The sequence below is a fragment of the Zalophus californianus genome, chromosome 8, assembly GCF_009762305.2.
Source record: "Zalophus californianus isolate mZalCal1 chromosome 8, mZalCal1.pri.v2, whole genome shotgun sequence".
In the NCBI taxonomy this organism is placed as follows: domain Eukaryota; kingdom Metazoa; phylum Chordata; class Mammalia; order Carnivora; family Otariidae; genus Zalophus; species Zalophus californianus.
Window position 1 is genome coordinate 113,049,240 of NC_045602.1, and position 72,089 is coordinate 113,121,328.

At 38.6% G+C, this 72,089-nt stretch overlaps 2 protein-coding genes and 2 non-coding genes across 4 annotated transcripts; 2 read left to right on the top strand and 2 right to left on the bottom strand.

The window, feature by feature from the left end:
• Positions 1 to 5,308: 5,308 nt before the first annotated feature.
• Positions 5,309 to 5,380, top strand: TRNAQ-CUG. The gene has a single exon. It is a non-coding gene; the product is annotated as a tRNA-Gln (tRNA).
• A 7,139-nt stretch (positions 5,381 to 12,519) lies between these two features.
• DEFB125 (defensin beta 125) lies at positions 12,520 to 24,330 on the bottom strand. Its single transcript, XM_027620751.1, has 2 exons — positions 24,273 to 24,330; positions 12,520 to 12,812 (listed from the first exon to the last, which is right to left on the bottom strand). The coding sequence occupies exons 1-2, from the start codon at positions 24,328 to 24,330 to the stop codon at positions 12,520 to 12,522; spliced, it is 351 nt and encodes a 116-aa protein (XP_027476552.1).
• Positions 24,331 to 32,532: 8,202 nt separating this feature from the next.
• LOC113938793 lies at positions 32,533 to 32,635 on the bottom strand. The gene has a single exon (XR_003525000.1). It is a non-coding gene; the product is annotated as a U6 spliceosomal RNA (small nuclear RNA).
• A 12,639-nt stretch (positions 32,636 to 45,274) lies between these two features.
• Positions 45,275 to 47,137, top strand: DEFB115 (defensin beta 115). The gene is made up of 2 exons (XM_027623872.1): positions 45,275 to 45,368; positions 47,022 to 47,137. The coding sequence occupies exons 1-2, from the start codon at positions 45,275 to 45,277 to the stop codon at positions 47,135 to 47,137; spliced, it is 210 nt and encodes a 69-aa protein (XP_027479673.1).
• Positions 47,138 to 72,089: the final 24,952 nt, after the last annotated feature.

Below are 72,089 nucleotides of genomic sequence, written 5' to 3' on the forward strand. Positions count from 1 at the left end.
CTTGTTCTTTCTTTTGTTAATGTATTGTATCATGTTGATTGATTTGCGGATGTTGAACCAGCCTCGCAGCCCAGGGATAAATCCCACTTGGTCATGGTGAATAATCCTTTTAATGTACTGTTGGATCCTATTGGCTAGTGTTTTGGTGAGAATTTTTGCATCCCTGTTCATCAAGGATATTGGTCTGTAATTCTCCTTTTTGATGGGGTCTTTGTCTGGTTTGGGGATCAAGGTAATGGTGGCCTCATAAAATGAGTTTGGAAGTTTCCCTTCCATTTCTATTTTTTGGAACAGTTTCAGGAGAATAGGAATTAATTCTTCTTGAAATGTTTGGTAGAATTCCCCTGGGAAGCCATCTGGCCCTGGGCTTTTGTTTGTTGGGAGATTTTTGATGACTGCTTCAATTTCCTTAGTGGTTATAGGTCTGTTCAGGTTTTCTATTTCTTCCTGGTTCAGTTTTGGTAGTTGATACATCTCTAGGAATGCACCCATTTCTTCCAGGTTATCTAATTTGCTGGCATAGAGTTGCTCATAATATGTTCTTAGAATTATTTGTATTTCTTTGGTGTTGGTTGTGATCTCTCCTCTTTCGTTCATGATTTTGTTGATTTGGGTCATTTCACTTTTCTTTTTGATAAGTCTGGCCAGGGGTTTTTCAATCTTGTTAATTCTTTCAAAGAACCATCTAGTTTCGTTGATCTGTTCTACTGTTCTTTTGGTTTCTAGTTCATTGATTTCTGCTCTGATCTTTATTATTTCTCTTCTCCTGCTGGGTTTAGGCTTTATTTGCTGTTTTTTCTCTAGCTCCTTTAGGTGTAGGGTTAGGTTGTGTATTTGAGACCTTTCTTGTTTCTTGAGAAAGGCTTGTATTGCTATATACTTTCCTCTCAGGACTGCCTTTGCTGTATCCCAAAGATTTTGAACAGTTGTGTTTTCATTTTCATTGGTTTCCATGAATTTTTTTTAATTCTTCTTTAATTTCCTGGTTAATCCATTCATTCTTTAGTAGGATGCTCTTTAGCCTCCATGTATTTGAGTTCTTTCCAACATTCCTCTTGTGATTAAGTTCTAGTTTCGAAGCATTTGTGGTCTGAAAATATGCAGGGAATAATCCCAATCTTTTGGTACCAGTTGAGACCTGATTTGTGACCTAGGATGTGATCTATTCTGGAGAATGTTCCATGGGCACTAGAGAAGAATGTGTATTCCATTGCTTTGGGATGGAATGTTCTGAATATGTCTGTGAAGTCCATTTGGTCCAGTGTGTCGTTTAAAGTCTTTATTTCCTTGTTGATCTTTTGCTTAGATGATCTGTCCATTTCAGTCAGGGGGTGTTAAAGTCCCCCACTATTATTGTATTGTTGTCAATGTGTTTCTTTGTTTTTGTTATTAATTGCCTTATATAATTGGCTGCTCCCACGTTAGGGGCATAGATATTTACAATTGTTAGATCTTCTTGTTGGATAGACCTTTTATGTAGGAAATAGTGTCCTTCCTCATCTCTTATTACAGTCTTTGTTTTAAAATCTAATTTGTCTGATATAAGGATTGCCACCCCAGCTTTCCTTTGGTGTCCTTTAGCATGGTAAATGGTTTTCCACCCCCTCACTTTCAATGTGGGGGTGACTTTGGGTCTAAAATGAGTCTCTTGCAGACAGCATATCGATGGGTCTTGTTTTTTAATCCATTCTGATAGCCTGTGTCTTTTGATCGGAGCATTTAGACCATTTACATTCAGGATAACTATTGAAAGATATGAATTTAGTGCCATTGTATTGCCTGTAAGGTGACTGTTACTGTATATCGTCTGTGTTCCTTTCTGGTCTATGCTGCTTTTAGGCTCTCACTGCTTAGAGGACCCCTTTCAATATTTCTTGTAGGGCTGGTTTTGTGTTTGCCAATTCCTTTAGTTTTTGTTTGTCCTGGAAGATTTTTATCTCTCCTTCTATTTTCAATGACAGCCTAGCTGGATATAGTATTTTTGGCTGCATATTTTTCTCGTTCAGTGCTCTGAAGATATCATCCCAGTCCTTTCTGGCCTGCCAGGTCTCTGTGGATAGCTATTGCCAATCTAATGTTTCTACCATTATAGGTTACATATCTCTTTTTCCAAGCTGCTTTCAAGATTTTCTCTTTGTCTCTGAGACTCGTAAGTTTTACTATTAGATATCGGGGTGTTGACCTATTTTTGTTGATTTTGAGAGGGGTTCTCTGTGCCTCCTGGATTTTGATGCCTGTTTCCTTCCCCACATTAGGGAAGTTCTCTGCTATAATTTACTCCAATATACCTTCTGCCCCTCTCTCTCTTTCTTCTTCTTCTGGGATCCCAATTATTCTAATGTTGTTTCATTTTATCGTATCGCTTATCTCTCGAATTCTGCCCTCGTGATCCTGTAGTTGTTTATCTCTCGTTTTCTCAGCTTCTTTATTTTCCATCATTTGGTCTTCTATATCACTGATTCTCTCTTCTGCCTCATTTATCCTAGCAGTTAGTGCCCCCATTTTTGATTGCACTTCATTAATAGCCTTTTTGATTTCGATTTGGTTAGATTTTAGTTCTTTTAGTTCTCCGGGAAGGGTTTCTCTAAGAACTTCCATGCTTTTTTCAAGACCAGGTAGTATCTTTAAAATCATGATTCTGAACTCTAGGTCCAACATCGTACTAATGTCCGTATTGAGTAGGTCCCTGGCAGACGGTACTACCTCTTGTTCTTTTTGCTAAGGTGATTTTTTTCATCTTGTCATTTTGTCCAGAAGAGAATAGATGAATAAGAGAACAAAATGGTAACAGGTTAACAATGTCCCCAGCAAATATACTCTAAACAAATCAGAAAAGACCTGAAATCAGGGGAAAAGAAAGGGAAAGAAAGAAAAAAGAAAGAGAAAAAAAAAAGAAAAAGAAAAAGATAAAAACAAACAAAAACAGAACAAAACAAAAAAAAGAACAGAATATGATCAAATATGATCAGGCTAGTGCATAGATCAGTGCCACACACTAGATTTTGGGTGTACTTTGGTCTGTTAGAAGAAAGTGCCTCCTAAAATTTTAAAGAAAGAAAGACTTATATATGTACAAAATAAGGGTTGATACAATGAAGGGATGGAAGATGACTGTAAAGATGAAAATTATAAAAGATTTTATAAAAGGAATTGATAAGAAGTTGTTTGAAAAAAGAAAGATTTAAAAAAAAAGAAAAAAAAGGGAGAGAATGTGATCAGGCAGGAGACTAGAACAAAGCCATACACTAGTGATTTAGGGTATATTTTGATGTGTTAGAAGAAACTGTATCTCAAAATTTTAAAGAGAGAACAACTTATATATATATGCCAAAAATAAGGGTATCTACTATGAAGGGATAGAATATGACTCTAAAAATGATAAATAAAAATGTTTATTTTCAAAAAGGGATTGATAAGATCTTGACTGAAAAAGGGAAAAGAAAAATTATAAAAAAAACAGTTAAAAAATTAACTTTGAAAAACTAAGGAATCATGGTAAAAAAGCCATGAATTCTATGTGCAGTATTCCCCTAGTGTTGGTGTTCTGCCATTCTCACTGATTTGTAAACTTGGTCTTGGCTGGCTGTTCGTGCTGATCTTCTGGGGGAGGGGCCTGTTGTCGTGGTTCCCAAATGTCTTTGCCGGAGGTGGAATTGCCCTGCCCTTGCCAGTCTGGGCTAAGCAATCTGCTCAGGTTTGCTCTCAGGAGGTTTTGTTCCCTGCAAGCTCTTGGTACAGCTTTGGAGGACGAGAGTGAAAATGGTGGCCTCCCAATCTCCGCCCAGAGGAGCAGACAACTTGGGGCCCCGCTCCTCAGTGCGCCCCCAGAGAAAAGCAGTCAGTCACTCCCGTGTCCCCGATCTCCGGCCACATTCCATGCTCCCCCAGCCTGTGACCGAGTGTTTCTATCTCTCGCACCTGACTCAGTGTGGAGTCTCCAAACCCAGCAGATCCCTGCAGTGTGCTCCCATCCTGCTCCTCCCGGGGGAGGAAGGGGAATCTCCCTGGATCTGCCGCTTGTTGGGTCCCTGCTGGAGGAGCAGTGGCCCGACTGGGCCGCAGATCACAGTTTATGGCAACCCCAAGCTGAGAGCCCGGGCCTCGGCTCCGTCTTTGCAGCCGGCTTCCCCACTCCGATCCCTGGAAGCTCTGCCTCACTCAGGCACCCCCGGTCTTTCTGTGACCCCGAGGGTCCTGAGACCACACTGTCCCACGAGGTTTCCACCGCCCGTTTAGCCACTGGAGCGATGTCCCTCAGCGGAGCCAACTTCTAAAAGTTCCGATTTTGTGCTCCGCGGCTCTATCACTTGCCAGAAGCGGCCGACAGAGGCCCCCTCCCCCACCGTCTATCCTCCCGAATATCGCCTCGGATTCACTTCTCCGCACGTCTTACCTTCCAGTAAGTGGTCACTTTTCTGTTCAGAGAGTTGTTGCTATTCTTCTCTTCGATCTCCTGTTGAGTTCATAGGTGTTCAGAATGGTTTGATCCCTATTCAGCTGAATTCCTGAGACCAGACGAAATCCAGGTCTCCTACTCCTCCGCCATCTTGCTCCGCCCCCTATTTCTTGTCTTCTCGATGACAGCCATTCAAACAGGTGTGGGGTGATGTCTCATTCTGGTTTTGATTTGCATTTCCCTGATTATTGGTGTTAAGCATCTTTTCATGTGTCTGTTGTCCATTTGGATGTATTCTTTGGAAAAATGTCTATTTTATCCTCTTCCCATTTTAAAATTAGATTGTTTATTTTTCTGTTATTGAGTTTTGTGTGTTCTTTATATATTTTGATTATTAACTCTTTATCTGATACTGGTTTGCAAATATTTTCTCCTATTCTGTAGGTTGCTGTTCTCATTTTGTTGATCATTTCTTTTGCTGTGCAGAAGTTTTTAAGTTTGAATAGTCCCACTTGTTAATTTTTGCTTCTGTTGCTTGTTCTTTTGGTGTCATATTTTAAAAATCATTGCCAAGACCAATGTCACTTATATGATAGTCTAGAAATTGCAAACCAATCTATAGAGAACTTGTAGAAATCTACCTGCCTGAAGGTGTATTGTGTGCCAGTCTCAGCCTATCAGTAACTGGTGTTGTGGTTGGACCAGCCCTTGTGGTTATGATTGCAAGATGTCCTTTAGCAATAACTATCAGGAAACTTTGAAAAAATAAAGTTTTATTACTTATAGGGCATGGAAATTATATAGCACATCTGAGGCCACACAGGGAAGTCATGGCTAGAGAGAGAGTGTGCACAGGGGTGTGGGGTTCTGCTTTTATTTGGGTTGAGGGTTGGGGTCTAGGATATTATGAACACCTGGCTGACTCAGTGGGAAGAGTGTGTGACTCTGGATCTCAAGTCGTGAGTTCGAGCCCCATGTTGGGTTGTAGAGATTACTTAAATAAATAAAACTAAAAAAAAAAAAAGGTAAAGCACAGGAAGAGAAAAAAACTAGTGTCCCAAGTGGTCAGTTATTGAAATCAACCAAGATCTCTAAAACAAAGGAACCTCAGTGAAGGGGGTGGGGGTAGTGGCTCTTTTTCTAGCTCTGTGGCTGGCAGTGTGTTTATTAGAGATAGCCATTGCTGAAGTGGATGCCTCAGCAATCAAACCTTAAGTCAGGCACTTGCATTACAAAAAACAAACAAACAAAAAAACACAAAACAGTTGCCTGGGTTTAGGCTACAGGGAAACTCCTGGGGAGAATGGCAGAGAGGGAAGAATAGGAGTTTGGACACAGTGGAGAGGAATTCCATGAGAGCCACCTAGGGTGACACTGCACAGGGCTAAACTGTGCAGTGTTGGGGACATCTCCCACCGAGGAGGTGGAGAGCAGTGAGTTAGTGCCCGGCTACCCCAGTTGTATGGGTCATGGCTGGAGTAACTTGCTTCTTTTCATTAGAACCCAGAGTACTGGGGCAGGACTCCCATGCCAGGGGGAAGGGAAGAGACAAGGAAGAGAGCAGATAAGAATATCAAAAGGCCATAGAGAAAGCAGTTCCTGCTGACTGCTTTTAGACTTCAGTAGGAAGTCTGCGCAAAAACCTCTGGGAGTGTCCCACTGGAAGATTGCCTCACCTGGTCCACAGGCACCCACAATGCCCCAGTGCTAAGCCCACACCTCCCCCACTCTGCAGCCAGATAGATCTTTGTGTGGCAGCGACAGTAGTTCAGGTACATGTTTATGTGGGTAAGGAGAAACCACGAGCCACAGTGCCACCTTCTGGAAACTAAAGGGAGGTTTCCAGCAGCCAGACTGGTGAGTTATAACAAGAGAAAACAATAAAAGCTTAAGAATTCTGCCACAAGGGGCGCCTGGGTGGCTCAGTCGTTAAGTGTCTGCCTTTGGCTCAGGTCATGATCCCAGAGTGCTGGGATCGAGGCCCGCATCGGGCTCCCTGCTCCACGGGAAGCCTGCTTCTCCCTCTCCCACTCCCCCTGCTGTGTTCCCTCTCTCGCTGTGTCTCTCTCTGTCAAATAAATAAAATCTTCAAAAAAAATTTATGAAAAAAAGAATTCTGCCACAAGATGGAACAAGAAAGGCAGAGCTGGTCTACCCATACACAACCTAGGAAAACCAGTTGAACCAACACCAAGGAACAGTACCACATGGGAAGACAACCAGTAGAGATTTAAGGAGGTTTCTGCTGCTTCGCATGTGAAGGCAGCAGTGAAAAATGCAGGAACGTGAAGAATCAAAGAAATATGCCATCACTGTAAGATATCCATAATTCTCCAACAACTGAGCTCAAAACTAGACAATACTGCAATCTAGCTGATAAAGAATTCAAAATAGCTGTTTTGAAGAAACTTAATGAGCTACAAGAAAACTTAGACAGTTCAATGATATTGGGGGGAAAAATGAACAAAATGAGCTCTTTATCAAAGAGATTGATACTAAAAAAGACCCAAACAGAAATTCTGGAACTAAAGAATTCAGTGAATTAAATGAAGAATATAATAGAGAACATCTTTTTGAGAAGAGAGCAGATGGAAGATCTTATTAGATAGGAATTTTAGATAGGAAGATAGGAATTTTGAACACAGAAGAGAACAAAGGAAAAAGAATAAAGTGAAGAAAACTTGTATGTTCTATGGGACTGAATCAAAGGGGAAATATTGGAATAACAGGGATGCTAGAGAGAGAAGGGAAGAAGAAGGGGACAGAAAACCTAAAGAAATGATGGCGGAAAACTGCCCAAACTTGGGGAAAACTTGACCATCCATAGTCACAAAGCTATAATAGATCACCCTATTATCTCAGGGCCAAAAGACCTCCAAAACACAATATAATAAAACTATTCAAAATCAAAGATATAAAGAGAATCCCAAAAGGCAACCAGTGAATGAAGAGTGTATAATCTACAAAAGAAACCCGATTAGCTGTCAGCAGATTTCTCAGTAGAAACCCTAAGGAGACAGTGGAGTGACATGCCAAGTGATGAAAGATTTAAAATTGCCAGCCAAGAATATCTGACAAAATTGTCCTTCAGATATGAGGTAGAAATAAAGACTTTTCCCAGACAAACAAAAGTTGAAGGAGTTCTTCACCACTGGACCTGCCTTGTAAGAAATGCTGATAGGGGTTCTTCAAGTTGAAATGAAAAGATGCTGATCAGCGCCATGACAACATATGAGAGTACACAACACACTGCTAAAGGTAGAAAATGTTAGTCAGATATAGAAAACTCTAATTTTATAATAAGATGGTGTATGAACCACTTAACTATAGTATAAAGGTTAAAGGAAAAGAGTATTAAAAATAACTGTGTTGGCTAATTGAACATAATATATTAAATTTAAAAATAACTATAGTTACTATAATTTTTAATGAATTGACAGCATAAAAGAGGTAAATTGTGACATCAAAAATATAAAAGGGGAGGAGACTTATAGGTGAATGAAGATTAAGTTGCTTTCAGCATATAATGGACTGTTTTGTCTATGAGATGTTTTATGTAAGCCTCAAGATAACCACAAAATAAACATCCAAAGTAGGTTCATGAAGGATAAAAAAAAAAGGAAGGAGAAGGGGGAGAACAGAGCATTCCACCATGGAAAATCATCAGTTTACAAGAGTAGTCAGAAACAGAGGAGAAAAGGAGCAATGGAAATATGAAAGAACCAGAAAGCAATCAATAGGATGCATTAGTAAGTTCTTACATATCAACAATTACTCCAAAGATAAATGGATTTAATTCACCAATCAAAAGGCACAAAGTGCCTAAATGGCTATTTTAAAAAAACAGACCCAACTATATGCTGCCTACAAGAGACCCACTTCAGGTTTAAGAACACACATGTGCTCAAAGTGAGGGGATTATTTCATGCAAGCAGAAATCAGGAAAGTGTGAGTGGAGGCTGTAAGCCAAAAATGGTAACAAGAAACACAGAAGGCCATTATATAATGATAACGATGTCAATACATCAAGAAGATATGACAATTGTAAATATATATACAACCAACATTGGAGCACCTGAATGTATTAAACAAATACTAATACATCTATATTTTACATTTTTAAGAATCTTTTATTTCTTTTAGAGGTGGGGAGGGGCAGAGGGAGAGAGAAAGAATCCCAAGCAGACTCCTTGCTGACTGTGGAGCCCAGCATAGGGCTTGATCCCACAACCCTGAGATCACGACCTGAGCTGAAAGGAAGAGTCGGACACTCAACTGACTGAGCCACCTAGGCACTCCCAAAAGTGTTATATTTTAAGACACTATCAGTAAGATGAAAAAGAAACCCAGAGAACGGAGGAAATATATATCATATATCTAACATATCAAATCATATATGTAACATGGACAGCATAAGCTCAAGAGATGGGGAATTTCAGACTGGAGCTGGAAATGGTACAAAAAGGAACCAAATGCAAGTATTATGTTTATATATGAAGATAGCAGCAATTTGGAGGTAAATTCCCATATAGGGAAGTGATGGGTTATTGAGCTACAGGGAATCCTTAAGGACAAAGATAAAAAGAAAACAAAAGTTATTATGATGAATGATGAAGAAAACCTATATTCATGAGAATGGAATATCTAGGAAGTTTAGAAAAACTGAATGATTGATGTAGTGAAAGAATCATCATCACTCTATACCAGGTAATGTTTGAAGCCTTATATCAAGTTTTAGGAGTGACCTCCAAACTTTTTTGAATTTTGAGGGTGCAGTTTTCCTAACACAACTTAACATTGGAAAATAAGATATTACATCATAAGTGTATATAATAAAAAGATATGATTGTTGGTGTATTATAAACATTGACATGTAAAATTATAATTTAACTTTTTAATTCAGTCTGAATACGTAACAATGACAATTATCCATTTAATGAATATATAAAAAAGCTTTTTTAAAGCAATTGGAAGCATTACATCATTTTTTCCTCTAAAGCTTTTATTCCACAAGTTTAAGTTTTTATTCCACTCTCCTCACAAAACATGGATATATATTGTAATTTATTATAAAATCTCGATGAACATAAAGCCCTAAATTTTTTTAAGATTTTGGGGGTTTTTTTTGCATTTTCTCATATTATTTTTTTATTATGTTCAGTTAGCCAACATACAGTACATCATTAGTTTTTAATGTAGTGTTCAACGATTCATTAGTTGAGTATAACACCCAGTGCTCATCACGTTTTTAAAGATTTTATTTATTTGTTTGAGAGAGAGAAAGAGAGTGCTAGCACAAGCCAGAGGGAGGGGCAGAGAGGGAGAACTAGGCTCCCTGCTCAGCAGAGGCTTGATCCCAGGACCCTGAGATCATGAGCTGAGCCGGTAGCAGATGCCTAACCGACTGAGTCACCCAGGTGCCCTAAAACTCTACATTTTTAACAACATATTCAAGATTGAGTCATCATTGCAATATTTGGAACAAAATTGATTAAAGATGCATAAGCGTGTTATCAAACATGAAAAATAATTATTAACCAAAAATAACTTTTTGTTTTACTACAAATGCATATCTTTAGTAAACAGATGGTACTTTCTTTCTATTAGTTTATGAATACATAGATGAATATTTCTTTTTACTGGAGTGAGATGAAGACCAGCATCAACTTTTTTCCATGTTTTACTTTGAAAAATGTAAACACTGAAACTCACATCAATAGGTAAATGTGAAAGTTGGAAGATTAGGCATTAGATAGTAGATAGATAGATAGATAGATAGATAGATAGATAGATAGATAGATGATAGATCACACAGTTTTTTCAACTCCTTACAAATTATATGCCAAAAATTCCTTAGTAAGCTATTATTAAGCTTCAGAAAAGCTTAATTTCAAAGCTTTATCCACCATTAGCTTAATTCTTCCTGGTGTCATTGTTTTGGTAAACAAAAAATTTTCAGTTGCTTGGATTTCCAAAGGATTTATTACCCAAAGTCTATGATTACTCACCTTCTGAACACCAGCAGCAGTATTTCAGTTATCCACCGATTTGACACCTGGAAGTTTGTCCATTCTGGGCAATCCATGACTGTCAAATAAAGGACGGGTGAGAAGTATATTTTCTTTTCAGAGTGGAAGAAGAGAAAATGAGAAAGTGGAGGTAGAAAAGAAGAGCCTGTTAAGAATGTTCTGAGCATGATAAGACATTCAGAAATCGAGGGTCTAAAAATGGATTCCCTTAAATTCTCAATGTGTACACCTTGGAAAACCTTTTTGAGGCTGGTATCCCAGTTTGAAGACTACTGGTTTATATTGTGTGACTTTCTAATATTTATTGAGATGATTGCATGAACCATATGTTCTCAAGTTTATATTGAGCATTTACAATGTGCAAGACACTGGTCTAGCAGCTTGAGACATAGCCAAGAATAAGATCAAGGTGTTAGGACTATATGGACATTATGGTCATGATGATAGTCCATAAATAAGTAAATAACTCAATAATTCAGTAGGAGAATGAAGAAATATACAAAATAATTTCAAAGGACTTAAGTGATAGGAAGAAAATAATACAGAGTAGTGAGGAGTGGTCTCATTGCCAAGGATTGTTTCTAAGGAGATGATATTTGAAGCAAAGATGTGGAAAAAGAGTAGGCTGAGGCAGACTGGTGGTCTAGGGAGGCCTTCATAGTGAAAGGATGCCTCTGTGAAGAGTCAACACATGACCTTTGTGATTTAGGTGTCAGCTATGCAAAGAAATAGAGAAGAGAAATTTAGGCAGAGAGAAGGTGATCAGTTTGTTCCAGTTTGCTAAAGACTTTCTTGATATTGGCACTCTAATTCTTGTATTCTGGGAAAACCTTCAGTCCCAAACAAAGATGGTTTGTCAACCTAACAGGGGGTCTATGATCTACTGGAATAGAGGTCCCTTGAAAGGTCAGTGATCTGATGGCCAATATCCAAACTGCAGTTACAGTCACTGGCAACTTGACTTAGATAAAATAAAAAGAATTAGAGGAAAAAGCCTTCTTGATTCTGAGACATTTATGCACTTGAGGCTGTGGCTTTCAGTAGCACCCCAGACTTAGCCAATACATTAACAATTAATCAACTTTATAGTTAATAACTGCATTTCTGTGATATCAGAGTTAACTCACTGACTCATCAGTCACCAAACAACACTCACATGTATCTAGACACACAAAGCATAGAAACCCTACATACAACAAGCATTTGTGGACAAGATGAAGATCTGGAGAGGCATGATGTGAGATCACTATAGTGGGAAGTTGGACTTTTCATTGGAAAGATAAGTAGAATTTGTGATGCACCTTTTAATTTCATATGATGCTCTCAAGGCAAGTCCCACTCTCATCTCTAGTTAAATTAGTATTTGTGCAGAATGAGGTGGTTTCTAACTACCATCTCTATCTAGTTAAATCAATATTTGTGGAGAATGAAGTGGTTTCTAACTATAACTGGATTAGTTTCTAGTTTCTAGTTGAAGTTTCTAGTTGATTAGTTTCTAGTTGAAGCCTTAAACAAAAATTGGCCTAATGATACAGATAGGGATTTAAACTCTTAACTTACAATAAAAGGGGTGGCGAGTGTGGGAAAGGGACTTGTCTGAAACTTTTTCTGTACCTTCATAGGTTCCTCTGTATATGATAGTAGTGGTTCAGGGATTATTAAAGTCAAAATCCTTGTCTCAACCATAAAGGCAGCTCCAAACTGTGGTCTTCATTTTGTTTTGTTTTTATTTTTGTTTTTTGGTCTGGAAAAATACACAGACACACAGATGTTCTCTTGAGACCAGTATATTTTAATACATCGGAGGAAGACAGATAAAGAATTTCAGCCCAATAAAGAGAACTCCTGTATCTTCTTATGCACTTCCCTTTACACATTTCCACTCTTGGTGCTTATCTTGGCAATAGCATTATGTCCATCTACATGCCATCCAATCCCCAGTAGAATTGTCCCTGGGGAAATAACATCAATAGAATTGGCTCCCTGGATACTACTCCCAATGCTTATCTCTAGTGTCCCATACCCAGATGAAATGTTAATTTGTACCATTAATGGTCTCAAGAGGATGTGCCAAAGCTTGGGAAGAAACTTCTTTTAGGTCTCAGTTACTAGGCTTTCTGTGGGTTTGGTTGAGTCAGGTATGAACTCATCATTCAAAAAAGAAGCAGGGGAATTTGAAAAAAATTCCCAAGTATTAATATCAGTAGTTATCTCTTCTTCAAAGGGTATAAGACGTGGTGGTATTTTAGTGTATCCGTGATCTTCTTTTATGGGAATGCAGCATGTTAGCTTGTTCATACAAAGAAGCTTGTACCTCTCAACATGAAAGCATCGTTTTCTGCAGTGTCCTATATTATTCTTCCAACATCTTTCAACTTTCCAGCCAGCTGCAGGGAATAAACGAGTAGGTCAAGTTTTTGACTCTAGCAACAATGTGGTAAGCATTAATTCAAAATTTTGACAACTATTGCTACTCCCATCTAGACTAATATGATAAATACTACAAGCCATTGGGGGACAAAAGAGAAAACTGAAACTATATATTAAATATTGTGTCATATGCCATCAAGGAAATGGGGGGGATGGGGAGAGAGAGAAAGAAGGAAAGCAGAAGAAGGAAGGAGGAGGAGGAAGAAAGAGAGACAGAGAGGGAGACCTATGTAGAGCTGATATTTAAGCCAAGGCAAGAAGGATGGAAGGAGCCAGCCAGGTACACAGGAGGCAGAGATTGTTTCAGAAAAAGACCAGCAAATGGTCAGTCTCACTGCTGAGAAGCTGCATTGTGTATCTGGAGAAGATATCTGGAGAAAGCTGATTGAGTCTGAAGTGTAATGTGCAAAGAGCAAAGGAGAAAGAGATGAAATGAGCTTGAAATGGCAATGCCATCCCCCACTCAGATTAGGCCATTATTAAGCATTTTTGTTTCAAAACATAGTCTGACCTAATTTATGATTTAGATCATTAGTTTGGATTTTATGTGGAAATTATATTAGGGAAAAGAAATAATAGAATCAGGAAGGCATGTTAGAAACATTGGCTAGGTAAGACATAATGGTGGCTGGAACTGGGCTTCAAGAGCTGTGGAAAGAAGAGGACTGATTTAAGACATTGGTTGCTTGGATATAAGGTCAGAGGAGGATGGAGGAATCAAAGTACATTATTATATTTCTGTTGAGATAGGGAAGATTAATGGTGCTCACTATTCACAGAATAGTAAACTGAGAAAAGAACAAGATTTGGAAGGAAGAGAAAGAGGTGGGCTCAAATATTTGCTTCAGGGCATATAACATGTAATATACCTAGGGTGTCAAGAAGGCAGTGGAACATACCCGTAGGATCTCAGCAGATAAATTTGGACTCTAGATGCAAATTTTGGAATCATTGCTTATAGATATTTAAAACTGCGTAATGGATAAAGTACAGTAGTTGGAATAACATGGGATAAAAGGGGGCCAAGATTAAATTCGGGTGAGTGTCAATATTGAGAGCTCAAATAGGAGGAAAAGACTCAAAAGGAACAACCATATGAACAAAACAAGAGAATGGGGCACTAGAGAATTAGATTAGTTTCTCCCAAAGCAGACCTTGGGAAAAAATTTGAGTATAATAATTGAATTGAGAGGCATTCTCCTCCCTCCTAAATCAGTTTAGAAGTGGGATAGTTAGGGAAGTAAGAAAGTAAAAAAGAGCTAGAAGGAGTTAAAATGGTGGAGTAGTGGGGGACCTATGCTTGCCTCATCCCTCAAACACAGCTAGATAAATATCAAATCATTCTGAACACCTAAGAACTCGATCTGAGGACTGAGAGAACAAACCTCACATCTAGAGGGAGAAAAACAGCCACACTGTGGAAGGGAGGAGCTGCAGGGAGCTGATTTAAGGGAGAAAAGATTTGTGGGTACTAAAAGGGGAGGGAGCTCTGAGCATGGAGAGAGAGAGGGAAAGAAAAAGAGAAAGCAGTGCACAGGGTATTGCACAAGAAAACTACTCCAAAACAATTGACTGGGAAAAGGAGAGGGGCTGATTATCGTAAGTTTTTAAAAGCAGTGGAGCTCAAAATCAGAAGTTTTAGAAGTCCATGCCATCGAGGGGATCGTGCCTGCCAGGCTTTGCGGTGCTCCTGTGGGGATGGAGGGCAGAGGCCTGGGAGCAGACAGTGTGATTTTAGGATCCTCTGGATGGCACTGGAGAGACCGTTCCCCTTCTTGGAGTGCATTTGGGAGAGGTGGCACTGCCTCTCAGTGGACAAAAGAGATGGTGGGAACTATTGAGCAGCCCTGCTAATTAGCATGGCAACAGAAGCACCTGCTGAAGGTACCATAAACTCCGAGCCCCTGTACAGTAGTGCAACCACTTTTCTGGGACAAACTGGCATCAGCCACGGTGCAGCAAGACCCACCCCCAGAGGATCAGCACCAGTCCACATGACACCAGATCCCTAAAATTTGGAGTTTTGAAACCCAGCCACTCGCCTGAGATAAAACAAAGGAGCACTGTGCCACCAGGTAGGGAGACATCTTGGACATAGACAGGGTGAAGGCAAGGTTCTGATAGAAGCCTGGAATGCATGAGGGGGAGATTATTCACACTTCTGTAAGGGCTTCCTGAACAGTGGCAGGCACAAACTCCCCTCTCCAGGGACTAGAGAGCAAGTCAATGCCATTTTTCACCCTGCCCATCAGCAAACAGACTGACTTCAGTGAGCAACAGTGGAGACTGGAGCCACCTACACCAAGCCCGGCCCCTCTGTGCCCTGCAGGTGCATCTTTACTAGAGCAAGTCAGCCTGAGAACCAATGAAGCAGGCCTCTCCCCCACAAGACCAGCACAAACCCCTTGCATGCACCAAGTCTACTGATCATAGAGTGCCGCAAATCTTCAGCTCTAGGGGAAATAGGATCTAGCCTCTTTTAACAAGTAGACCAAAACACACCTAGCTAAAACTTGCCACACAGTGGACAACGTCCAAACACTCCCCACTGCAGGTAGGGAGAAACTCCGAAGAGAACTGACCTGAGAGAAAGAGCAAGCAAAACACAATAGCAGAGTGCACACTCTGAAATGCTTTCAGCAGCATCAGGCCCTGGACAGTATTGGAACTCTTCTTAATATAGGCATTACTCTCAAGAGCAGGAAATATAACAGGCTTTCCTAGCACACAAAAGAACAGTGACTGAGAGAAAATGACAAGATGGAGGAATTCACCCCAAAAGAAAGAACAGGAAGAGGTCATGGCCAGGGATCTAATCAAAACGATATAAGTAATATGCCTGAACCAGAATTTAAAACAATCATAAGGATAACAGCTGGGCTTGAGAAAAGTATAGAAGATACTAGAGAATCCTTTACTGCAGAGATAAAAGAACTGAAAACTAGTCAGGCTGAAACACAGGTCTCAACTGGTACAAAAAGATTGAGATTATACCATGAATATTTTCAGACCACGATACTTTAAAATTTGAACTCAGTCACAAGAGAAAATTTGGAAGGAATACAAATACATGGATGTGTCCATAAAGCCCTAGCCAGACTCATCAAAAAGAGAAGAGAAAAGACCCAAGTAAATAAAATCATGGATGAAAGAGGAGAGATCACAACCAACAGTGAAGAAATACAAACATTTATAAGAGAATATTATGAGCAAATATATGCCAACAAATTAGGCAATTTGGAAGAAATGGATGCATTCCTAGAAATGTATAAACTACCAAAACTGAAACAGAAAGAAATAGAAAATCTGAACAGACCCATAACCAGGAAAGAAATTGAATCACTAATCAAAAATCTACCAACAAACAAGAGTCCAGGGCTGGATGGCTTCCCAGTGGAATTCTACCAAACATTTAAAGAAGAATTAATACCTATTCTTATGAAACTGTTTAAAAAAATAGAGATGGAAGGAAAACTTCCAAACTCTTTCTATGAGGCCAGCATTACCTTGATCCCAAAACCAGACAAAGACTCCACTAAAAAGGAGAATTACAGACCAATATCCCTGATGAACATGGATGCAAAAATTCTCACCCAGATACTAATAGGATCCAACAGTACATTAAACGAGTTATTCACCATGACCAGGTGGGATTTATTCCTGGGCTGCAAGGTTGGTTCAACATCTGCAAATCAATCAATGTGATACACCACATTAATAAAAAGAAAGGACAAGAACCATATGATCCTCTCAATAGATGCAGAAAAAGCATTTGACAAAATACAGCATGCTTTCTTGATAAACTCTCTGCCATGTGGGGATAGAGGGAACATACCTCAATATCATAAAAGCCACATATGAAAAATCCACAGTGAATATCATCCTCAATGGGGAAAAACTGAGAGCTTTTCCTCTAAGATCAGGAACACAACAGGGATGACCACTGTCACCACTGTTGTTCAACATAGTACTGGAAGTCCTAGCCTCAGCACTCAGACAACAAAAAGAAATAAAGGGCATCCAAATTGGCAAAGAAGAAGTCGAACTCTCACTCTTTGCAGACGACATGCTACTCTATGTAGTAAACCTAAAAGACTCCAGCAAAAAATTACTAGAACTGATACAGGAATTCAGCGAAGTTGCAGAGCATAAAATCAATGCAAAGAAGTCAGTTGCATTTCTATACATTAACAATGAGGCATAAGAAAGAGAAACCAAGGAATCGATCCCATTTACGGTTGCACCCAAAACCATAAGATACCTAGGAATAAACCTAACCAAAGAGGTAAAGGATCTGTAGTCTGAAAACTATAGAACACTTATGAAAGAAATTGAGGAAGACACAAGAAATAGAAAAACATTCCATGCTCATGGGTTGGAAGAACAAATATTGTGAAAATGTTTATGCTACCCAAAGCAATCTACACATTCAATGCAATGCCTATCAAAATACCATCAGCATTTTTCATAGAGTTGGAACAAACAATCCTAAAATTTATATGGAACCAGGAAAGACCCCAACTAGTCAAAGTAATGTTGAAAAAGAAAAGCAATGCTGGAGGCATCACAATTCCGTACTTCAATCTATATTACAAAGCTGAAATCATCAAGACAGTATGGTACTGGCACAAAGACAGATACATAGATCAATGGAACAGAAGAGAAAGCCCAGAAATGGACACTCAACTCTATGGTCAACTAATCTTTGACAAAGCAGGAAAGAATATCTAAAAGAAAGAAGACAGTCTCCTCAGCAAAACTTATTGGGAAAATTGGACAGCCACATTCAGAAGAATGAAACTGGACCACTTTTTTACACCATACACAAAAATAACTCAAAATGGATGGAAGACCTAAATGTGAGACAGGAATCCATCAAAATCCTAGAGGAGAACAAGGCAGCAGCCCCTTTGACCTCGGCTGCAGCAACTTCTTTCTAGACACATCTCCAAAGGCAAGAGAAATAAAAGCAAAAATTAACTATTGGGACTTCATTAAGATGAAAAGCTTTTGCACAGCAAAGGAAATAGTCAGCAAAACTAAAAGGCAACCTATGGAATGGGAGAAGTTATTTGCAAATGTCATATGATATAAAGAGCTAGTATCCAAAATCTATTAAGAACTTATGAAACTCAACATCCTAAAAAACAAATAATCCAGTCAAGAAATGGGCAGAAGACATGAACAGACATTTCTCCAAAGAAGATACATGAAAAAAGGTTCAACATCACTCAGCATCAAAACCACAGTGAGAAGGATGCCTGGGTGGCTCAGTTGGTTAAGCGTCTTCCTTTGGTTCAAGTCATGATCTCAGGGTCCTGGGATCGAGCCTGGCATTGGGCTCCCTGCTCATCAGGGAGTCTGCTTCTCCATCTCCCTCTGCAGCAACCCCCCTGTTTGTGCTCTCTTGCTCTCTTTTTCTGTCAAATAAATAAATAAAATCTTAAAAAAACCACAGTGAGATACCACCTCACAGAGTCAGAATGGCTAAAATTAACAACTCAGGAAACAACAGATGTTGGCAAGGATGCGGAGAAAGGGGAACTCTCTTACACTATTGGTGGGAATGCAAACTGGTGCAGCCACCTTAGAAAACAGTGTGGAGGTTCCTCAAAAATTTAAAAATAGAACTATTTTGTGACCCAACAATTGCACTACTAGGTATTTACCCACAGGATACAAAAATACTGATTTGAAGGGGCATATGCACCCCAATGTTTATAGCAACGTTATCAAAATAGCCAAATTATGGAAAGAACCCAAACATCCATCAACTGATGAATGGATAAAGAAGTTGAAGTATAGCTATACACAATGGAATATTACTCAGCCATAAAAAAGAATGACATCTTGTCATTTGCAATGACGTGGATGGAGCTAGAGTGTATTATGTTAAGTGAAATAAGTCAGTCAAAGACAAACACCATATGATTTCACTCATATGTGGAAATTAAGAAACAAAGCAAATGAACATAGAGGAATGGAGAAAAAAGAAGAGAGAGAGAGAGGGAAGCAAGCAATAAGAGATCCTTAACTATAGAGAATAAACAGGGTTGATGGAGGGGAGTTGGGGGGATGGGCTAAATGGGTGATGGTATTAAGGAGGGCGGTTGTGATGAGCCCTGGGTGTTATATGTAAGTGATGAATCACTAAATTCTACACCTAAAACCAATTTTACAATATATGTTAACTAACTAGAATTTAAATTAAAACTTGAAATTAAAAAAAAAGAGAAAGCCAAAAGTAGGTGAGTTATACAGTTAGTTAGCACTGGTTGACTAGAGCATAGTCCCATGGAAAACTCTGGCAGCCAGTGTATGAAACAAGCCTCAGAGTTATTGTTCTTGAGAATGAAAGGAGCTGGAGTATTTATCTGCCATCTAGCCAGCCAATAGCTGATAGATGATCCTAGAGTGAGTTCATAATTCCCTCTCATTTCTGGATTGCTCTGTATAGGGCTATTTCACATGCAATCAACCATGCTTTAAGGATAACTGCCAGTTGCAGGCTGGTGTGCATGAAAATGGTAAATGCCAAGAGGATCCAAGGAAAATCAATTCAGATATGAATAGATTATGCAAGAGAGGAAAATGTTTCTTAAAGCAATGAGTGGACTTCTGTAGGTAAATATTACTGAGAAGTTCAGTAAGATAAGTGCAGAAGTGTCCATTATGTTGAACATGATGATTGTCACTGGTAACCATGAGAGGAGCAGTTTCCCAGTGGTAGGGAAAAAAGAAACAAAAGTGAAGTTGGTGAAATGTGAATGAGAAAAGTTGAAGTAGCACCTGGAGACAAAACTCTTAAGTTTAGTGTGAGGAAGGGTGGAAAAATAGAGAGGTTCTTGGAGGATAATATGGAGCCAAGTGAGCATTTTTCAGGGATGTTTTGAAGAATGGGAAATAACAGCATGTTTGAAGACACTTAAGAAGAAACCAGTAGAAAGGGAGAGATTAATGTAGAATAGGGAAATGTGACAAGAAAGGTCACAGTCCTTTGTAGTCGGCAAGGACCAAAATCACATCTGGCAGATTGAGACGGAGAAGGCACACATACAGAGGCATACTGGTATGAATGTTGACCATGGTAAAAAGAAAAAAGTTCTTTTTTAATTTTTAAATTTTTGTTTATTCATTTTTTTAGATTCCACATATGAGTGAAGCTATATAGTACTTGTGTTTCTCAGTCTGACTTATTTCACTTAGCAAAATACCCTCTCAGTCTATCTATGTTGTTGTGAATGGCACAATCTCATCATTTTTAATGGCTGCATAATATTTCATTGTATATATATACCACATCTTCCTCATCCATTCGTCTATTGATGGATACTTGGGTTGCTTCCATATCTTGGCTATTGTGAAAAATGTTGCAATAAACATAGGGGGGCATATATCTTTTCATATTAGTGTTTTCATTTTCTTTGGGTAAATACCCAGTAGTAGAATTAGTAACTTATATGGTATTTCTATTTTTAATTTTTTGAGCAACCTCCATACTATTTTCCCACAGTTTCTGCACCAATTTGCATTCCTACCAACAGTGCACAAGGGTTCCTTTTTCTCCACATCCTCACCAGCACTTATTATTTCTTGTCTTTTTTATTTTAGCCATTCTGATGTGTAAGGTGATATCTTTTTTTAAGATTATTTATTTATTTATTTGATATATATATATATATATATAGAGAGAGAGAGAGAGAGAGAGAGAGAGAGAGAGAATGTGTGAGAGAGAGAGAGCATGAGTGGAGGGTGGGGGCAGAGGGAGAGGGAGAAGCAGACTCCCCACTGAGCAGGGAGCCTGATGTGGGGCTCAATCCCAGGACCTTGGGATCATGACCTGAGCTGAAGGCAGATGTTTAACTGACTGAGCCACCCAGGTGCCCCTGTAAGGTGATATCTAATTGTGGTTTTGATTTGCATTTCCCTGATGATTGGTGAGGTTGAGCATCTTTTCATGTGACTCTTTGAATTTTTAAAATCTTGAAGTGTGGGATAAAGTCATTAAGCTGGGAGGGAGAGGCACATAGAAAAGTAGAGCAGGAGAATTAAAGAAAGGTCAGTACAAAATAGCTGTCTAGGAAGGAGGGAAGATGAGCTTAAAAAATACAGTAGGATTTATGAGCAATGTGATAATTCATTTGTGGGATGTAGACATGAATGTAAAATGAAACTAGCCTGCTCCGTTGTATGATCATTTATCAAGCAAGCAAACATGACCATCTTTCTCATCAAATTGCCTACAAAGTGCAAAGATTAGTGTATTATAGGCAGAGGAAGCAGCTAGAGCAAATGTTCTATATTGGAGGAAGCCTGGTATATATGAGAAAGGGGAAATAATTCTCGAAACAATCTTTTCTGGATTTAATTTAATAATATATAAAAAGCACCTTTCATGGGTTGACATATATAAAGCTCTCCATAATTTGTCTCCTATTGCCTTCCCTGGGCTAAGTTTATTCCACTTTTCCAATGATTCATTCTCTTACTACTTACTGGCTCAAATTTACTTTGCTTATGTTAGAATTTTCTGTAAGTTTCAAATGTAGACATTCCACTTCTTTCATCCAAGACAAACTTTGACATCATTTCTTCATTTCTTGCTTCTACAAGATTATTTCTCAATTTTTCTTTTCCTTCAGGGTACCTATTCTAGAAAGCTCCTCATTCAACAAAGTTTGAGCCCCTAACTATAGTACAGACTTCATTCTAGGCCCTTAAGGTACATTTGTGAACTAATCAGACAAAGTCACATGAAGCTTACTTTCTACCAGGGCAAGAAAGACAATGAAAAACAAGTAAATTATCTTATGTGTGAGAAGGTGATAAGTGGTTTACAGAAATAAGAGAGAATCTGTTTGGAGTGTTATGGGGGCAGATTGCAGTTTCTTTCTTCCTTTTTTTTTTTAAATTAAAGATGTATTTATTTGAGAGAGAGAGAGAGAGCACAGGCAGGAGGGGCAGAGGGAGAGGGAGAATCTCAAACAGACTCTGCTGAGCGTGGAGGCCAAGGCAGGGCTTGATCTCTCGACCCTGAGATCACGACGAAGAGTCAGACACTTAACTGAGCTGAAACGAAGAGTCAGACACTTAACTGACTGTACCACCCAGGCACCCCCAGGTTGCAGTTTCTTAAACACCCATTAGCATAGGGCTTAAAAGAATGTGACAAGTAAACAATAACTTGAAGGAAGTAAAGGAATTAGCTACAACAGTACCTGGGGCAAGGGCGTTCTAAGCAGAGGAAACAGACAGAACTCTGGGTTGAGCAAGCCAGGCATGTTTGAGGAAGAGCATTGAAACCATTGTGGCTCTAGTGAAATGAGCAAGGACTAGAATGGCAGAAGATGAAGTGAGAGAGGTCATAAGGGACAGATCATGGAGAGCAGGTGGGCTACTGTTAGGACCCTGGCTATTGTTCTGAGTGAAGAGGGGGCCATTGCAGAGTTTTGAGCAGAAGAGGTACATAATCTGACTTCCAATGGGAGTGCTGTCTGCTATCTTGATGGCAGATTGCAGGAGGCAAGTGTAAAAGGACAGATACCTGTGAGGAAGCTACAGAAGTAGGAGGTAAGAGGTGGTAGTGATTTGAATCAGAGTGGTAGCGATGGAGGTGGTGAGATTGGTTGGATCGGGACATAACTTGCAAGTAGACTCTTTGATAGATACGGATGTCACAGCTAAAAATATCAAAGATAATTCCAAGAATATGGCTTAAGCAATGAAATGATGGCAATTGGGAATAATCTATAATTGAATGTATTTTTGCTTAGAATGACAGCAGTCATTTTTTTCAAAGCTCTTCAGTCTGGAATTATGTTGTTAAAACTTGTGACCTCCATCACCAATATCTCAAAATCATAAAACTAAAGAATATGAATAACAACTGTATTATTTCAGACATATAAGCCATTTGCCAAAACATTTTCCCATGTAGAAATTCTCTCTAAAACATACCAGATGCAGAATCAAAAAGCATCAACTTAAATATAGCTATTGCCATTGATGGACAGCTTAGCTTGGTAAAAACCACCAAATGCTGTCTCATGTGAAAATACAGAAATAAACTCAAATACATTAAATAGTTAAATTTCAAAACAGAACCTATAAGGGAAAATCTATAAATCAACAGGAATAAAAACTACCCCCTAAAATAAAAGGGAAAAATAGGCATAGCCACACAATTTTTAGAAAAATTAAAATATACAATAAATATATATCTGAAGTTTGACTTCTTCGTACTGAGTGAAATAGAAATAATTATATCTTTAAATATTATCCTTCATGTAAAAATTTTGATTTATGTCTAAGAACGTTTATATGGAACATAACTTGTATATATAACATAAATATACTTATTAGCAAAACTAATGACATAAATGTTCATTTATCAAATTGGATAAATAATTTGCAGAGCATCCATTCATTGATATTTTATGCAATTATTGAAAATTCCATTGTTGGAAAATATTTAATATATGGGAAACTACTAATAATGTAATAGAAATTTAAAAGTAGGCTACACATTTATTTACATGGTATCCAAGAATCTGAGGAAGAGCAACAGAACAAAACTTTGTTTATTTCTTTATTATTTCAAAACTTTTCAAAATGTCAGCAAATAGTTCATAATCAGAAATTCACCCACCCTCTATAAGTTCTATGCATCTGTTAATAATAATAACGTGTTTCTATATTGATAAGAAATCTCTAAGACATACTGGTAGTGCCTTGCAGAAGAATCCACATGGTTCATTTACAATGTATTTTTTAAAATCTAAGATATATATATATATATATATATGTGTGTTAGGATATACAAGTAATTGGTAAGATTGGTAAACATATATATGTGCATATATATGTACATATATATATATATGCTAGGATATACAAGTAATTGGTAAGATTGATTGATTGAGAGAGATTCTGCAAGAAAGATTGAAGAAATGTTATTCTAGGGTAAGAGAGTACTTTTCCTTAAACTCATATATACCTATCAAGCGCTTGATACTTTGTATCAATTGCAAGTACTATTTTTCAATGAAAAGTAGATAATTTCCAAAAGTAGCATTACTAAAAAGCAGGAATAAGCTCATTCATATTGATCTAATACCAGAGGCTTACTAGTTCACTGGTTAACACTGGTTAGAGAGACAGCCAGAAAAGGCTGCTCAGAAGATTGAGGAAATTCTTGCCTTTGGAGAAATGTCTCAGAAAATACCCCAGCATGATTGTTGCCTCCAACAGGGTCTTAGAGAGTAGGGACATGGAGCTGCCATAATGAGAGCATTTCTGTGGCTTTTTATTGGCCCAAGTCTTTTCCTGCAGACCCTCTTTTCCTGTCAAGACACCTGAAATCTCAAGGTCAATAACTCATCCTAGTTCCACATCCCTACATTTTAGGGTTCCATTACCTTTGGTCACCAGATTTAGGAACCCACATATAATGAAGGTCAGCATCAGGAGATTCATGGCTTCTGGGAGAGAGGAAGCTCTGTGTCCTGAGGAATCCAGAGCACTTGGCCCAGCTAGGAGTATAAATAGTCACCTTTACTTGCCTATCACGGGTGATAAACCAGAGATGGGGAGAATGCCATGCCATCCGGATCACCAGACCATTAACTTGCATCATTGAGTGTGCATGACAAAATAATGCTCTGTTCTAGAAACTATTAAAGGAAACTGAGGCCTTGTGAAATGAATTATATAATCCTGAGGAAGTGTATGGTCTGATGGAAAGAAACAATTCCCAAAAGAAATTGTTCTCCTTAACCCTACATGGGGCCAATTACTTCTCTCTTTGTATGCAACACCATAAACATACATCGATGATAGCAGAATGCTACATAAAGATCCCACTTATTTCAGACCAATAGCTTTTGACTTCTAGTAGAGTATTCTTCTCTCCATCTGAATGATTATCAAATCCATTTTGTATTAATTTTTGTATAAGTTACAAAGTTTAGTTTGAGATGGACTTTTTTTCACTGTGGATATTCGATTTTTGCAGTAACAATTTATTGTAAGTACTATCCTTCCTCCATTGAATTGCTTTGGCACATCTGTCAAAAATTAGTTGTCCATACTTGATTCTGTATTATGTTCCATTGATTATGTGTCTATTCCTCTGCCAGAACAACACACTCTTGATTACTATAGCTGTATAATATGTCTTGAGATAGTGCAGTGATTCTTCTTGCTTTATTCTTCTTGTAAAAAAATTTTTTACCGGGGTGCCTGGGTGGCTCAGTCGTTAAGCGTCTGCCTTCGGTTCAGGTCATGATCACAGGGTCCTGGGATCGAGCCCCACATCGGGCTCCCTGCTCACCGGGAAGCCTGTTTCTCCCTCTCCCAGTTCCCCTGCTTGTGTTCCTGCTCTTGCTGTCTTTATATATAAATAAATAAATAAAATCTTTAAAAAATTTTTTTTTCTACCTATACCAGTTCCTTTGCCTTTCAATAAAAATTGTAGAATAGTCTATGTATATCTACAAAAATCTTGCTTGAGATTATGATAGCGATTGAGTTAAACCTGTGTTTAACTCTAATTTATAGCCTGGCATAAATTACTTCTTTGTTATGTTGAGTCTTCTAATCCATCCATGTGTGCCTATGCCACTTCACTTAAGTGTTTATTTCTTTCATCACCGTTTTGTCCTTTTTAGAATACAAGACTTAAAATATTTTTCAATTTATATCTAAGTATTTTATGAGTGATTTTAATAAATTTATACTTTTAATTTCAATATTCACATATCTTTAGTATACAGTAATACAATTCATGTTTATGTATTGATTTTGTATCCTGAACCTTGCTCAACTCAGTTATTAGTTCTGGGAGGTTTTTTATAGATTCCTTGATCTTTTCTCTGTAGACTATCATGTCAGCTGTAAATGGGGACAATTTTCTTTCTCCCTTTCCACACTCTGTATTTATTTCCTTTTCTTATCATGTTGAGTAGAATTTTCAAATACATTAAATAAGAATGGTGAGAGTGGATATCCTTGCGCTTCTGTGATCTTAGAGGTATTCATTCTTTTACCATTAAGTGTAACATTAGCTGTAGGTATTTGGTAAATTTTTATCAAGTTGAGAAAGTTTGCCTACATTCTTAATTTTCTGAGAGTTTTTAATCATGAATGCATTTGAAACTTATTCAAATGCTATTTATACATCTACTGATTGGATCATATGGTTTTTCTCTGTTGTTAGCCTGTTAATTTGCTAGGTGACATTGATGATTTTCAAATATTTAACCACCTTTCTTTCTGCAACAAATCCCACCTGGTCATGACTTTAATTCTTTTTATATATTGCCCAACTCCATCTGCCAATACTTTTTTAATTGAAAGAATTGTAGATTCACATGTACTTGTAGGAAATAATTTAGAGCAATCCTGTGTACCCTTTATTTTGTGTCCCTTAATAGTCACATCTTGCAAACTTATAGTGCAATATCAACAACCAGGATGTTGACATGGATACATTCCACCAGCCGTACTCTGATTCCCCAGTTTTACTGGTAATTATTTGTGTGTGCATGTGTGTGTTGTGATAGTGTGTGTGTATGCAGTTCTGTACACTTGTATTACATGTAGGTTTGCATATCTACCACTCAAGATATACAGTTCCATCATCACAAGGGTCCCACCTTCAGTTTACCTTGGCCTTTTTAAAAGTCAGTTGTGCATATTTGTATGATCTATTTCTAGGTTCTGTAATTTGGTCCATTGATAGGCATTTATCCCTCTGCGAATGCCACACAGCTGTATCTAAGCCTTGCTATTGGATGGAATGATACCTCTCACTTGATTCTCTGTTCAAGATGGTTTTAATTACTCTAGGACTGATGTTCTTGTATATCAATTTTATAATAAACTTGTCCACATCTAGAAAAATCTTGCTTATATTAGATAAGAATTTCATTAAACCTGTAGATCAGTGTTAAGTCTTCCAATCCCTGAATACGGTAAGACTCACTGCATGTTTAGGTCTTCTTTGCCTCCCTCAGAATTTTGTAATTTTCAGCATCCAGATCCTAAACATGTTTTGTTAAATGTATACCTAAGTATTTCATTTACTTTGGGAGTGATTATAATTAGTACAGCTTTAAAATTCCAATTTCCATAAATATATTCTTAATATATAGAAATGTACTTTGTGAACAGATGTTTATTTGGGCAATTAGAATTGCAATTCAGGAGTCACATATTCAGGTAGAAACCTGAATTCTTTTGTGTCTCATCTTTTATCCTGCAACACAGCTGAACTCATTAGTTGATTCTTGTGGATTTTTCAAATAGATTTTTTGGGGAATTTTCACCTAGATAGTCATGTCATCTGCAAACAGGCAGCTCTTTTTTCCTTTTCAATCTATATACCTATTATTTACTGCTTTATTGCAATGATGACAATTTCCAATAGTTTTTTTAAATTTAATTTAATTTAATTATGTTATATTAGTCACCATACAGTACATCATTAGTTTCTGATATAGTATTCCATGATTCATTGTTTTCGTGTAACACCCAGTACTCCTATGGTGTTAATGTGAAACCATTTAGTCTTTGATCATTAAATATGAGGGATTTATTTTGTAGATGTTCTTTATCAAATTGAAGTAGTTCCCTTCTACTCCTCGCTTGCAGAGAATTTTTATCATGAATTAGTGTTTTGTAAAATGCTTTTTCTGCAACAATCAATATGCTCATATTATTTTTATAATTTCCCTGTTGCTACAGTTACATTTATTTTTTTATTCTTATTTTTTAAATTTAATTTAATTTTATTATGTTATGTTAGTCACCATACAGTACATCATTAGTTTTTGATGTAGTGTTCCATGATTCATTGTTTTCATATAACACCCAGTGCTCCATGCAATACATGCCCTCCTTAACACCCATCACTGGGCTAACCCATCCCCCAACCCTTTCCCCTAATTGCACTACTGGGTATTTACCCCAAAGACACAGATGTAGTGAAAAGAAGGGCCATATGCACCCCAATGTTCATAGCAGCAATGTCCACAATAGCCAAACTGTGGAGAGAGCCGAAATGCCCTTCAACAGACAAATGGATAAAGAAGATGTGGTCCATATATACAATGGAATATTACTCAGCCATCAGAAAGGATGAACACCCAACTTTTACATCAACATGGATGGAACTGGAGGAGATTATGCTAAGTGAAATAAGTCAAGCAGAGAAAGTCAATTATCATATGGTTTCACTTATTTGTGGAACATAAGGAATAGCAGGGAGGACATTAGGAGAAGGAAGGGAAAAATGAAGGTGGGAAATCAGAGGGGGAGACAAACCATGAGAGACTATGGACTCTGAGATACATTGACTTTTTTAAAAGATTGTATTTATTATTTATTTAGAGAGTATGATGGAGGGGGAAGAGGGAGAAGGAGAGAGAATCTCAAGCAGACTCCACGCTGAGCAGGGAGCCCCACATGGGGCTTGATCACATGACCCTGAGATCATGACCTGAGCTGAAATCAACAGTCGTTCACTTAACCTACTGAGCCACCCAAGCACCCCACATTGATTGATTTTTGAATGTTAAAACCAGTCTTGCATACCTGAAATAAATTATTCTTTTATACATTGCTGGATTCTATTTGCAATATTTTACTGAGATATTTGCATGTAAGTTTTTGAGAGCATTTGGTCTGTAGTTTTCATTTTTCATAATGTCTTCATCTACTTTTACTATTAGAGTAACGCTGACATCATAAAATGCTTAACCACCTGAGCCACCCAGGCACCCCTTGACATCATAAAATGAGTTAGGAAGCATTCTCCCCTCTTTGGTATTGTCATTCAGTGTTTGTAAGTACAGGTATCCCTCACTCTTTGAAAGTTTGGGTTACACCACTTCACTTTTATGAAAGACCTACATTAGTACCTGTTTTTGGTAACTGAAAGAAATCTGAAGAGGATCTTTGCTTTTAAAAATAAAGTGAAAAGCAAAAATAGTGTTCAGTTCAGTGTTTGTTTTTTGGTGAGCTGTTACAGAGGCAGCTCACACCTAGAGCAGCAAGAGTGGCCCCGCCAAGCTCCTTCCTCGGGGACTACACTCAGCATCTCAGCATCAAGCCGCCATAGCTTTGAACTATTTGAGCATCTCTGTGCTTTGTCTGGATTTAGTTTGTGCATCCATTAGCAAGCTGTGTCCCAAGGTATCAGAAAGCCTAAGAAATGTTATTGTGGGGTCCGAAAACACTCAGATTTTCCATATAGATTAATGGTAACTGCTTCTTTGCTTTATGTTTTCACAGAAACCCTCTGCTCTCGGATAGTGAGGGAAACCTGTACTGTGTAGAATTCTCCCACGAAACCACTTTGGCCTGGAGATTTCTGTTTCAAAGCTTTTAAATTACAGATTCAATTTCTTTAATGGTTATAGAACTATTCAGAGTCCATAGTCTCTCATGGTTCATCTCTCCCTCTGAGAAACAAACAGGGTTTTAGAGGGGAGGGGGATGGGGGGATGGGTTAGGCCGGTGGTGGGTATTAAGGAGGGCACATACTGCATGGAGCACTGGGTGTTATACGAAAACAATGGATCCTGGATCACCATATCAAAAACTAATGATGTATTGTATGGTGATTAACATAACATAATATAAATAAATAAATAAATAAATAAATAAATAATTGGAAGAAAAAAGAACTATTCAGATTGTCTATTTCATTTTGAAGAATTGACCTATTTCTTCTAAGTTTTAAAATTTTTGAGTGAAACATTTCTTGTAGTTTTCTTTTTTTTTTTTAAAGATTTTATTTATTTATTTGACAGAGAGAGACACAGCAAGAGAGGGAACACAAGCAGGGGGTGTGGGAGAGGGACAAGCAGGCTTCCCACCGAGCAGGGAGCCCGATGCAGGCCTCGATCCCAGGACCCCGGGATCATGACCTGAGCTGAAGGCAGATGCTTAACAACTGAGCCACCCAGGCGTCCCCCCTTCTTATCTTTTTAAATGGCTATAGGAGCTTAATGATATCCACTGTTTCTTTCTGGATACTGATGGTTTCTGAATTGTTTCTTTTTATCTTTATTAATTTTGAAATTTGATTTAGCAATTTTACAGATTTTCTTTAGAGAATTAGCTTTTTGTTTAATTCTTTTCTCTATTGTTTTTCCGGTTTCAATTTTATTTTTCTCCTGCTGTTGCCCTTATTATTTCCTTTCTTATGGTTGTTTTGGGTTGATTTTGCTTCTCTTCTAGTTTTGAGATACGATCTTACATTATTGAGATCGTTCTTCTTTTCAGTTATAAGCATTTAGTGCTAAAAACTTCCTTCTAATTATCACTTTAGATGCAGCCCACATATTTTGATATAACTTATTAGGAAGAAATGTGAAACACAAAAACATGCAAAAAGCTGAAGGAATGCTATAAGAGATTCACAAGGACATCAGGCACCAGGCAACATCTTCCCTTCTTTTGACCCATTCCTAGCATGTGCTTTTGGCCCGTAGTTAGAAGATGGCTGCATCGCCTCCAGCATTATGACCGTGTTTCAAGCACAGGGAGGTGGCAGGGCAAACGCTAATGGGTACATGCCACTTGAATCTTTGCCCCACCCCCTTGAAGTATCTTACAAGATACCCCACCACCAAAGATACTCTGCTTAAAGTCACTGGCCACAATTGCATCACATTTCACGACTGCGTGCTTGCCAGATTTGGAAACGTTTCTTCCATGGGCATGCTGCTGCACCTAAACTACCATTCAGACACTGAGTGTCCCCTGACCACATACTGTGTCCTCAGATGGCAGGCTTTCTGAGAAGCTCCGGTGCATTCCAGGGGCTGTAGGTTGGTATCAGTTGCCAGACTTATTCAGCTGCCTTAAATCACCAGTAGTGGCGCTGATCACCTGTCAACAGAGCTCTTCCATCTGCCACATCTCTAGGCTGCTCCTTTCATGGATGGTGGTTTGAACATACAGTTCCTCACCTGACCCTCGGTGATGTTCCACAAAGCTTGGAGTATGCCTGCAGGCTGCCAGCACAATTCGATCTTGATGTTCCAAGAAAGGGATCATGAGTTTGGCCCTGCAGGGGTGCCGTCTTTCTTGGAGAACTCAGTGTGCTATGTGATATCTGCCGAGGAGTGAGTGTGCTCTGGGCATTTCTGCTTCTTTGCTCCTTTTTACAACATTTTGTGTCTGAATGGTAGTTTAGGTGCAGCAGCATGCCCATGGAAAAAACACTTCCAAATCTAGCAAGCACGCGGTGGTGAAATGTGATGCAATTGTGGCCAGTGACTTTAAGCAGAGTATCTTTGGTGGTGGGGTATCTTGTAAGATACTTCAAAGGGGTGGGGCAAAGATTCAAGTGGCATGTACCCATTAGCGTTTGCCCTGCCACCTCCTTGTGCTTGAAACACGGTCATAATGCTGGAGGCGATGCAGCCATCTTCTAACTATGGGCCAAAAGTACATGCAAGGAATGTGTGACCCAAGTCTCAGGTAGTTCAAGACACTTTATCAGGCAGGATATTTTAAGGGCTCACAGGTTAAACGTGTGCCAGAAGCTGCTCAAGGACCCATTCTAGTGACTCTGGGAACATGGAGTTGGGGAAACCACAAGTCTGCTAAGCTAATCCTTTACTGCCTAGTCTACACACATGGCCCTTGGCCAAGCTCTCTTACTGCAAATTGATCCTATATATCTGAGCGTCTACACTTAGGGTAGCATTTGTATAATAAAGTTAGCAATAATATTAGTATGTATATTCTTAACATTTGAGGGAGTCAGTGTGGGGTAGGGAAGGACTTAAAGAAATGACTCATATATCCTATAAAAGGCATTATATCAAAAACTAATGATGTACTGTATGGTGACTAACATAACATAATAAAAAGGAAAAAATGGGGAAAAAAGCCATTACATACATTTTTATGTATTTTTTTTAATTTTTAAGAAGATTTTTATTTATTTATTTGTCAAAGAGAGAAAGAGCACAAGCAGGGGGAGCTGTAGGAAGAGGGAGAAGCAGGCTCCCTGCTGAGCAAGGAGCCCGATGTGGGACTTGATCCCAGGACCCTGGATCACGACCCAAGCTGAGGGTAGACGCTTAACTGACTGAGCCACCCAGGCGTCCCCATTTTTACATTTTTGTACCAATTTCATTACTTGTGTCACCCCTGCTTTACCACTTTTACCTTATGATAAATGTGTGCAGAACTATTTAGTATAGAAATTAGATGATGGTTGGAGAGAGCCATGAGTGACTATCGCTTTTACAATTGCAACAAGAAGAATAAGATACTTAGGAATAAATTTAACCAAGGAGATGAAAGGCCTATCTATACACTAAAAACTATAAATCATTGATGAAAGAAAGTAAGGAAGACAAATAAATGGAAAGATATCCTAGGTTCACAAATGGAAGATAAATCTTGTTAAATGTTGTGCAGCCACTATGGAAAACAGTGTGGAAGTTTCTCAAAAAATTAAAAATAGCACTATCATTTGATCCAGAAATCCCACTGTGAATATGTATCTGGATGAAATAGAATCACTCTCTTGAAGAGATATTTGCATTCCCATGTTCATTGCAGTATTTATCACAATAGCCAAGGTATGGAAATAACGCAAATGTCTGTTAGCAGTAGAATGGATAAAGAAAACGTGTATACATAAAGTGGACTAATAATCAGAGTTTTCTTCAGAATTTGCCTGTCATCCTTCCACAGGGCCATGCTAATCTTCTCTGTGTCATTATTTTAGTATATGTGCTGCCGAAGTGACCACAATAATCAGCTTTTTATTTTTTTATTTTTTTTAAAGATTTTTACTTATTTATTTGACAGAGACATAGTGAGAGAGGGAACACAAGCAGGGGGAGTGGGAGAGGGAGAAGCATGCTTCCTGCTGAGCAGGAACCCCGATGCGCAGTTCGATCCCAGGACTCTGGGATCATGACCTGAGCCAACGGCAGACGCTTAAAGACTGAGCCATCTGGCGCCACAATAATCAGGTTTTTTTTTATTTTTTTATTGTTATGTTAATAACCATACATTACATCATTAGTTTTTAACGTTGTGTTCCATAATTCATTGTTTGTGCATAACACCCAGTGCTCCACGCAGAACGTGCCTTCTTTAATACCCATCACCAGGCTAACCCATCCCCCCACCCCCCCTCCCCTCTAGAACCCTCAGTTTGTTTTTCAGAGTCCATCGTCTCTCATGGTTCGTCTCCCCCTATGACTTACTCCCCTTCATTCTTCCCCTCCTGCTATCTTCTTCTTGTTCTTTTTTTCTTAACATATATTGCATTATTTGTTTCAGAGGTACAGATCTGTGATTCAACAGTATTGCACAATTCACAGCGCTCAACATAGCACATACCCTCCCCAATGTCTATCACCCAGCCACCCCAACCCTCCCACCCCCCACCACTCCAGCAACCCTCAGTTTGTTTTCTGAGATTAAGAATTCCTCATATCAGTGCGGTCATATGATACATGTCTTTCTCTGATTGACTTATTTCACTCAGCATAACACCCTCCAGTTCCATCCACGTCCTTGCAAATGGCAAGATCTCATTCTTTTTGATGGCTGCATAATATTCCATTGTGTATATATACCACCTCTTCTTTATCCATTCATCTGTCGATGGACATCTTGGCTCTTTCCACAGTTTGGCTATTGTGGGCATTGCTGCTATAAACTTTGGGGTGCACGTACCCCTTCGGATCCCTACATTTGTATCTTTGTGGTAAATACCCAGTACTGCAATTGCTGAATCATATGGTAGCTCTATTTTCAACTGTTTGAAGAACCTACATACTGTTTTCCAGAGTGGTTGCACCAGCTTGCATTCCCACCAACAGTGTAGGAGGGTTCCCCTTTCTCCACATCCCTGCCAATATCTGTCATTTCCTGACTTGTTAATTTTAGCCATTCTGACTGGTGTGAGGTGGTATCTCATTGAGGTTTTGATTTGGATTTCCCTGATGCCGAGCGATGTTGAGCACTTTTTCATGTGTCTGTTGGCCGTTTGGATGTCTTCTTTGGAAAAATGTCTGTTCATGTCTTCTGCCTATTTCTTGATTGGATTATTTGTTCTTTGGGTGTTGAGTTTGATAAGTTCTTTATAGATTTTGGATACCAGCCCTTTATCTGATATGTCATTTGCAAATATTTTCTCCCATTCTGTCGGTTGTCTTTTGGTTTTGTGGAGTGCTTCTTTTGCTGTGCAAAAGCTTTTTATCTTGATGAGGTCCCAATAGTTCATTTTTGCCCTTGCTTCCCTTGCCTTTGGCGATGTTTCTAGGAAGAAGTTGCTGCGGCTGAGGTCGAAGAAGTTGCTACCTGTGTTCTCCTTTAGGATTTGGATGGACTCCTGTCTCACGTTTAGGTCTTTCAACCATTTGGAGTCTATTTTTGTGTGTGGTGTAAGGAAATGGTCCAGTTTCATTCTTCTGCATGTGGCTATCCAAGTTTCCCAACACCATTTGTTGAAGAGAATGTCTTTTTTCCATTGGACATTCTCTCCTGCTTTGTCAAAGATGAGTTGACCATAGAGTTGAGGGTCCATTTCTGGGCTCTCGATTCTGTTCCATTGATCTATGTGTCTGTTTTTGTGCCAGTACCATACTGTCTTGATGATGACAGCTTTGTAAGAGAGCTGGAAGTCCGGAATTGTGATGCCGCCAGCTTTGCTTTTCTTTTTCAACATTCCTCTGGCTATTCGGGGTCTCTTCTGGTTCCATACAAATTTTAGGATTATTTGTTCCATTTCTTTGAAAAAAGTGGATGGTATTTTGATGGGGATTGCATTGAGTGTGTAGATTGCTCTAGGTAGCATTGACATCTTCACAATGTTTGTTCTTCCAATCCACGAGCATGGAACATTTTTCCATTTCTTTGTGTCTTCTTCAACTTCTTTCATGAGTATTTTATAGTTTTCTGAGTACAGATCCTTTGCCTCTTTAGTTAGATTTATTCCTAGGTATCTTATGGTTTTGGGTGCAATTGTAAATGGGATTGACTCCTTGATTTGTCTTTCTTCTGTTTTGTTGTTGGTGTATAGGAATGCCACTGATTTCTGTGCATTGACTTTATATTCTGCTATTTTACTGAATTCCTGTATGAATTCTAGCAGTTTTGGAGTGGAGTCTTTTGGGTTTTCCACATACAGTATCACATCATCTGCAAAGAGTGAGAGTTTGACTTCCTCTTTGCCGATTTGGATGCCTTTGATTTCTCTTTGTTTTCTGCTATGGCTAGGACTTCTAATACTATGTTGAATAGCAGTGGTGATAGTGGACATCCCTGCCGCATTCCTGACCTTACGGGAAAAGCTCTCAGCTTTTCCCCATTGAGAATGATATTCGCTGTAGGTTTTTCATAGATGGCTTTTATGATATTGAGGTATGTACCCTCTATCCCTATACTCGGAAGAGTTTTGATCAAGAAAGGATGCTGTACTTTGTCAAATGCTTTTTCTGCATCTATTGAGAGGATCATATGATTCTTCTTCTTTCTTTTGTTAATGTGTTGTATCACGTTGATTGATTTGCGGATGTTGAACCAACCTTGCAGCCCAGGGATAAATCCCACTTGGTCATGGCGAATAATCCTTTTAATGTACTGTTGGATCCTATTGGCTAGTATTTTGGTGAGAATTTTTGCATCCGTGTTCATCAAGGATATTGGTCTGTAATTCTCCTTTTTGATGGGGTCTTTGTCTGGTTTTGGGATCAAGGTAATGGTGGCCTCATAAAATGAGTTTGGAAGTTTTCCTTCCATTTCTATGTTTTGGAACAGTTTCAGGAGAATAGGAATTAATTCTTCTTGAAATGTTTGGTAGAATTCCCCTGGGAAGCCATCTGGCCCTGGGCTTTTGTTTGTTGGGAGATTTTTGATGACTGCTTCAATTTCCTTAGTGGTTATAGGTCTGTTCAGGTTTTCTATTTCTTCCTGGTTCAGTTTTGGTAGTTGATACATCTCTAGGAATGCACCCATTTCTTCCAGGTTATCTAATTTGCTGGCATAGAGTTGCTCATAATATGTTCTTATAATTGTTTGTATTTCTTTGGTGTTGGTTGTGATCTCTCCTCTTTCATTCATGATTTTGTTGATTTGGGTCATTTCACTTTTCTTTTTCATCAGTCTGGCCAGGGGTTTATCAATCTTGTTAGTTCTTTCAAAGAACCAGCTCCTAGTTTCGTTGATCTGTTCTACTGTTCTTTTGGTTTCTAGTTCATTGATTTCTGCTCTGATCTTTATTATTTCTCTTCTCCTGCTGGGTTTAGGCTTTATTTGCTGTTCTTTCTCCAGCTCCTTTAGGTGTAGGGTTAGGTTGTGTATTTGAGACCTTTCTCGTTTCTTGAGAAAGGCTTGTATTGCTATATACTTTCCTCTCAGGACTGCCTTTGCTGTATCCCAAAGATTTTGAACAGTTGTGTTTTCATTTTCATTGGTTTCCATGAATTTTTTTAATTCTTCTTTAATTTCCTGGTGACCCATTCATTCTTTAGTAGGATGCTCTTTAGCCTCCATGTATTTGAGTTCTTTCCGACTTACCTCTTGTGATTGAGTTCTAGTTTCAAAGCATTGTGGTCTGAAAATATGCAGGGTATAATCCCAGTCTTTTGGTACCATTTGTGACCTGATTTGTGACCTAGAATATTTTCAATTCTGGAGAACGTTCCATGGGCACTAGAGAAGAATGTGTATTCCGTTGCTCTGGGATGGAATGTTCTGAATATGTGTGTAAAGTCCATTTGGTCCAGTGTTTCATTTAAAGTCTTTATTTCCTTGTTGATCTTTTGCTTAGATGATCTGTCCATTTCAGTTAGGCGGTGTTAAAGTCCCCCACTATTATCGTATTGTTGTCAATGTGTTTCTTTGCTTTTGTTATTAATTGCCTTATATAATTGGCTGCTCCCATGTTAGGGGCATAGATATTTACAATTGTTAGATCTTCTTGTTGGATAGACCCTTTAAGTAGGATATAGTGTCCTTCTTCATCTCTTATTACAGTCTTTGTTTTAAAATCTAATTTGTCTGATATAAGGATTGCCACCCCAGCTTTCCTTTGGTGTCCTTTAGCATGGTAAATGGTTTTCCACCCCCTCACTTTCAATGTGGGAGTGTCTTTGGGTCTAAAATGAGTCTCTTGCAGACAGCATATTGATGGGTCTTGTTTTTTAATCCAATGTGATAGCCTATGTCTTTTGATCGGGGCATTTAGCCCATTTACATTCAGGGTAACTATTGAAAGTATGAATTTAGTGCCATTGTATTGCCTGTAAGGTGACTGTTACTGTATATTGTCTCTGTTCCTTTCTGATCTATGCCTCTTTTAGGCTCTCTTTTTGCTTAGAGGACCTCTTTAATATTTCTTGTAGGGCTGGTTTTGTGTTTGCAAATTCCTTTAGTTTTTGTTTGTCCTGGAAGCTTTTTATCCCTCCTTCTATTTTCAATGATAGTCTAGCTGGATATAGTATTCTTGGCTGCATATTTTTCTCGTTTAGTGCTCTGAAGATATCATCCCAGTCCTTTCTGGCCTGCCAGGTCTCTGTGGATAGGTCTGTTGCCAATCTAATATTTCTACCATTGTAGGTTATAGATCTCTTCTCCCGAACTGCTTTCAGGATTTTCTCTTTGTTTCTGAGTCTCGTAAGTTTTACTATTAGATGTCGGGCTATTGACCTATTTTTATTGATTTTGAGAGGGGTTCTCTATGCCTCCTGGATTTTGATGCCTGTTTCCTTCCCCACATTAGGGAAGTTGTCTGGTATAATTTGTTCCAATATACCTTCTGCCCCTCTCTCTCTTTCTTCTTCTTCTGGGATCCCAATTATTCTAATGTTGTTTCGTCTTATCGTATCGCTTATCTCTCGAATTCTGCCCTCGTGATCCTGTAGTTGTTTATCTCTCTTTTTCTCAGCCTCTTTATTTTCCATCATTTGGTCTTCTATATCGTTGATTCTTTCTTCTGCCTCATTTATCCTAGCAGTTAGTGCCCTCATTTTTTATTGCACCTCATTAATAGCCTTTTTGATTTCGACTTGGTTAGATTTTAGTTCTTTTATTTCTCCAGAAATCGTTTCTCTAATAACTTCCACACTTTTTTCAAGCCCAGCTAGTATCTTTAAAGTCATGATTCTGAACTCTAAGTCCAACATCGTACTAATGTCAGTACTGAGTAGGTCCCTGGCAGACGGTACTACCTCTTGTTCTTTTTGCTGAGGTGATTTTTTTCATCTTGTCATTTTGTCCAGAGGAGAATAGATGAATGAGAGAACAAAATGCTAACAGGTTAACAACGTCCCCAGCAAATATACTCTATACAAATCAGAAAAGACCTGAAACCAGGGGAAAAGAAAGGGAAAGAAAGAAAAAAGAAAGAGAAAGAAAAAGATAAAAACAAACAAAAACAGAACAAAACAAAAAAAGAACAGAATATGATCAAATATGATCAGGCTGGTGCATAGATCAGTGCCACACACTAGATTTTGGGTGTATTTTGGTCTGTTAGAAGAAAGTGCCTCCTAAAATTTTAAAGGATGAAAGACTTATATATGTACAAAATAAGGGTTGATACAATGAAGGGATGGAAGATGACTGTAAAGATGAAAATTATAAAAGATTTTATAAAAGGAATTGATAAGAAGTTGTTTGAAAAAAGAAAGAAGATTAAAAAAAAGGAAAAAAAAGGGAGAGAATGTGATCAGGCAGGAGACTAGAACAAAGCCATACACTAGTAATTTAGGGTATATTTTGATCTGTTAGAAGAAAGTGTATCTCAAAATTTTAAAAAGAGAACAACTTATATATATATATATATGTATATATATATATATATATATATACATATATGCCAAAAATAAGGGTAACTACTATGAAGGGATAAAATATGATTCTAAAAATGAAAAATAAAAAGTTTTTTTTTAAAAAGGGATGGATAAGATGGTTGTAAAAGGGAAAAAGATAAATTCAAAAAAAAAACAGTTAAAAAATTAACTTTGAAAAACTAAGGAATCATGGTAAAAAAGCCATGAATTCTCTGTGCAGTATTCCCCTAGCGCTGGAGTTCTCCCATTCTCCTTGATCAGTAAACTTGGTGTTGGCTTACTGGCTGTTCGTGCTGATCTTCTGGGGGAGGGGCCTGCTGCCGTGGTTCCCAAATGTCTTTGCCGGAGGCGGAATTGCCCCGCCCTTGGGCTAAGCAAGCTGCTCGGGTTTGCTCTCAGGAGCTTTTGTTCCCTGCAAGCTCTCGGTACAGCTTTGGAGGACCAGAGTGAAAATGGTGGCCTCCCAATCTCCACTCGGAGGAGCCGAGAACTCGGGGCCCCGCTCCTCAGTGCGCCCCCAGAGAAAAGCAGTCACTCCTGTCTCCCTGGTCTCCGGCCGCACTCCGTGCTCACCTGGCCTGTGATCGAGCATTTCTATGTCTGGCACCCGACCCCATGTGGAGTCTCCAAACCCAGCAGATCCCTGCAGTGTGCTCCTGTGCCACTCCTCCCTGGGAGGAAGGGGAGTCTCCCTGGCTCTGCCGCTTGTTGGGTCCCTGCTGGAGGAGCAGTGGCCTGACTGGGCTGTGGATCACAGTTTATGGCCACCCCGAGCTGAGAGCCCGTGCCTCGGCTCCGTCTCTGCAGCCGGCTTCCCCGCTCCGATCCCTGGGAGCTCTGCTGCACTCAGGCACCCCCAGTTTTTCTGTGACCCCAAGGGTCCTGAGACCACACTGTCTCGCGAGGGTTTCACCCCCAGCTTAGCCACTGGAGCAACGTCCCTCAGAGGAGCCAACTTCTAAAAGTTCCGATTTTGTGCTCCCCGGCTCTATCACTTGCCAGAAGCGGCCGACAGAGGCCCCCTCCCCCAGCGTCTATCCTCCTGAATATCGCCTCGGATTCACTTCTCCGCACGTCTTACCTTCCAGTAAATGGTCACTTTTCTGTTCAGAGAGTTGTTGCTACTCTCTTCTTTGATCTCCTGTTGAGTTCATAGGTGTTCAGAATGGTTTGATCCCTATTCAGCTGAATTCCTGAGAGCAGATGAAATCCGGGTCTCCTACTCCTCTGCCATCTTGCTCCACCTCTTATGCAATAATCAGCTTTTTAAAAGGAAGGAAAACCTGCCATTTTTTGACAACATGCATGAACCTGTAGGACATTATGCTAAGTGAAATAAGCCAGATGGAAAAAGAAAAATACTGCATGATCTTATTTACATTGGAATCTCAATAGTCAAACTCATGGAAGCAGAGGGTAGACAGTGATTGCCAGGGGCTGTGTAGAGGGGGAAATGGAGAGATGGTGTCAAGAGGTACAAAATTTTAGTTATGCAAGATGAATGAATTCTGAAGATCTGTTTTAGAACAATGTGACTCTAAGTTAACAATGTTGTATTATATACTTCATATTTGCTAATGGAGTAGATCTTAAATGTTTCCACCACAAAAAAAAATTGATCTAAAAGGAAAACAATAACTATGTGTGGTAATGAATTTAAAAAAATGAAAAGAATTAAAAGAAACCTGAAAGATGTTATTTGCAAATACAGTGAAAGACGTTATTTGCAAATTACGTATCCAACAAAGAACTCAAATAGAGTACATAAAAAACACTTAAAATTTAACAATTGAAAACAAATATTCCATTATCCTTGAGTGAATACCCAGAAGTTGAATTGCTGAATGATATGGTAGTTCTATTTTAATTTTTTGAGGAGCCTCCATACTGTTCTCCACAGTGGCTGCACCAGTTTGCATTCCCATGAAGAGTGCATGGGGGTTCCTTTTTTTCCATATCCTTGAAAAGCCTTGTTTCATGTCTTTTTTATTTTAGTCATTCTGACAGGTGTGAGGTGATAGCTCATTGTGGTTATGATTTGCATTTTCTTCATGATGAGTGATTTTGAGCATGTTTTCATGTGTCTGTTGGCCATTTGTATGTCTTCTTTAAAAAAATGCCTATTTAGGTATTCTGCCCATTTTTAATTGGATTATTATTTTCCTTTGTGTGTTGAGTTATATAAGTTCTTAATATATTTTGGATATTAATCCAGTTTGAAAAGATATATGTACATCTATGTTTATTGCAGCATTATTACATTAGCCAAGATACAGAAGCAGCCCAAGTGTCCATCAATAGATGAATGGATAAAAAAAGATGTGGTATATGTATGCACAATGGAATGGTACTGAGCCATAAAAGAGAATGAGATCTTGTCATTTGCAATTACATGGATGGACCTAGAGGTATAATACTAAGTGAAATAAGTTAGACAGAGAAAGACGAATACCATATGATTTCACTCATATGTGGAATTTAAGAAAAAAACCAAATGAACAAACAGAGAAAAAGAGACAAACAGGAAAAATAGTCTCTTAAATATAGAGAACAAATTGGTGGTTGCCAGAAGGGAGGTTGGGGGGCAGTGGGTGAAATAGATAGGGAAAAGGGCATTACGAGGTACAAACTTCCAGTTACAAAATAAATAACTCATGGAGATGAACAGTACAGCATAGGGAATATAATCAGTAAGATGGTAATAACATCGTTTAGTGACAGATGGTGACTACACTTACCGTGGTGAACACTGAGTAACGTATAGAATTGTTGAATCTCCATATTGTACACTCAAGACTAGTATAACACTGTATTTTAGTTATACTTCAGTAAAAAAATAAAGACATACTCCTCATAAAAAAAACCCACAAATAGTCCATTTAGAAAATGGGCAAATGAACAGACATTTCACCAGAGGATGGCAAAAAGGTACATGAAAAGATGTTCGACATCAGTAGCAATTAGGGAAATACAAATTAATACCAGGATTACATACTACTACAAATGTATTAGAAAAGCTAGCATTAAAAACCATGACAATGTCAAAAGCTGATGAAGAGAAACCAAATCTCTCATACATTGGTGAGAATGTTAAGTGGTGCAGGCGCTCTGAAAAATAGTTTGGCAATTTTTTTAAAAGCTAAACTTATGTATATCATACAATTCAGAAATCACCCCTCCCCAGGCATTTATTCAGAGGGATGAAAACTTATATCCACAGAAAAATCTGTACACAAATATTCACAACAGTTTTATTTGGAATAACCAAAATCTAAAAACAACCAAAATGTTCTATAATATGTTAATGGTTAAATAAACTGCAGTACATTCGTACCATGGAGTACAACACAGCAACAAAAGAAACACCTATTAGTAGATGCAGTGATCTCACAAGGGTCATATACTGTATGATTCCATTTATATAACATTCTCAAAATGACAATATCAGAGCAAGAACGTTGGAATGTTGGGGGAGTAGGAAGCTGAGTAGCACAAGGAAGATCTTTGTGGTGACTGAATAGTTCTGCATATTGATTGCTTACACTAAACAACACCTGTGATAAAATGACATAGAGATATACATAAACATTGTACCAATGTCAATTTCCTTGTTTTGACATTGTACTATAGTTATCCAAAATGTGACATTTGGGGAAATTGTGTGAAGGATACACAGGATTTCTTTACTATCTGCAACTTCCTCTTAATCTATAATAATCAAAATAAAATAAAATAAACAAATAAAGACGGTTATAGCCAGAAGAAGTATGTGTTTGGTGAGACAGTTCTCCCTGGTACAAGGAGCAATGGATTTGGAGTCAGTAGACTAAAGTCCCATTCGTGACTCCATGGCCTTAAGAAAGTCAACTGACCTGTCTGAGCTTCAGTTCTGTTCCATAGAACGGTCTTTATCAATTTCCTAGCCTAAACTTCAGTCATTTGTATATCATTTTACAAACTTACATACTGCTATATCATCTATAGTTTGTAGTATTATTTAGTTAATATTTTTTATAAAAACCGACACAGTCCATTTACTTAAACTCATATTTGGACCACATCTTAAGTGGTTTTCTGTAAAATCACCAGATCAAGGGCTAGTGACTTTTTTTGTCAAATAAGCATTAAAATAAAAATTTTTAAAAACATACACTTATGTTTGCTACTTAAATTGTCACTCACACTGCCAATGACATGGGTCACACATTTCAGGAAACACTAGTTTAGCCCAAATACTTTACGTTACAGATGAAGAAAGTGATGTCTCATAGACAAAAAGAAACAAAAGTTCAGATTTGAAAGATCTCTTAAAATGTAAATCACAATTCCCTATCACATATCAAGTAGAGTCCCAAGTCCTTAGTAGGCCCTGTCAGTCCTGATGTTGTGTAGCTCTGCCTGCTTCCATGGTTTCAGTTTCTCTTTTCCTTTCCCTCACTCACTGGACCCCAGTCATACTTGGCTCTTTGCTCTTCCTAAGAGACCTATCGCTTTCCTTCCTCAGAGCCTTTGCTCTTACAGTTCTTTACGCCTGGAAGATTCTAGATATCCATGTAGCTCACTTCCTCCATACATTTAGGTTTCTACTCGATGTCACTAACTCAGAAAGTCCTTCCTTGGTTAACCTGTTCAAAATAGACATCCCCCCTCACATGTACATGTACATCATCTTATCCTCCATCCCTCACCCTGCTTTAGTTTTCTTTATAAGCACTGTCATCACCCGCCATTATGAGTTTTGTCTCCCTCCCTAATCAGAATGGCAAGACTTTGCCTTCTTCTCTTCTTAGACCCAGTGCCTAGAACTGTGTCTAGTGTAGAGATCCATATCAGCCAATTCACCAGTCCTCCCTGCAGAACCCAGGAGAAGTGGTCAGGCAGACTCCACGTGTAGTATTTGGACACCAGGAAACCACCACATCTCCCAGACAGTCCAACCATTTTCAGATGGTTTCAATCATCAGAAGTCTTTCCTATTAGTTAAAAATCTGCCCCGCTGCAATTTCCACCCAAGACTTGTAGTTCTGCCCTCTAGGCTTGCACAGATCATGTCTTTCAGGAGATAATAACTCTACCTCTCGTCCACCCATCACTGCTTTTCATGTGAATAGGTCTCTCTTTCCATCATTACTCAGGCATAATCCTCTGGGATGATAGAAAGATGTGCTTGGGGAGCCTGGGTGGCTCAGTTGGTTAAACATCCAACTCTTGATTTCAGATCTCAGGTCCTGAGATCAAGCCCCACATTGGGCACTGAGCTCAGTGCAGAGTCTGCTTGTCCCTCTCCGTTCCCCCTGCTTGCTTTCACGAACTCACGCTCTCTCTCTCAAATAATAAATAAAATCTTAAAGAAAGAAAGAAGATGTGCTCTTGAGATAAGTAAGCCAAACCTGAATCCAGACCTTACTCCTAAGCACTATGTAACCTTGAGCAAATTACATTTGCCTATCAGGGATCCTGTGAGAATTCCGGGGGTCATGTATGGAAAGTGCTTATCATAGCTACTGACAGACAGTGAGACTTCAGTGGGTGGCTTCATGCTTCCTGCTTTCCTGGAGAACGGACTGCTTGGCTATCAAGGGCAAAACAGATTTCCTGCTATCCACCAGGCTTTCCCTAATACCTGCCAACTGGAGGAAGAAGAGAGTAGAAGAGCACTGGGCCCATCTAAAGGTATAAAATGACCATACAACAGACTAAGGACCCCAAAAAGAAAACCCAGTGGACTCACAGATACACTTCCTGATGGAGCGCAGGCAGTAACCCCTTCTATACCCTCTTTGTTGGAGAACCTGCAGGAAACATTTCTGCTGTATTCCTTGAGGCTGGAGTCCAAGAATGTCTCAGTTGCAGCCAAAATTAAGGATTTAGAGTAAGAAATAAGGAGTAAATGCATAGTTAAAAAGAGCTGGATGATGAGCTGTGTTAGGAGGGTCTCCATCTGTTTCCTTCTTGCTCGCAGTATGACCCTGGGCAATTCTCTTCCACTCTCTGAGTCTTCATTTTCATAGCTGAGAAATGCCATTTCTAGGATCTATCAGTATATGAGTGAGTACCCTACATGCATTCGTTCATTCATTGCTTTCAACAAATATGTACTGCACACTCTGGACATAACAGAAATTACAACCAGTCCCTACCTCCAGGGGCTTAGTGTCTGTTAAAAGTTGCCCTTGACAGTGTCAGTCCGGTAGAGAAGATGAACTAGAAAAATACTTAGTTCCAACTCAACATGAAAAACATTATGACAGAAAGAAGGAGGCAGGGCGGCTGTAAACATAAGGGAGGGGGCTAAACTTCTCAAGGAGAGGAACAGGAAAGGCTTCTTGGAAGGTGGGTCCATTCTTTCCACAATGCCGGAGACTTGTGGCGGGCATGTAGAGCCTCTGCTAATGTCTTCCACCTTCCCAGATGATGTCTCGAGAAGGACTCTGAATATTGGATCATCAATTTATGTTGCTGACCCACAAGCTGATGGGTGGTGGAGCACTCTGCCCTTCTCTGATTTATTGTCCATGACTCAGCCTTAACCAAGACAATAAAATGCAGAGTGAAGACGAGCCTTTCCTGGCACATTCAGTATGCTGCTGGATCGTTCCTCACTCCTCTCAGGATACATTAAACTCTTGTTCCTGACCTTAGCTGTCCTTGTGCTCCTGGTTCAGGCTTCCCCAGGTAACCAGACAATGGAGAGGAGGGAAGAGGGAGTGAAAATGGGGTTCTAGTCATAGAATCATTGGAAAACTGAACATATGTGGCAGTGAGGACAACCCATAGAGATGACTGAGATCTAATGAAAAGCCTTATAATGAATATGCCCGGTAATAAGGGCAGTCTGTCATTCCTGGCTACGATGGTGTTTTTCATGATGGCAAATACTGGCAGAGCCTAGGGTTTCTTGTATGAAGTCCCTTCCATATGCAGAAGCAACTGCAGCATCCCTAGTGTCCTTAATATCCTTGGCCCAAATGTCAACAGGGTCTCTTCCCTCCATCTCTCACTTCAACCTACTTCTAACTGATACCACCTCTGGCAGTAACCAGTCCCATTACTTTACCTCTCATTGTTATATGGCTTCGAATGTTCCTTTAAAGCAATCAGAAGAGGCATCTTGCTCTTGTCTTAGAATATGTAGTGAAAAATTTGTGGGTTGATGTTGGCTATCTAGAGGTTTGTAAAAAATAGGCTCAAGGTGTCGAGCTGGGGTTAGGGCAGAAGATTCTGAATTCCAGACTGAACATGACCATAGCTCTGTAACAATATGATAGGTTTTATAGCTGAATGGTGAATGACTTTCTGATGGAAATGTTTTCTGCTTAGGCTTCCTGGGGGTTCTAAAGTTTATGATTATCAATTCCATGATTTCCCTCTGGATCATTGCTGCTGGAAGTTGCATCCTCTCAGATCAGCTTTTCAAACTGAAAGTCTCTGTCAATCACTCAGTTGTTCTAGAAGTAAAAGAAGATAGTTCTGGGCTAATCCTGAGTTGATTTCAACTTGTCTTAAATTCTGGTAAGGGCAAATTAGTTTTGAGGAGGGAGTTGCAGCTGCAAAAGACATTTTGGGGGAAAGAATCTGCACATTGATTCATGGAATCAGAGTCAGATTTTTCCAGTCTGAATGTCCTGGTAAGAAAGAGAGAATTGGGAATTATCTCCCAGGAGGGGAGTTTGGGGAAAATCCTACTTAAGTAGAGAAAATCAAGATACTATAATCTCTCAAATGAACCCAGTGTGCTGGGGAAGCTGTGTTTTATAGATCTAGATGGGGCTGAGTCACAGTGTCTTATAAGGGCAGAGTTTTATACCATCCAGAACATCAGCCTGCAGGTCGGCAGTATAAATTAATCCTTCAGTGTTCAAAGTCCTGTTCTAGGGCATCATTTGGGGCATGCAATTAGAACAGTGCCTGGCACATACTCTGGTGCTCAACAAGTTGCTGTTGAGTGAATAATGAATTGAGAGGGGAAAAAATAGATAATTGAAGGTATAGGTCCAAGAACCTAGATTTGGGGGACAAGGAGGAACCAGTGTTGGCAAGACTGAAAAATGACAAAGATGAAAACATCACAAGCACAGAAATAAAGTCCAGTTAGAGCTGGTTGAAGGAAGGGAGATAACTACTCATATCTAGTACATTTCAAGACCAGCATTAGGCATTCTACATCCACAGATTTATTTAATTTTCCCAAGAATGCCATTACATTTCAGTAGTTCATCCTAACTATTATTACTACAATATACAATACAATACTAACACCCTTAGTATTATAGTCTTTACTCTCTTTTATGTATTTGTTTATTCATCTTTTTGGGGTTTTTGTGATAGATGGCTGGATCAAAAGATGCAGTTATAGAATTGGCAGCTGCAGACAATCTTGCAAAGAAAATGAGAAAAAGAAAGAAAAATGTGGGGCAAAAAAATTGGCTGCATCCCTGATGTAAAACATTTACCCTCATACCCTGTCGAGAAACAACAGATGACATGTGAGGCTAAGGCAAGAACAGCTGAGCGTCCATAAAACTCCTGACACAAGACTTTTAACAGCCAGAATAATGAGTCGGTGAAGTGGCTGTCTAGGGCAACTGCATGGTCCTTAGATCCTTAGACACCTGCAGGATCTTCACATGGTCCATTAAAGAAAATATGCTCATTCCAGCTCTCATTATATCCTGTCTCTCTAATCCTCTGTAGCCTGACATTGCTAGGTTGTGTCAGGACATGACTGATGTTCTTTGGTTTTCACTGTAAGACTATTTTATAGGACCTACATCCTGAATTCCTAAGTCTCTGACCAGGTGCTACTAGGTCCCTCAACGTGGAAGTTTTCCAGGCTAATGCAGATTCCACCTTGGCCACACCTTATCTAAGACTCATCCTAGAATCTTGAGATAGGCCAGTGTGGTCCAGAGGTCTTTTGCCTCTTTAGCTCAAGGTTCAACCCCAGGCTCTGCCTCATGGGCTCACTTCTGGAACTTACCCCTTACCCCAATTCCTTAATCCCACTTAGCTCTCCAAAGATTGGCATGCCCTCTGACCAGGAAGCAACCGTTGCCACCCCACCCAAGTGGAAGGGGAAAACAGTAAAACAAAACAAAGAACAAACAAAAAAACCAACCAACCCCCAAAAACAAAAAACAAACACCCCCAACCTCCACATTTACTGAGAATTTACTTATTGTGTGCAAAGCCTTGTCCTAAGTACTTTACGTACCTAATCTCCTTTTTTCCTAACAGCTCCATGAGGTTAGAATTTAGTATTATGTTCTTTTGCCAGAAGAGGAAACGAAGTCACAGAGAGTTTAAGTGACTTGACCCAAGTACCGTTGGCCACTGATCTAGTCCTGCTGGTTCAGTAGCAAGACTTTGAACCCATGATGCCTGAGTTCAGATGTTATGCTTCCTCAAAGCGGAAAATTTGCTGCAGTGAGAGAAGCTCACTGTGCTCTTCCCGCCCAGAACCAACGTCCTTAATGTGGAAGGTGTGGCGAAAGGCAAAGCCTTGTGAGCCTCCTTGTGGTTAAAATGTATAACAAATCCAGCCCTAACTTGTATATCCAAGCACAAACAGAAGTGATCCCAAGTTATAGTTAAGGAAGGAGTTGTTCCCACTTAGTAGACAGTCTTAGTTCAGAGACCAGTGACAGTCAGGTCTAATGGTGAAAATTATCCCTTGCCTCTGTTGACATAATTATCTGGAGGACACAGTCTGAAGACAAGGTGCAGCAATTCTCACAATCATGACAGCTTCTAACCATTCAACCCATTTCTCAAAGTCCTTTCATATCAGTTTCCTCATTTCCCCCCACTGTAATACCACCATATAACATTCATGTCCCAAACCTTAGAAGATGTCCTTAGGATATCTGGAGAATGGATCAGAGACTGGGTCTCCAATTACCTAGGCACAGTGATGCCAAGTAATATTTCAGCTTCAACCTTGACCACACCGACAGCTGCAGAAAAGCCTGAGAAGCCACCCGTTCTTGTACAAGTTTTTACGTATTTTTGGCTAGAGAAATTATGCTTACAAATGGACTCAGGAGTCTTAGAGAGTTGTGTAAACATGCCTCCAGACCATAGTCCCAAAGAATTGAAAAGGGTGCAGGGGGAATTCAAATGCACTAATAGTATGTGACTATGTCATCTTACCACTCTGAGCCACATTTTGCCCATCCGCAAAATGGAAGTGTTGGACTAGATTATAAACTCCATATGCCTTTCAACTCTTAAAGCCTTCTTCATTGTTTGTAGTGAAAATCCATTCTCTACCTATGACTTCAGATGCCACTTTAGAAAGCAAAGGCATGGAGGATGAAGAGACTGATAAACAGGAAAGTGACCTCCACCTAAGTACTCAGACCATAATCCTAAAATATATCTTAGTGACCTTCTTGTTCCTCACTGCCCCCCCCCCACATCATGTTGGCCACAAAAACCTTCCACATCTGCCTCCATAGCACCTGTTTTTCATCCCTGCCTCTGCTATTCTGATTCAGCCATCATCTTTTCTTGCCCATTGTTATTGGCTGACTGTGTCCCCTTAAATTCATATAGTCAAGTCTTAATCCCCAGTACCTCAGAACATGACTGCATTTGGAGATAGGGTCTAAATTTAAAGAAGCAATTAAATTAAAGTGAGATAATTAGGGTGAACCCTAATCCAATATGGCTGGCATTCTTAACAAGAAGAGGAGATGTGGACACAGAAGAAAAACCATGTGAGGGTACAGAAAGAAGACAGCCATCTACAAGCCAAGGACCAAGGCCTCAGAAGAAATCAACCCTGCCAACACCATTCTACCTCTGAAACTAATTATAAAGAAAAGAAAAACCCTGCCAACACCTTGATCTCGGACTTTTAGCTTCCAGAATTGTGAGAAAATAAATTTCTGTTGTGTCAGCCCCTAAGCCTGTGATACTTTGTTGCGGAGCCCTGGCAGATTAATATACACATACTGTAACATGTACACCCTACCTGTCTCTTTGTCTGCCATCACGCCTTTGACTCCCTCCACTGTTCCCATACAGTTGCTGTGGATCATTTCTAAAACCCAGATCTGAAATTTTATTTTTCCTTTCAAACTTTTCAAAAGCTGTGCACGATGATTACAGAAATCAATTCTCAGCTTCCTTTATGATAATCCCTGTTCACCTCAGTACTCTCCCTTTCCATTCCCACCATGGACCTCACAGACAACTTGTGTTCTTTGAGATTAACGTGTTTCTTGCCCTTTTTAAAATAGGCTTCCCCTTTTGCTGGGAAGGTTCTTCTTGCAAAACAAACATATACTTCTCTGTAAGTTTCACCTAGTCAGTACTTCTACCTGCCCTAAGCCATGTATATTCATTTATTCCTTCTTTCCCAGCCCAAAGGGATCCGTTTTTTAATTTACTTTAATTTTTATTACAAATACAAATTGCTTGTATTTAAGGCATACAATGTGATGATTTAATATACGTATACACACTCAAGTTAATTTAACACATCTATCACCTCATAGTTACCTTTTTTGTAGATAAGGACACTTAAAATCTACTCTCTTAGCAAATTTCAAGTATACAGTAAATTTTTTTAAAAGATTTTATTTATATATTTGAGAGAGAGAGAATGAGAGATAGAGAGCACGAGAGGGAAGAGGGTCAGAGGGAGAAGCAGACTCCCTGCTGAGCAGGGAGCCCGATGTGGGACTTGATCCCGGGACTCCAGGATCATGACCTGAGCCGAAGGCAGTCGCTTAACCAACTGAGCCACCCAGATGGCCTACAGTAAATTTTTAGTAACAACAGTCACCCTGTACGTTAGATCACCAGAACTTATTCCATAACTGAAATTTGTACCCTTTGACCAATATCTCTCCATTTCATGCCCACCCCCCTCCAAGACCTGGCAAACACCTTTCTGCTCTTTTTTGTGAGTTCAACTAATTTAGATTCACCATGTAAGTGAGATCACACAAGATTTGTTTTCTGTGTCTGGTTTATTTCCCTTAGCATAATGTCCTCCACATTCATCCAAGTTGTCCAAAATGGCAGGATTTCCTTCTTTTTAACACTGAATAATATTCCACTGTATATATGTGTACTTATATATGTACATGTGATATATAGAGTTCAAATTTTCTTTATCCATCCATCCATTCATCCAAACACTTAGGTTGTTTCCATGTCTTGGCTATGTGAATAAAAATGCAGTGACCAAGGGACTGCAGTTATCTCCTCAAGATACTGTTTCATTTCCTTCAGATATATACCCAGAAGTGGAATTGCTGGATCATAAGATAGTTTCATTTTTAACTTTTTGAGGAACTTCCATACTATTCTTCATGATGGTTGTATCAATGCACATTCCACCAACAGTGTACAAGGGCCCCCTTTTCTTTACATCATTGTGAACACTTGTTATCTTTTGTCTTTGGCGTAATAGCCATCTTAACAGGTTGAATGAATATCTCATTGTGGTTTTGATTTACATTTCCCTGATGATTAGTGATGTTGAGTACCTCTTCACATACCTGTAGACCATTTGTATATCTTCTTTGGGAAAATGTCAGTTCAGTGGGTCCTTTGCCCATTATTTAACTGAATTGTTTGTTTTTTTGCTACTGAGTTGTGTGAGTTCTTTTTATATTTTGGATATTAACTCCTTATCAGATGTATAGTTTTTAAATATTTTCTCCTCTTCTGGAGGTTGCTTTTTCACTCTGTTGATGGTTTTCTTTGCTGTGCAGAAACTTGTTAGTTTGATGTAGTCCCACTTACTTCTGCTTCTATTGTCTTTGCTTTTTTTTTTTAAGAGAAAATTGTATTGCCATTAGATTGCCAAATGCTTTTGTAGTCAAATCCAAAAAATCATTTCCAATGTCATGTAGCTTTAATCTATGGGGTTTTTTGGTAGAAGCTCTATGGTTTTAGGTCTTCTGTTTAAGTCATTAATCAGTTTTGAGTTGATGTTTTTGATATGGTATAAGAGAAGTGTCCAATTTTATTATGTTGCATGTGGATACCCAATTTTTCCAATAACATTATTGAAGAGATTAGCCTTTCCTCACTGTGTATTCTTTATGACTTTGTAAAAACTAGTAGGCCATACATATGTGAGTTTATTTCTGGGCTGTTCCATAGGTCTAATGTGTCTGTTTTTATGCCAGTACCATAATGTTTTGATTACTATAGCTTTGTAGTATATTTGAAATCAAGAAGTGTGATGCTTCTAGCTTTGTTCTTTCTCAAGATAGCTTTGGCTATTTGGAGATTTTTGTGGTTCCATGTGAATTTTAGGATTGTTTTCTCTATTTCTGTGAAAAAAAAACATTGGAACCCTCAGTTTGTTCCTTATAGTTAAGGGTCTCTTATGGTTTGCCTCCCTCTCTGTTTTTATCTTATTTTATTTTTCCTTCCTTTCCCTATGTTCATCTGATTTGTTTCTTAAATTCCGCATATGAGTGAAATCATATGGTATTTGTCTTTCTCTGATGGACTTATTTGCTGGAGGGAAAGTGGGTGGTATGATGGGGTAATTGGGTGATGGGCATTAAGGAGGGCACTTGATGTAATGAGCACTGGGTGTTATATGCAACTGATGAATCACTAAATTCTACCCCTGAAACTAATGGCCTATTGTATACCTTTTCAATTTAACCACCTGGTGACTGTACTGGGGTATCCCATTATGGCTATAATTTGCATTTTCTTGATGTAGAAATTAACTTGAACACATTTTCATATATTTATTAACCACTTGGTTACTCTCTTCTGTGAAATATCTGTTGTTCAAGTCTTTTCTCCTGGGTTGTCTCTCTTTTCCTATTGATCTGTGGGTGTCCTTTTTATATTCCAAGTATGAGTTCTTTGTAAGATTATAAGTATATGTATTATACTATTTTCTCCAATTCTCTGACTTGCTTTTTCTTTCTTTCAATGCTATCATTTGGTGATTTTTTTTCCTTCTTGGTCAGCACTCAGAAAGAAAAAACACAGCTGACATCTGGTATCTGCACTAGTTGCTACCAGTTGGGCCATGTTGTTTCCCTCCTGAACATAAACAAGTTCACAGACTCTTAAAGTCAGTAAAGGACTCTCTGTGACCGAGATGGAATAAAATGTCTTATATCCTTATAGTTAAGCCTGTCTCTTGTAAGCAGCATATGGTTGAGCTTTCTTTCTTATCCAGCTTGGAAATATTAGTCTAAAAACTCTATTTGAGCTTTTAGTTGATTTGCATTTAAATTATTTAATTTACTCCAAAGAAGACATACAAATGGCCAACAGACACATGCAAAAAATGCTCCACATCACTTGTCATCAGGGAAATACAAATCAAAACCACAATGAGATACCAGAGTGGCAAAAATTAACAAGACAGGAAACAACAAATGTTGGCGAGGATGTGGAGAAAGAGGAACTCTCTTATACTGTTGGTGGGAATGCAAGCTGGTGCAGCCACTCTGGAAAACAGTATGGAGGTTCTTCAAGAAGTTAAAAAATAGAGCTACACTATGGCCCAGCAATTGCACTACTGGGTATTTATGCCAAAGATACAGATGTAGTGAAAAGAAGGGGCAACTGCACCTCAATGTTCATAGCAACAATGTCCACAATAACCAAACTGTGGAAGGAGGTGAGATGTCCTTCAACAGATGAATGGATAAAGAAGATGTGGTTCATATATACAATGGAATATTACTTAGCCATCAGAAAGGATGAATACCTACCATTTACAATGACATGGATGGAACTGGAGGGTATTATGCTAAGTGAAATAAGTCAAGCAGAGAAAGACAATTATTATATGGCTTCACTCGTATGTGGAATATAAGAAACAATACAGAGGATCATAGGGGAAGGGAGAGAAAACTGAATGGGAAGAAATCAGAGAGGGTGACAGACTACAAGAGACTCTTGACTACAGGAAACAAATTGAGGGGTGTGGAAAGGGAGGTGGGTGGGGGGATGGGGTAACTGGGTGATGGGCATTAAGGAGGGCACGTGATATGATGAGCACTGGGTGTTATATGCAACTAATGAATCATTGAACACTACATCAAAAACTAATGATGTACTATATGTTGGCTAATTGAATTTAAATTAAAAAAAAGTCTATTCTTCGGGTAAAAAATGTTACATCCCTGCCCTGCCACTTTCTTGGGCAATGTATCAAACCTTCTGAGCTTCAGAATCCTTTTCAATGAAGTGGATATTATTTAATACTACCCTTCTCATAACATTGTAAAGACAAATAAGATAAAGTATACAACACACCTAATGTAGTGTTATACTCATTATATGTAACATATGATAAATACATTTATTGTACTTGAAAAAAAAAGACAGGTTCTGTCGCAGGACCTATCACAAATGCAGAAATGTCCTCCAATGTCCATCATTTTTGCATGTGCCGGCTTTTTCCATAAAGCCTCCCCTCTCTTTTCTCCTGCTACCAGTTTTCTAGGTCTCTATAAACAATGCCTTAGAAACAATGTTTGTATTTCTCTAAACTTTTTTCTCTACACTGGAATGATGATGATAGTCGAGTTTACTCCCTTACTTATATTAAAATCAAGCTAAAAATTCTTGACATATTTATGAAAATCATAATAGGTAACAATAAAGTATTAATGTATTTGATTAATTTCATATATTTAATTATAAGCACAAATGACAATTTCAATCATCTCATATAAAAATAATGTCTGATGACTGAACACTGAAGTTCTCAACTTCTGTCTAAATGCAGGATTCAGAAAGACATAAACATATTCTTCCTGATGTCTTCATTGGGTGTGAGACTTCCAGAAGAGCAGAATGAGGAGCTCAGCAAATCCTCTCCTCAAAAATGAATCATAGGGTCCTTCAATATGGAAGTGGAAGGCAGAAAAACAGATAGATAGAATGATATGATATGATAAGACCCAGTGTTGGTGGCTTTGAGGATGGAAGAAGGGACCCAGAAGCTAAGGAATGTAGGAAGTCTCTAGAAGCTGGAAAGGGCAAGGAAACAGGTATTCCTTTCAGCCCTGGAATTCAGCCTCGCCTGCACTTTGATTTCACCCCTACAAGACTCATTTGGACTCTAAATTACAGAACTGTAAAATAATAAATTCTGCTGTGGTAAGTCACTAAGTTTGTTGTAATTTATTGCAGCACTCATAGAACACTAATACAGCAGGTGAGATATTGGACTTAGAAAAGAAAGACTTCTGTGCAATCAAATATATTCAGGAACTAAAAGAAACCACTTAAAGAATTAACATGAAATATAATGACAACAAAATAAATATGATAATAGCTCATCCAATTGCAAATATAGGTGAAATGATAGAAATTTTTTTAAAAGAACTAAATAGAAATTCAAATAAAAATTCTGGGGTGGAAACATACAATAACTGAAATTAAATATACACTACAGGGGCTTAACAGAAGATTTAATCTGGAAGATGAAATAATCAGTGAACTTTAAGGTAGTTCAATTGAGAGTATTCAGTCTGAAGAGCAGTGAGAAAAAAAGAATGAGAAAATGAATAGCACCTTGGGGATCAGTGAGATACTATGAATATTATCAATATATGTGTAATGGGAGCTTCAGAAGGAGAGAGGAGAGAAAAAGAGGAAGAAAAACTATTTGAAGAAATAATGGTCACAAACTTCTATGTTTTATCAAAATAATGAGGACAACATTAATGTACATATTAAACAAGTTTAGTAAACTCCAAGTAGGATAAGTTCACACCTAAACAAATCATTATCATCATGATTAAACTTTTGAAAGGAAAAAACAAAGAGAAAATCTTGAAAACAGGAAAAAAAAAAACAATATACAAAATTCAGTTTTGTTTCTATACACTAACAATGAACTAAGGAAGGAATGAAGAAAAACTGATCTTTGACCTGAGTGCTGAGAATACACAATGAGGAAAGAACAGTCTCTTCGATAAATTATGTTAGAACAACTGGATATCTACATGCAAAAGAATTAAGTTGGACTCCTTTCTTAGACTAGACACAAAAATTAACTCAAAATAGTCTAAAGACTTAAATGTAAGACTTCAAACTGTAAAACTCCTAAAAGGAAACATAGTGGGAAACTTCATGGCATTAGTATTAGCAATTATTTCTTGGATTTGACACCAAAACCACAGGCAACAGCAGCAAAATAAAGCAAAAATAAAGAAATGGCACCACATCGTGGTATGTCATGGAAGATTTTATAACCCTGGCCTTGAAGTCACTTCTCTCCACATTCCACAGCTCAGAATTAGACATATTGCTCTATCTAACTGCAAGAGACTGGGATATTGCCAATAAGGACAAATGGACTGGTGAGGAACAGTGTATGTCATGGGCCATGATCTCATCTGCTGCCATTCTATCATGTCACTCTGACCCTGATCAAGATCTCTGGAGGCTCCAACCACATCTCAGTAATTCAAAGTAAGAAGAATATTCATCTAAAGGGAAGTGCAAGGAGGTACAACAAAGTCCCAATAATGTCCATCATGAATTTTTATACCTTTTTTAGATGTCAAAAGATTACGTATTTCCTCTAAAATATTTTTTTTTCATTTTTTCTTTCCTCATGTCCCTGCTCATGCCCTAAGTGCAGATTTGTAATGCCTATTGGGTATTCTAGCACTGTTGTCTCCATTTGTTCTTTTTCTCTATCCACAAATATTAGGGGAGCACCTGATAGAATAACTAATAGCTAAGATTGGCATCTTCCTGTCCCCCAGTGGAAATGTGTGTCAGGATCAAAATCTCCAATGATTATTTTCCAACAGGCAGTTGCAAGGTCAGTGTATCAGTTAACTTCTCCTGAATAAAAAAGCACCATAAAACTTAGAGGCTTGAATAAATCATTCTATTTAGCTCATGATTCTGTGCATTGACTTGGCAATTCTTCTGGTCTGGACAAGCTTGACTGATCTCTACTGGGCTGTACATATGTTCATGCTCAGCTGGTGGTTGAGTCGTTTGATGATCTAGGATAACATTACTCATATATCTGACATTTGATTGGATGTCATTCAGGGCACCTTAGTTCTCCTCTATATAGCATCTCCACTTCCAGCAGGTTGGTTTGAGTTCATCAATTGAGCAAACTTTCAGGATCACAAGTGCAGCAATAGATTGAGACCAATGCATGAGAATTTTTCAAGCCTATGTTTGCATTATTTTTGCTAACATCCATTGGCCTAAATAAATCACCTGGCCAAGCCCACAGTCAAGTGGTGGCAAAAAAGCTCTACCTCTTTTTTTTTTTATGTTATGTTAGTCACCATACATTACATCATTAGTTTTTGATGTAGTGTTCCATGATTCATTGTTTGCGTATAACACCCAGTGCTCCATTCAATATATATCCTCCTTAATACCCATCACCAGGCTATCCCATCCCCCCACCGCCCTCCCCTCTAAAACCCTCAGTTTGTTTCTCAGAGTCCATAGTCTCTCATGGTTCCTCTCCCCTTCCCCCCCCCCCTTCATTTTTCCCTTCCTACTATCTTCTTTTTTTTTTAACATATAATGTATTATTTGTCTCAGAGGTACAGGTCTGAGATTCATCAGTCTTACACAATTCACAGTGCTCACCATAGCACATACACTTCCCAATGTCTATCACCAACACCCCATCCCTCCCACCCCCACCTCTTAATGAGAGAATCTGCAACACCCCATTGCAAGGGCATCAATGCAGAGAGGGGCAGAATTTGTAGCCTTTTTACCATCTTCAGTGGTGACAGAGTTTCCTTTAAAGATCTTCTTCACATTAATAAATACATCATTATTATTATTAATAACTCACTTTGGGGCCTCAATTTCTGAGGGATAAATAAATCTTTGATATTGAGATTTCAAGGTTTGTTACCTTTGCATAGCCTAGCTTAACTGAAAAGATGTAGGACAAAGCCTCCCTCTGCTGGACTGATATGTGGCTAACTTGCATACTGAAAAGTTTCAGGAAAAAAAATCCTGTTTTTTAAGAATAGGACCATAATAATTGCAAGTCAGCATGGTGTGAATATCTTTGCAGAGAATTCTGGCCATAACCCTAAGTCTCTTAGGTCTTTTTTAAAATAATCATTTTAATTGAAGTATAACTTGTCTATAGAAAAGTACAAAAATCGTAAGTATATAGTCTGGTGAATTATCCAAAATGAACAAGCCCATGTAACCATTACCTTGGTCAAGAAATAGAACCTTACCAGTGTGCATTCCCACCAACAGTGTAAGAGGGTTCCCCTTTCTCCACAACCACACCAGCACTTGTTTCCTGTCTTGTTAATTTTGGCCATTCTAACTGGTGTAAGGTGGTATCTCATTGTGGTTTTGATTTGTATTTCCCTGATGGCTAGTGGAGGTTCCTCAAGACATTAAAAATAGAGCTACCCTATGACCCAGTGATTGCACTACTAGGTATTTACCCCAAAGATACAGCTGTAGTAAAAAGAAGGGGCAAATGCACCCGTGTTCATAGCAGCAATGTCCACAATAGCCAAACTGTGGAAGGAACTGAGAGATGTCCTTCAACAGACAAATGAACAAAGACGATGTGGTACATATATACAATGGAATATTACTCAGCCATCAGAAAAGATGAATACCCACCATTTGCATTGACATGGATGGAATCAGAGGGTATTATGCTAAGTGAAATAAGTCAAGCAGAGAAAGACAATTATCATATGGTTTCACTTATTTGTGGAACATAAGGAATAGGGCAGAGGACCATAGGGAAAGGGAAGAAAAACTGAATGGGAGGAAATCGGAGAGGGAGACAAACCATGAGAGACTATGGACTCCGGGAAACAAACTGAGGGTTGCAGAAGGGAGGTGGGTAGGCAGATGAGGTAACTGGGTGATGGGCATTAAGGAGGGCACATGATATGATGAGCACTGGGTGTTATACACAACTAATGAATCATTGAACACTACAACAAAAACTTATGATGTACTATATGCTGGCTAACCGAACATAATAAAAAAATAGAACTTTACCAGCATTATGGAAGTTCATCTTATTTTCCCTTGCCAGAGTTATCACTATCCTATTTCTAATGCCATATAAATTTTTCTTATTTATATAAATATATATATAATATATAAAAGGGAATCATGGCTCTCTTCACTCATCATTGTGTTCTTGAGATTAATCCATGTTGTGTGGAGAAATAGTCTATTTTCTTTGCAATACAGTATATTTATTCTCGTTGACATGCTTTAGAGTTAAGATAATCCTTCTATGTATGTTTTTGTATGTGCCTTTTGGTGAAAATATGTATTCATTCCTGTTATGTATATCCTTATTGTGGATATAGTGAAGCATATGGAATTTATATGTTCAGTTTTCACTTATATTCCTACCAGCAGTATAAGAGGGTCCCAGTCCCTCCATAGTCTCACCGACATAGGGAATTGTCATGCGTTCAGCCATTTTGGCATATGCTGAGTAACATCTCACTGAGGTTTCATTGGCTTTTCCTTGATAGCTAATGTGTATCGACACCCTGTCTTATGTTTAGGGGCCATTTAGATGCCCAGTTTGTGTAGTGCCTGCTCATGTCTTTTTCACTCTGTGTGGTAAGCAAGCAAGGTAAAATATAATCTCCTTTCCTCTGTACTGTCTACATCTACTGAACAATCTCAGAATTTTCATTGCTTTCTTAACTGGAGTCTTTTATCAAATTCTGTGGCTCCCACCTGACTCCCCTCCTCCAATCATGAATCTTCAGAGAATAAAACACAGACACAAGAGACTGGAATGCAATTTTATAGTGAAAATATTTGACAGGAGGGTTTCCAGAAGGGGATGTTGTTGAGGGCCTTCAGTAATAAGGCATACTTGTGGTGATTGTTTTCGACCACACAACTTCGTTCACTATTACTTGAGGAAGGGCAGTGGATTCTGTGGTAATGCAGCACTTTCCTTTGCCTCGACAGGCGTGAACTTCAGTTTCATCGTGTCTGCATCGTTCTCTGCATATTCCATAGCCTTGGTGACATTTAGTTGCTGGTTCTGTCTTCATTTTTTTGAGTACTTTTCTCATGCTTCCTGGGAAAGATATGGCTATGGTCAGTCTCCATGCAACCACGATCACAGAAGACAGAATGTGAAGTGCATAGGAGCGCGGATCGAAATCATCTAGATGCAACCCTGGGCGTTCTTATTTACTAGATCTTGGTCTTTGGACAAGTAACTTCAGCTCTCTGCCGCTTCATTTCCATCTGTACAATGGAAATAATAATAATAGAGACTACTTCTTAAGATTGTTGTGATTATTAAGTGAATTAACATATTTAAAGTGCTTAGAATAGTATCTGGCACTTAGTAAAAGGTGACTAAACATTAGCCTTTGTTGTAGTTATTGGTGGTGTTTTTCCTATTGCTATTATTACTAAAGGGATTTTCCTGAGAATTTAAGTCTACCAAATTTGCCTCTGTGAGCACTTGTTGGGCAAGTTCCCATTTACCTGAACAGATATGTGCTTCTAATGCTCAATTCCTTGGAGATAGCTAGCTTCTACTGTAAGGCAGGACACACACATATTGGTGCACATGTTTATCAGTGCTTCCGTGCTTTGAAATAATAAATATGTGTCACAGGTGAAACCCTCTTTGCACTGACCCCCAAACAGGTATTGTGTCAGTGTGCACATTGGCATGGATACATGTGTATAACTCAATTTATTCACAGATCCACTATCACACACAAACTGAGCATGGACACACCCATTGTTGTGCATTCACAACCATGTATCAATGCACAGGTCAACAAACTAGTTACACCAATATATACATATGTATACAAGCCCTCTGCCTGAAAATATTTTATGGTACAGCTCCCAACATATAGCTACCATTCTGTAAGCATTACTCATTAGAAACAGTTAGCTATCTCAAAAAAAAAAAAAAAAAAAAAAAAGCCCTTTGGAAAGAATATGACTACTGTCAAACATTTTTAAAATATTTATTTATTTATTTATTGAGAGGGAGAAAGAGAGCACAAGTAGGAGAGGGGCAGAAAGAGAGGGAGAGGGACCAGCCAGCAGACTCCCTGCTGAGCACGATGTCCGTCGTCATGGGGCTCAATCTCACAACCCTGAGATCATGACCTGAGCCTAAATCAAGAGTTGGATGCTTAACCCAGGTGGCCCTACTACTATAAAATATTAAAAACTATTTGTGCTGAGAATTTTTATATGTTACCTTAGTGAAAATTTACAGCATGCAGTCATTATCTCCATTTTTCAAATAAGAAAACTAAAGCACAAAGAGAGACCATGTTCCTGCTAAGGTTCCCAAGGTGGAAAAAGAGTGAGCCAAGATTTAATTTCTGGTCTACATGACTCAGAACTCTGGAATGACATCTGGAAGATGGTAGACTAGGAAACTTCGGACATCATTTCCCCCACAGAAACACCAAATAAGCATTATGTGGACCAAAGCAGCTTTGTGGGAATTCTAGAAACCAGTTAAGAAGTTGCATCAACAAAGCGAACACCTAAACAAGAAAAAGCCACATTCAGAATGGTAGGAACATTTGTGGCATTTTTGTTCATTCTTTCTCCATCCACTCCTTGGTGCAAGGTGGCATGGTCAGGAAGAAACCACCCAATTCCCAGCTCTTCCCTCAGCATAGAAGAAAAAAAGTGGAATTTTCTTCCAGTATTCTGGCTTACGTCAGGGCTGCCTGAGGAATTCATTTCTGCCTTGCTTGACTCAGAATATTGACAGGAATGATGGCACAGTTTGGATTACAGGTTGGAGACTGCTGAAGGCAGTGGTGAGCCCTGTGACTTAAGAGAATTCCAGGGGACAATAGTCCCATGGGAGCCTCAGGACAAGAGATTATGGAAAGAGGAATACAACAGAACACTTAAGGCCTTGACAATAAACAGATGTAAGTTTCTAAGAAAAATTAAGGAATTTAAAAGCAGCATGTATAATTGGGGTTGGGGGAAGCACATGCACAGGTCCAGAGAGGACACATTCCTGGAAAATGCCTGAGAGGACCTTGAGCTTTCACAAGATAAGTGAAGTCTACCTCTGAAAGAGCCAGTAGGTAAAGACTTGGAAAGGGAACTGTTTTTCAAATGGCCAGTTTTCCAAAAAAAGATCGCAAGACATGCAAAGAACAGGGAAACATGACTAACTAAAAGAAACAAAATAAATCTCCAGAAACTTACCTCAAAGAAACAGGCCTCAGACTTACTGAAGACTTTAAAACAACTATCTCAAATATACATCAATGAGCTAAAGGAGAACATGGACAAACAACTAAAGAAAATCAGGAATATAACACATGAACAAAATTAAAATATCAACAAAGAGATATAAATTATGAAAATAGAATTAAACAGAAAATCTGGAGCTGAAAAATACAACAACTGAAATGAAAGTCATGGCAGGGTTTTAACAGCAGACACAGGAATTTCTACTACTCCCCCCCACCCTTAAAACAAAACAAAACAAAACTAAAAAAACCCCTCAATTTGAACAACTACCTATGCACAAAAATGCATTGATAAGAGCCAGTGGATTTCAGGTGAACAATTACAGAACCTCAGTGAAGCACAAAAATAAGAAAAAAATGCACTGAGGAGGATAAGAAAGACGGAGTCACACTATCTCCATCACCCTCCCCCAAGCTCATGCAACCCAGTTCAGAGACAATTTCCCTGTGAGAGAAGGAGTGTAACCTGAGTGCCCAATTAGCATAAGTAAGGAAATAACAAACATCAGATTGGAACAAATGGAATAAAGGCAGAAAAAACAATAGAAAAAATCAACAAAACTTAGCTGGTTTTTTAAAAAGATAAACAAAATTGACAACCCTTAGCTAGATTAACTAAGAAAAAAAGAAAGAACAATTAAATAAAATAAGAAATTAAAGAGAGAAATTCTAAAAAAAAAAATAGAGAGAAATTCTAATTCACAGAACTGAAATACAAAATATCGTAAGAGACCACTACAATTATATGCCAACAAATTAGATAACCTATGAAAATTAGATAAAACCTATAAACATCCAACTTACTAAGATTAAATCATGAATAAATTTGAACACACTAATAATGAGTAAAGAGATTGAATCTGTAATTAAAAACCTCCCAATAAAGAAAAGTCCAGGACTAGATGATTTCACTGGTTAATTCCACCAAACATTTAAAGAAAAATTAACACCAATACTTCTCAAACTCTTCCAAAAAATGAAAGAGGAGAGAGAACACTCCCAAATTCATTTTATGAGGCCAGCATTGTTTTGATACCAAAGATAGTCAAGGACACTGAAAGCAAATGAAACTATAGGCCAATAACCCTGATGAATACAGATGCAAAAATTCTGAACAAAATATTTGCAAACCAAATTTAACAGCACATTGAAAGGATCATACACATGATCAAGTGGGATTTATCCTTGGGAGGCAAGAACATTTCAACATATGCAAATCAATGAGATCCATTACATTAATAAAATGAAAGATAAAAATCATATGATTATCTAAATAGAGACAGAATAATTATTTGACAAATTTCAAAATAATTTCATGATAAAACTCTCAAGACATTGGGTATTCAAAGAATATACATCACCATAATAAAGGCCATATATGACAATCCAACAGCTAACATCATCCTGGATAGTGAAAGTTTGAAAGCTTTCCTGCTATGATCTGAACAAGACAAGAGTGTATACTCTCACTACTTCTTTTTTTTTTTTTAAGATTGTCTTTATTTGACAGAGACACAGCGAGAGAGGGAACACAAACAGGGGGAGTGGGAGAGGGAGAAGCAGGCTTCCCGCCGAGCAGGGAGCCCAATGCGGAGCTTGATCCCAGGACCCTGGGATCGTGACCTGAGCTGAAGGCAGATGCTTAACTGACTGAGCCATCCAGGTGCCCCACTCTCACTACTTCTATTCATCATAGTACTAGATGTCCTAGCCACAGTGATTAGGCAAGAAAAAGAAATAAAAGTCATCCAAATCAGAAAGGAAGAAGTAAAATCATCACAAGTAAAGTCAAGGCCAGAGGAAGGATGCTTTGCAAGAGTGGCCCTGCAATTATAATAAACCTCTACTAGATGTGAATTTCTCAACTCTTCCTAATCCTGACCATCTAACACTCACATTTAGATACTGCCCCATTTATCCTCAGTACACAATCTGTGTTTTAAGACCAATTTAACAAGTCATAAATGATTTTTTAAAAATTTTATTTATTTATTTGACAGAGAGAGACACAGCGAGAGAGGGAACACAAGCAGGGAGAGTGGGAGAGGGAGAAACAGGCTTCCCCCTGAGCAGGGAGCCCCATGGGGGGCTCGATCCCAGGACCCTGGGATCATGACCTGAGCTGAAGGCAGATGCTTAATGACTGAGCCACCCAGGCCCCCCTAACAAGTCATAAATTAAATAACAACTACACCAACAACTAAAAACCTGCAATGTGCCTTTTCTAAGAGCTCCATCCAGGGCATGCATATGCATATGTGTAATATATATGTATAGCTTGGATTTTCTTATAGGAGAGATTGTTCAAAATAGTTCCTGGCAACCCTTGTGTGCTGCTGGTGGGATGCAAATTGGTGCAGCCACTGTGAAAAACAGTATGGAGCTCCCTTAAAAAGTTAAAAATAGAAATACCATATGATCTAGTAATTCCACTACTGTGTGTTTACCCAAAGAAAATGAAAACACTAATTCAAGAAGATACATGCTCTCCTAGGTTTACTGCAGCATTATTTACAATAGCCAAGATAAGGAAGCAACTTAAGTGTCCATCAATAGATGAATGGATAAGGAAGACATGGTGTGCATATAGATACAATGGACTATTACTCAGCCATAAAAAAGAATGAGATCTTTCCATTTGCAGCAACATGGCTGGATCTAGAGGGTACAATCCTAAGTGAAATAAGTCAGTCAGAGAAAGACAAATACCATATGATTTCACTCTTACATGGAATTTAAGAAACAAAATGAACAAATGAAAAAAAAAAAAAAAGAGAGAGAGACTCTCAACAAAAAACCAGACTCTTAAATACAGAAAATGAACTGGTGGTTGCAAAAGGGGAGGTGGGAGATGGGTAAAATAGATAAAGGAGATTAAGAGCACACTTATCTTGATGAACACTGAGAAATGTATAGAATTGTTGAATCATATTGTACACCTGAAACTAATATAGCACTGTATGTTAATTATATTTAAATTAAAGATAGTTCCTAGCAATGAATTCTTTCAGATGGACATGTTAAATAATCATTAAGATCATTAAGGAAGCAGAACCACTTATAATTCTTGAAGCATGAAATTTTGCTTTCATTTTATTTGTAAACCCACTTGCAGTGACCATAACTACTCTAATGTTTTACTGAGCATGGGAACAAGTATACCTTAAGGAAGAGAAGGATAGGAAATAGGTCAAGGAAGGGGGGGATAGGAAGATGGAAAGTAAGAAGGAAGGGGTGATAATGAGGAAAGAATGATAGAACAGGAAATGTCGAAGGGAGAAGAAGAAAGGGAAAAGCTAAACAAGGTAACTGAGCTCAAACCCAAGAAAGAAGCAACAACCTTGATTGTCTATAGGGATAGTTAAAGATTCTCTGATGTTTTTGTTGTCTTTTGTTGTATTCTGGTGTGTGTGTGTTTACTTTAAATGCCAAGATTTGAAGGGATCTGGAAACATTTGAGCCTCCTGATTTCATTTACCTGCACTGTCTTCTCTTACATTTAGGGCTATCTGTGGTCCATGAGAGTCACGTTTAAGGAAGTCTTTGAAAGATGGGAAAAAGACATTGGATATGTTTAATCCAGAGCCAGTTGATTGCCATTTTAAAAACAGCCTTGCTGTGATCAACTCAGATGTCTCATTCAAGTCCAATGAGCCTCTACTCTAGCCTAATACAAATTCTATCCATTTCAACCTCACATTCAGTCTCCTTGAAACAAATACCTGACAAAACCTAACTCCAAACCCCAGGTCTACCTCCATCCTATGCCCACCCAATCCCCAGTCCCAAGACAAACACAACACTAATCAAGACACCCAACACCAATATCTAGCTTCAGCACAACAACCAGCCCACATGGAAACTCCATCTACTTCAATTTTCAGCTTCACCCAACTTAACTGCAAGATTCATTCAACTACAAATATTCCCAACCCAGCCTATCCAAAACAATCAGCCCGATCTAATTTCATAAATACAATCACTCACTTCCACTGAATTACTATTTATTTTTCTACCATTATCCCAACCAAAATGTGCTGTCCTTTCTACACAATTCACTTCCCAGTCTCCAAAGTAACCCCTTGATTGATCCTATAAAGCCTCAACTTGGACTCAATTCCTCACACCTAAACCATGTCTCAGTCTGTCATCCCAATGATATTGCTACCCTAATATGCTGTATGTCCAGTAGTCTATTGGAGCACCTCTATCCAGGAGCACAAAACCCTTAAATGAATCATAGCAATACAAAGCCAGTAAGATCCCTGCATGATAAAAACTTGAGGTTAACATCTCTAAGCTGCCTTACACCAAGTAATCAAAATTGCAAAACCATATGCAGAACACCGGAATCTTTGAAAATAGCTTGAGTTACCTGAAGTCTTATGAACCAGGATCAGAATGATGACAATGGTCATTAAATAGGGCTTCATAATTGACAGATTCAGAGGATGAAGAGCACACAGAGAGAACAGGATAGATATCTTTTCAACAAGGCAATGTCCTGCTTTATTAGTTTCAGAAGTAGGCCAGGGTGTGGGCAGTGAACTAAGAAGGATGGGATATGTCTGAGGTCAGCCAGGCAGAAAGATAACATGTGTTATATATCTCATCTGGGCACTCTGTGTGAGTGTAGGATCTTGCCAGTTCCCACACAAAGGTGGGCTTTCCTTCCCAGTAAGAGACAGTAAAATTAGAGCCAGTTTGTATTTTTCATAAGACAAATTGGAATGAGTCAATCAATCAGTAAACTAAACAATGAAAAAAATCTAATTATCAGGAAAAAAAAGAAACTTAAAAAATATATATTTCTTTATACTCCTGTCAGGAGTATATCACATTAATCAGTAGTACTTAATGTGTATCCAACACTGTACTAGCCATCAAAATAAAAGAAAGGAAAAAAAGATGGGGGGGAACTGGGGGTGGTGGAAAAGGGAAGAAAAGATAGAAGGTAAAAAACAAAAGTCAGGGAGCAATGTTTAGAGATGGCAAAGTAGGAGATCCCAGTACTCATCCCCCAACAACAACAACATTTAATAAGTTTCCACTGATACAAATGGCTCTGGAGGACCACCAGAGTACAATGAAGAAGCTACAACAACTCAGTGGAGCACAAAAACCAAGGATACCTGCATAGAAAAGTATAAGAAGCATTTTACCTGCATCACCCCATCCCACAGCCTAGCAAACCTCAGCAACAAAAGGGATCTCCTCAGCAGCTACCACCATCTGCAAGGGAAAGGGAGAGAAGAAGGACCCCAGAACCCTTTGCCCAAGGAATTAAGCAGCCCTCACTGCCACTGAAAACACCTGAACATTTTGCCACTGAAGATCCTTGCAGTTTTCACTAATGCTAACTCTAGCCAGTAGAACTGCCCAGAGCCCACATTGCTACAAGAATACTATACCCAGCAAAATTATCCTTTAAAAGTGGAAAAAAGATAGTTTCCCAAAGAAAAACTGAGGAAGTTTGTCACCACTAGACCTGCCTTATAAGAAATGCTTAAGGAAGTTCTTCAACTTAAAATGAAAACACAGGGGTCCCTGGGTGGCTCAGTTGTTAAGCGTCTGCCTTCGGCTCAGGTCATGATCCCAGGGTCCTGGGATCAAGCCCCACATTGGGCTCCCTGCTTGGCAGGAAGCCTGCTTCTCCCTCTCCCACTCTCCCTGTTTGTGTTCCCTCTCTCGCTGTCTCTCTCTCTCTGTCAAATAAATAAAGAAAATCTTTTAAAAAATAAATAAATAAAATGAAAACACACTAAACAGCAATGTGAAAGCATAAATTTGACTGGTAAAGATAAATATATAGACAAATACAAAATAATATAAAACTGAAGAGGTCCATAAATTAATGTAAACTGTAATATAAAAGTTAAAAGACGGGTGCCTGGGTGGCTCAGTCAGTTGAGCATCCAACTCTTGATTTTGCTTGGGTCATGATCTCAGGATTGTGGAATTGAGTCCCACTTCAGGCTCCATGCTTGGCAAGGAGTCTGCTTGAGATTCTTTCCCTCTGCCCCTACCCCTGCTCACACTGGTTCACATGCTCTCTCTCTCAAATAAATAAATAAATAAATCTTTGGGGAAGAAAGGTTAAAAGAGAAATTTGTTAATGGATACATAATGTAAAAAGAAGCAAACTCTGACTACAATAACACCAAGTGTGTGTGGAGAGGGGATAAAAGTACAAAATTCTTATAAGAGACTAAAGGTAAGTTGTTATTAACTTAAAATAAATAATCACGCTATAAGATATTTTATGTAAGTCTCAAACTGACCTCAAAAAGAACAAAACCCTGTAATAGATATACAAAAGATAAGGAGAAAAGAATCAAAGCAAATCACTACAAAACATCAACAGGGGGCACCTGGGTGGCTCAGTTGGTTGGGCGACTGCCTTCGGCTCGGGTCATGGTCCTGGAGTCCTGGGATCGAGTCCCGTGTCGGGCTCCCTGCTCAGCAGGGGGTTTGCTTCTCCCTCTGACCCTCTCCCCTCTCATGTGCTCTCTCTCTCTCTCTCTCATTCTCACTCTCTCAAAATGAATAAATAAATCTTTAAAAAAAAAACAAAAAAAAACATCAACAGATAACAAAGAAAGACAGCATGAGAGAAAGAGAGGGACAAACTGCAAAACAGAAAACAACAAAATGGCAATAATAATTCCTCACCTATCAATAATTACTTTAAATGTATATTTGCAAATGACATATCAGATAAAGGGCTGGTATCCAAAATCTATAAAGAACTTATCAAACTCAACACCCAAAGAACACATAATCCAATCAAGAAATGGGCAGAAGACATGAACAGACATTTTTCCAAAGAAGACATCCAAATGGCCAACAGACACATGAAAAATTGCTCAACGTCACTTGGCATCAGGGAAATCCAAATCAAAACCTCAATGAGATACCATCTCACACCAATCAGAATGGCTAAAATTAACAAGTCAGGAAACAACAGATGTTGGTGAGGATGCAGAGAAAGGGGAACCCTCCTACACTGTTGGTGGGAATGCAAGCTGGTGCAGCCACTCTGGAAAACAGTATGGAAGTTCCTCAAAAAGTTGAAAATAAATGACCCTATGACCCAGCAATTGCACTACTGGGTATTTACCCCAAAGATACAAATGTAGTGATCTGAAAGGGCACATGCACCCCAATGTTTATAGCAATGTCCACAATAGCCAAACTATGGAAAGGGCCTAGATGTCCATCAACAGATGAATGGATAAAGATGTGGTATATATATACATGGAATATTAGCAGCCATCAAAGAAATGAAATCTTGCCATTTGCAACGATGTAGATGGAACTAGAGGGTATTATGCTAAGCTAAATAAGTCAATCAGAGAAAGACAATTATATGATCTCGCTGATATGTGGAATTTGAGAAACAAGGTAGAGGATCATGGGGGAAGAGATGAAAAAATGAAACAGGACAAAACCAGACAAGGAGACAAATCATAAGAGACTCAATCTCAGGAAACAAACTGAGGGTTGCTGGAGTGGAGGGGGGGTGGGAGGGATGGGGTGGCTGGGTGATGGACTTTGGGGAGGGTATGTACTATGGTGAGTGCTGTGAATTGTGTAAGACTGATGAATCACAGACCTGTACCCCTGAAACAAATAATACATTATATGTTAATTAAAAATTTTTTTAAAATAAATTAAAAAATTTAAAAAACTATTCATGTTAAAAAAATAATTACTTTAAATGTAAATGAATTAACTTCTCAACCCAAAGGCATAGAGTGACTAACTGGATTAAAAAATCAATAAAAACAGGATTTAAGAGATTCACACTAAATTTAAAGACACACCTAGGTGAAAATGAGGGCAAAGGGGTGAGAGAGGGGCTCATGCTGCAAGAGCAGCCCATCAAGGAAGTAAGTTTCTTCCCAGGAGGGCCAGGCAAGTGAATGCTAGAGTTTAAGAGTCTCAGTCTCTCTCCTGCTATAAGCCTCCCAACTGGTGCTGTTAACTGACACTCATGGACTTGGATACGAGGCTACGGTGTTTCAGAATCTGCAGGTACCTTGGAACGTACCCAAAGGACTCCTCATGTTGATGCATCTGCTCCATGGTCCTGAGATGTCTCCATTTTTTGCATCTTGCATGACCAGGCAACTGGATTAGGGTGGCATGCCCCAGGACCATTATTAGTGTCAAGAGCAACTTTTCCTACTTTTCCCATAGATCCCACTTCTCTCCCAGCCAGGGAGCACAGTGGGAACCCAGCAATGACACCATGTTTGTGAGTGCTATTCTCCTCACAAATAATAATGAGGAAAACTTCTCATTATTACTACTTTGCTTTCTCCAGGTCGCTTATTGTCATGCAAAGGGAATTTTTGAAATTAAATTAAAAGTGTACAAATTGCAAAAAGACAGAAGGGAAGAGGGAGAGAAAGAGGAAAGAAGCAAAGCAACATGGAAAAAGATATTCTGTGCAATTGCAATTTTCAAACAAGAGAGAACAAGAGTGGCTATATTCCTATCTGACAAAAAAAGATGTTAAGTCAAAAACTGTCATGAGACAAATTGTTATATAATGATAAAGCAGTTGATTCATCAAGAGGATATAACAATTGTAAATGTATTTGCACCCAATAGTAGAGCACCTAAATATATAGAGCAAATACTGACAGATCTGAAGGAAGAAATTGATGGCAATAAAATAATAGTTGGGGGGCTTCAAAACCCCACTTACAATAATGGATAGAACATCCAGAGAGAAAACCAATAAAGAAATAGCTGAGTTGAACACTATAGACCAAACAGACCTAACACAGATTTTTCTCCCCAACAGCATAAGAATAAACATCCCTAAGTTTTCACTGAACAGTCACCAGGCAGATTACATATTATGTCACATAAGTCTTAATTTAAGTAAATCAGAATAATTCCAAGTAACTTTTCCAAACATAATGGAATAAAATAAATCAATAACAGCAAGAAAAAGAAAAATTCACAAATAAGTAGAAACTAAACAACATACTCTTAAGTATTGGATCAAAGAGGAAATCAAAAGAGAATTTTAAAAGTACCTTGATATAAATAAAAACAAAATATAACATCAAAATTATAGGATTCAGCTAAGCAGTACTAAAAGTTAAGTTTATAGTGATAAATGACTAAATTAAAAAAGAAGAAAGATCTCAAAAACTGTTTAATAATACACCTCTAATAACTAGAAAAAAAACTAAGCCCAAAGTTAGCAGAAGGAAAGAAATAATAAAGATTAGAGCAGGAATAATTCAAATCAGAGTGGACAAAAATACAAACACAAATAATCAGCAAAATTAAGATTTGTTTTTTCAAAAAAATAAACAAATCAATAAACCCTTAGCCTGACTAAAAAAGAGAAAACTCAAATAAAACCAGAAATGAAAGAAGACGTTGCAACAGATGCCTCAAAATAATAAGGATCATGAGGGATTATTATGAACAATTATTACTAGGAACTTACTAGAAATACTAATTCTTGGGCTCTATGCCAGGCCTACTGAATCAGAAACTATAGAGGTGGACCCAGCAATCTGGGTTTTAACAAGTATGAAAACCGCTGTCCTAGAAAGCAGAATTTAAGGCAAAGTTTGCGTGCTAACACTTCATTTGGGATGATAAGCCTACGACAGAGATGGACTCCAGGAGATGCCTTACCAAGCTGTCCACAGCTTCAAGAGAAAATATCATCATTGCTTGGCCAGTCAGAACAGTGTATCAGGGGAACAAGGGAGAACACACCCGCTGGCTTCTTCCTGTCTCAAGGCCCTTATTCCTCAAAATTTGCCTCCTGGGGATTAATTCCCCTCCTCTTCTAAACTGCATCAAACAGCCCCTCTGAGCAGTCACTGTAGAAACCAGACCCCATTCCCCAAGATGTGGTACTTCTCCAGAGATGGTGAAAGCATTCAGTGCTGAAGTTCCCACCACATTGGCATGATGTAGGCATCTTGCCAGGAGCACAATCCTCATTCCATCTGGCACATATAGGAGTTGTGGTGATGTCAGCGGTGATCAGGGCTTTCCTGTGAGTAAATGGCCAAAGATTTGAGAAGCAGATAGGGTCAAGGAAATCTGAGGAGGCATGTAAAAATGGGTCCATTGAACTTGGTTCAGCTAAATGCCAAAAATAATGCAACAAAATCTAATATAC

What these genes read in the sequence shown, in the direction of transcription:
- DEFB125 (XM_027620751.1), bottom strand. Translation starts at nt 24,330, where the DNA reads ATGAATCTCCTGATGCTGACCTTCATTATATGTGGGTTCCTAAATCTG. An exon ending in CCTAAATCTGGTGACCAAAG is followed by an intron (nt 12,813 to 24,272) that starts GTAATGGAACCC and finishes TATTCCCTGCAG; the next exon opens with CTGGCTGGAAAGTTGAAAGA.
- DEFB115 (XM_027623872.1), top strand. Translation starts at nt 45,275, where the DNA reads ATGCTGCTGGATCGTTCCTCACTCCTCTCAGGATACATTAAACTCTTG. An exon ending in CCTGGTTCAGGCTTCCCCAG is followed by an intron (nt 45,369 to 47,021) that starts GTAACCAGACAA and finishes TTTTTGTGATAG; the next exon opens with ATGGCTGGATCAAAAGATGC.